This window comes from Zosterops lateralis (assembly GCF_965231275.1).
Source record: "Zosterops lateralis genome assembly, chromosome: Z".
NCBI lineage: Eukaryota > Metazoa > Chordata > Aves > Passeriformes > Zosteropidae > Zosterops > Zosterops lateralis.
In genome coordinates, this window is record NC_139800.1 from 3211840 (window position 1) to 3283520 (window position 71681).

Below are 71681 nucleotides of genomic sequence, written 5' to 3' on the forward strand. Positions count from 1 at the left end.
TTGATGCTCCCTGGCATCGAGGTAATTTGGGTTGTGGCACTTTCTCATTTCCACTGTGCCCCAGGCAATCCATGCCTGAGAAGAGGGACCTAGAATGGCAGGCAGAATGAGAAGGGGATGGCAGATGGCAAGTTGAACATGAGCCAGCAGTGCCCTGGCAGCCAGGAGGGCCACCCCTGTCCTGGAGACATCAGGGACAGCATCAGCTGGGCAAGGGAGGGGATTGTCCTGCTCTGCTCTGCTCTGGGGCAGCCTCACCTCCAGGGCTGGGGGCAGCTCTGGGGGCCACAACAGCCCAAGGGGAGGACACAGAGTGTCCAAAGGAGGCCACAAGGATGGGGAAGGGCCTTGAGGAGAAGCTGTTTGAGGAGCAGCTGAGGTCACTTGGTCTGTTCAGCCTGGAGGACACTGGGGGGAGAGCTCAGTGCAGTTACAGCTCCCTTGTGAGGGGAGGAGCAGGGGCAGGCACTGATCTCTGCTCTGTGGGGACAGGGACAGGACCTGAGGGAAGGGACTGAGGCTGTGTCAGGGCAGGTTTAGGTTGGATATCAGGGAAAGGTTTTTACACAGAGGGTGGCTGAGCACTGGAACAGGGTCCCAGGGAAGAGATCACAGCACTGAGCCTGATGGAGGCATCTAAAGAGGCATTTGCACAACGCTCTCAGATATACAGTGTGATTTTGGGGGGTATCTGTGCAGTGCCAGGAGCTGGGCTTGACGATCCTTTTGGATCCCTTCCAACTCAGCATATCCCACAACTCCATGAACAGAATTATCTGTCTCAGCCTTCCCTCCTCAGAGACGCTCCAGCCCCTTCTCCTCCTCTCTGCCAGACGAGCTCCACACCTCTCTCAGGACATTCCTGAGGAGCCCAGAGGCAAACCCAACCCTCCATGTGAGATGAAAACACCACTTCCTTCGACTTGGGAACACCTAATCCCTAATTCCTCCTAAGGACACCAATGGCCACAACACCACACGGGGGCTTGTCACCCGCCAGATATCCACCGCGGGGGGGACACTCGGCCAGGGACCTTCCCCCGGCGAGGACACCCGGCCCGGGGACCTCTGGGGGAGGTCCCCGGCCCGGGTGTCCCCCCACGGGGGAAGGTCGCCGTCCTGTCCCACCCTCACAACATGGAGGCGGCACCGTGAGGGGAAGGTGGCCGCCCCAGGCGCGCTTTACGGCAGGGCGGCGCGGCAGTGTCGCGCGGCGGCGGCGCGGCAGACGGCAGGCTCGGTGGGGCCGCACGTGTGGGGAGAGGTGGGTGAGGGCGGCGGGCCCGGGGCGGGCGCTGAGGGGAGCGGGGACCTCGGGAGTGCCTGGCCGAGCGTTCCTAAGCCTCCCTGAGCCTCCCTACATGTGCTTCTGCTGCCCCACGGTGCGCTGAGAGGGTTTGAGTTCGCTGTGGGTGTTTATTCCTGGCAGGGTGAGGTAATGCTGTCTCTGTCTCTCTCGCTCCAGGGTTTGTAGTGTGGCCGCGATGGAGAGCAAGGGTAAAAAGAAGTTCGTGAGCAAGAGTGGGAAAGGACCTCGTGGAAAAGCGCCGCCCGGGAAAAGGAGGTTTAAAAAGGATAATGGTAAGAAGGGGTAGGGGTTGTCAGTAGTGGTAGGAGGTTTGACTGGGTGGTTGTGGTTGTGTGCTGGCTTGTTTGGAGGTGTTGGTTTTTTTTTTTTTTTTTTTTTTTTTTTTTTTTTTTTTTGTTTTGTTGTTTGTTTTTTTTTTTTTTTTTTTTTTTTTTTTTTGTTTTGTTTTGTTTTGTTTTGTTTTGTTTTTTTTGGGTGGTTTTTGGTTTGGTTTTTTGGGTGTGGTTTTTGTTGTTGTTGTTGTTGTTTGGTGTTGTGGGGTTTTTTGGGTTTTGTTTTGTTTTTAGCTTTGGGGGTTTTTTTGTTGCTTTTCGGTTTTTTGTTTGTTTGTTTTGGTTGGTTGGTTTCTTGGTTGTCGTTGCTGTAGTTTTGGGGGTATTTTTTTGTTTGTTTTTTTTTTTTTTTTTTTTCCTCCCTGGTAAATTCCTATTTCGAGACGACCCGTTTGGCAAATGAACAACAAGAAATGTGTGTTGTCTGCCTGGATTTCAATAAGACTTTTAACAGTCTCTTTTCTCCTTTGAGACCCTCACGGGACGAATTAAGGGCTGCAGGAGCAATTAGTGAGGTGGATTGGGAACTGTCTGAAGGGCTCTGGGCACTGCTGTGCCCTTGGGAGATTTTATCAATCTGGGGGGCAGTGCAGGGCCGAGTTGGGTCCAGCAGCTTCGTGGAGGAGCTGGGGGATGGGGCAGAGGGCAGAACTTTCAGATTGACCTGTGACACAGAACTGAGGGACTGTTGGGGGCACCAGAGGGTCGTGCTGCCCTCCAGGGGAATGTCAGCAGGGAGGAGGAATGGGCTGGTGGAATTCATCAGGGGGCAAAGGCAGAGTCCTGCAGCTTGAGGGGAGCAGCTCCCTGCACTCAGAAATCCTGGGGAGAGCCCAGAGGGGATCAGAGCTGAGCAGGAGCCAGCAGTGAGCTGGGCTGCATTGGGGGGAGATTTCTGATCCCTGCTTTCTCCTCAGCCCTGGTCAGCCTTCACCTGCAGTGCTGTGCCCCAGCTCTTCCTCTGCAGATACAGGGATACAGACAGGCTGGAGGGAGCCCAGAGAAGGGCTGCAAGGGCGATAAAGGGACCAGGGCATCTCTCCTGGGACATCTGGGTCAGTTCAGGCTGTCCCAGAGAGGATCTGCTCAGGGTGTGCAGGTGTCTGAAGGGAGGGCTCAAAGGCAGAGATGGGCTTTTTCTGGTAGTTTTTTCCTAGGACCAGAGAACAGTGGGCACAAACTAAACCACAGGAGATTCCTTCTCAATATCAGGAAAACTTTTTTACTCCAGGAGTGACTGTGCCCAGGCACAGGTTACCCAGGGAGAGGGTCAAAAGCCACCCAGACATGGTCCTGGGCAGGTGGTTTTGGGTGGCCCTGTGTGAGCAGGAGGGTTGGACCAGCTGGGTTTGAGAGGTGCCTTCCAACCACAGCCATCCTATAACTCTGTCCTGTATTCAGAAATACTCTGCTGACTGTGTGAGCCACTGACTTGCTGAAATGCTTTAGACAGGTAGCATTGCAGACCCTTAATCTCTGTTTGAATTCAAAATATAAAATATTCTCAGCCCTTAATCTCTGTTGATTCACCTCAGATATGCTCAGTTTAAAAAATTTAAAGTTGATAACCTTTTGATTCTAGACTTATCATTCCTACACATTAAGACAAAATTATCTGAGAGGTGAAGCTGGGTGGGAACCTGCTGTGGGTTAGGATTGAGAAGATGCCTTTCACTGCTGTCTTAGAACAGATGATGTTGAAACAGCTCTGATCATGAACTATGAAAGTTTGGGGATTTGGGGGTTGATGACTTTGATCTCAGGGATGGTGAAATGTTTAATGTAGAATAATCATTTTTATGCCTGAGCTGTTACAGAGCTGCCCAGAAAATAATGCCTGGGCAGAACTTCCCCAGAGAAAACTTAAAACTTATACACCCAGGGGCTGTGGTGGAAACACCAGCTTTGAGAAGCACATAAGAATTCTTGTTAAACACAGAATTATTATTACAAAGTAGTTTAATTCTTGTTACAGCAATTTATTTTTTGTTTTAATTTTGAAGCAACAATAGTTGTATGACAGCATTTTAATTTCTGTTGTGTTGGTTAATAGATTCAGGTCCAGCAAAGAAAGTCTTTAACAAAGGAGATGGGGAAGAAAAGCCTAAATCTGTTTCCAAGAAATTTTTTAAAGCACAGGTAAAACCTGGAAATGCTACTGTCAAACAGTTCAAGAATAATCAGCAACCAGAAAAGTTTGGAAAGAAGAGAAAACTCCAAGATGCTGAAGAGGGAGGTGAGCAGATTTTTAAGCCTGGATGTCAAGGGAAGACCGGTTTTGGGAAACAAAAATCTTGTTCTTGTTCATCAAGATCTTCCTCTTTCTGTCTGCCTTTCCAAATTGGCTGAGTAACTCCAGGTCTTCTTCCTGTTTAATCTTTGCTGTGGGAAAAATGACTTCACTTGACTAAACCTGAGGCTGAAGTCATGAATTTGGAATTTTCTTGGAAGTCAAAAGTAAAGGAACAGTAGCAAGTTTAAAAATTGTCATAGTATCCTAAAGCACTGTTTATTTTAATGGCAGTATTAAGTGGTTAGCTGGAAACTGGAAATTGTTACACTTTTGTGATTTGCTAACACAGAGCTTTTCTTACTGTGTTTTGGGCTGTTCTAAAAGCACTTGCTATAAGCTTTGGGGTAGAAATTCATGAAACAAAGTTGATTATTTTTATACATTGTTCCCTTTCTGTGATACAGACTATCTCAAAGGATCATATCCTTTATGAGAAAAAAAAACCATAATGAATGTTAACACTGCTTTTACATTTTACAGCTTTTTTTTTTTTATTTCTGGTCTTTATACAAAAAGCCTAAATAGTTGTCTACTTTTATCATGTTTAATGGGTTTCTTTTTCAAATTAATTTCTTCTGCTTGAGATCTTCATCTTTTCCTGTCCTCTCCTCTAAAGTAAAGCTTTACTGGGGCAGTTAATCAGTGTTGTAAAATGAGGAGTGTCATCTTAAATGAGGGGCTCTGAAGTTCTGCAGAAATGTCATTTGTTTGGAGGAGAGTAGATTATGTTGAGGATTTTATTATTGCTGTTCTTGCATGTTTGCAGACTGGATTCACGTGGAATATGCACTAGATGTCAGAAAATCTAGTAACAGTGGAATGTTTTTATTAGGCTGCTTTAAAAAAAAAGCAAACCTTTAATTGTTGTTCATTAGAGTAAATTAAAGCCTCCGTGTATTGCACTGCTCTCAAAGCATCACAAGTTTTTCCTGTCACTGTTGCTTTAGGAGGGTGATATAAAAACCAATAATATGCTTTGTGAAAACGAAAGCATGGGTTAAATACCATGCTGCTAAATACCAATAAGCAGTGCTTTAAGCTCTAAAAATTCAAAGAGGTGTCTTTAATGCATAACTTGTGGCCCTTTAATCAAGTTATTTTGCCCAGGTTTGTTGTGTGGCAGTGTACAGTGGTTGTATAGCAAAATGCCATGCTTAAGGAATTTGACTTTGAGTAAAAAGATTGGGCATGTAAAAAGGGTTTAACTTTTTCCTTTTTTTTGAGTTTTCAGATAAATACCTTTGAGTTAAGGGTCTCCTTTAGGATGAGGGAAAAGGTGTGTGTGAATTAAAAGTGAATTAAAGCAGGAGAATTACTGGGGCAGCCGTGGCTGCTAAGTACATCTTCAATCAATTTTCAGGCTGTTTAAGAGATCTGTCATGCACCCTGTGACAGTTTTGAGGAAAATTAATTGTTTGCCTTGTTCTTCCAGTAGTCTAGAAGCAGTGATTGCTGGCTTAGCACACTTAATTAAGATTTGTGGTTTCATCTTAGCTGGCTGGGTGTCTGCATGCAAAGGTCCTGAATCATCAGCAATTCAAGTCATAAAACTGCCACAGTTTAGACTGGGAAAGAATTCTATTGCTGCTCTTTTGTTGACTGTAGAAAATATGTTTATTTTTGTCCTAAGGGTCAGATTCTAAGAAGCCAAAATGGAGTGACTTCAAAAAGAAAAAGAAGGAGTTAAAGCAAACTCGACAAACTAATGAGAAAAGTAATTATGACATAATTGTAAAATCAAAACAAATATGGGAAAGCATGAGAAGGTAATGATTTTTTTCTTTCACTCTGTTAATTTCTAGTCATAAATTTGCCAGAATTTATGCCTCTTTCTCATTTTATAATTATATAAAACTGTATTTCCAAACTGAATCTCTTTGGGTGAGCAGTAACACTGCATGCAATTTTGTAGTAGTTCAAACAGAATATGTAACCCATGGTCCTAAGAGTATCTGGATTGAACTTGTATTTTAGGCTAAAATTTATAAATTTGTGAGTAATTGCTTAAGAAATTGTCTTTTTTTTTTTGTTTTGAACCCTGAAATGCAGAGCATGCCCTGATTCACCCTGGTCCTGCATGAGTTTTTTGTGTTGGTTCATTGTCTCTTGAGGGTGTAATTCTAGAACTAGTGCCCCATGTCAGCAAGAAAAGTTAATTTTGCTTGTTCTAAATGTTTGTGCTTTGCATGCTTACAGGGCTTTCTACCTGTAAGCAACTCTGCAAATTTGAGTTTATGTTCAAAAAAAATATTTTTACTCAAAAAAAAAAAAAAGAATAATTAAACTGTGGAATTCTGCTTTGATTTTCACGAACTGAAACAGCTCAATCACATCTCTGTACAGGGTTAATCAATGACAGTGTAAATTTGGATTGGCAGAAGCCAACCTGGTTTTATTTGTACTGTCTTGCTTTTTAAATTTTAGGTATAAGTGAATCATACTACAAAAAGGCTGCTTCCTCAATTAGAATTGTTTTTCTAGGTTTGTTTGTTTTTGGTTTGGTTTTTTTTGCTTGTAGGAAAAAATGTGATAAGGAGAAACGAGAAAAGCTGATGAATGAACTACAGAAGCTTCTTCATGGGAAAATTAAAAATGTAAGAAAAGACTAATGGCATAATGCACAAATTCACAAAATCTTCTTTAAAGAATGGTGAAACTGTGAGTAAAAAGAACAAAAACAGGGCTGAAAGGCTGCATCTGGCCACCTGTATTTTGGGACAGACGTCCTGGGATGGTTTGTCTGTCAGATGGCTGTTGTAAAAGGATGCCAAGTATCTTTAATCCGGTGAAATTTGATGTTAGCTGGGGTTCAGGAACTCAGGTTTGATTAGTCACAACTAATTAGTTGCAATTTCCTAGGGAAGTTAGTGTCCTCGTGCGTAATTATACTAAGCACTCTTTCTGCTTTATTCTTGAAATGTATAAATTTGCAGTGGAGAACATGTTGAGCTTTTCCTATTCCATGCTGAAGTGGAACTGTTTCATCACACTTACTCTGAAATTATAAAGAAGAGGAGCAAAATGGAGAAACCATCTAATGGTTTTATTTCAGTATGAAAAACCTTAATGCACATCCTTAATTGTCAGCAGCTGTTGTATTTTCTTAGATAGAGTACTTGTGGAGGGGAAAAAAAACCAAAAAACCTAAGTCTTGGTTTGTTACAAGCAGGTAATTGCTTTTCTAATTTTATAATTGGCATTACAAGTGGCATGAAACTGTACCAGAGAGCACATACGTTAAAATAATCATGATGCACACTGTTTTTTGAAGGGCCTAAAGTAATGAGATCTCTCTGTCCTTCAGCTGGCCTTTGCACATGATTCAACCCGAGTGATCCAGTGCTTTATTCAGTATGGTAATGAGAAGCAAAGGCAAGAGACATTTGAGGAACTGAAAGGTATTCTCATTTTACTTACATGCTTCTGTGTTGTGGTTAGGATGCATTTAAACAATCCAGGTTGTTTTCTCTTGAATGTTTTGTGTTTTTCTGAACTGATGCATCATTTCTAGTCAACTCTTCATAGTTATTTAAATAATGACATACTGTTTCATAGAGTTAATGCAGTGAAAAATAAACCAGCTGAATGCTTCTCCTTTCTTTTAGGTAGCCTGGTAGAGTTGAGCAAGTCAAAATATTCCAGAAATATTGTGAAGAAGTTTCTTATGTATGGGTGAGTATCCAGTGAATTTGCTCATCAGCGTTGTGTTGTTTCATTTCCAGTGTGAATGCTGCTTCTTAATCTATAGTGGATTGATCAAGAATAAAAAATAGATCTCTGGAAACATCTTTGCAATATTATGGACTAAAGGCAGAGGAGTGCTAACAGTATTTTTTCCTTGTGCAAGAAGTAAAGCTAATGCTGGAAAACATGGCAAAAAATGGTTAGATGTATGCTCAGAGTTGATCTTTGCTGCATGTAAAACACTGGCTTTTAAAAATATTCTTTGCTAAGCATGTCAGGATAGCATTTGTTTTTCTCTGGAATTTATTCACTGTTTACTTTCCCTCAAAATGCCTTACCATTTCTCCACGTTCCTGGCATTCCTTACATATTTTTCCAAGTGCCATAAGGCTGATTCAGATTAATAAATTTCATGGTTCCTATTATAAAACTTACTACCTAAATGTGTTTCTAAAAATAAAGCTATCAATAGGTAAGCTTATCTCTATAAGTTTTAATTCTTGCTATTTCCTGTGTTTCCCTGTAAAACAGGACAAAAGCACAAGTTGCAGAAATAATAAAAAGTTTTAAAGGCCAGGTGAGAAAAATGCTCCGTCACGCCGAGGCATCTGCTGTGGTGGAATTTGCATATAATGACAAAGCCATTCTGGAGCAGAGGAATATGCTGACAGAAGAGCTGTATGGGAACACTTTCCAGGTTTACAAGGTGGTATTTCAATATTTTGTGATTTAAAATAGTTTAGCCCGTAAGGTATTGTGTTAGTAGTGCCTTACCTATCTTACCTGCTGTTTCTTTTGAGTACATTTATTTCTGTCAGCTGTCCAAAGGTCACCTAGTTCAGCATGTTTAAATGTAATGATTACTTACACTTTTCGAGTGCAGATAAAATTTTTTGAGTTATTTTAGTATGAACTATGTAAAATATGTTATGTTCATGTGTGAGCTTGCTGTGCTCATCAAAGACAGTTTGTTCTTACATAGTTTCAGTTTTCATAGTGTCTAGGCTGAAATTAATCCTTGCTGAGGTAAGATTTAAGCATAATTCTTCATTAATACTGCAGATGAGTCTTGTGTCATAACTACCTTATGTCTTATGAGAACTTGAGTGTGGGCAGAATGGGCCAGTATCCACACAGAGTGTTCCATTTGGGCTTAATTGTTCTCTCTGTTCTCTTTTTCTGTGGAGACTGTAGTACTTGAGTCCAAACTCCACAGAAACCCTGGTCTATGGTAGATCCTCAGCAGGCAGTTGGAACCATCTTAAAAACTACAATCTCCCTGCTTTCGAATTCCGTTTTTAATTTTTGCTGACTTGGAAAGTTAGTATCCATTAGGGTTAGAAATTTTGCTACAAAATACGGAACTGTTTTACACAATCATTAACTCCATTCCATAGATTTTTTTTCACCTGTTCACTTATACCCAATATATTTCTGTTAAAATTATCTTGAGAAATTAACATCTTATTTCTGAACCTGTATTTTTCTTAATGGGTTATTATAGGTTTTAGTTAGGCATTTTTGCAACAATGAGTAGTAGAGAGGCATGTTTGTTGTGATTATGGGCTGTAATTTGTGCTGAGGGTCAAACAGCCCATGAAATCAAGTGCAGTGTTACCTTCCATCATTCTGATGTTTTTGGCATAAGTGCTTTAAGTAGCCATACCTTGTGGTGCAAAACGAGATTCAGCACAATGTAGTTTATAAAAAACTGCAATGTGGTCTTTAAAAAGTAGCAGGGATGATTTAAAAAATATTTATTCTCATTGTCTTTCCAGTCAGACTTCTTACAGCAGATTATTTTAAAAGAGTGACCAGTGTAATTCTTTTGTTAAGATACAAGTATTTCTGTGTGTAAGGTGTATGGTGGATACTCCTCCTCTCTGCTGTTCCTGAACTGGAATTTCCTGGGCCTTTTTTAGCTTCCCAGTTCATTGACTTGTTTTATTGCCCTCTGAAGTGTGCATAAAGCAAGATTTCTACTTAGCTCAGGAGCATCTTAACACAGTACCAGTTTTGTGTGTTTTGCTTTGTGTCTGGCATGAAGAGCTGATATAACTGGCAAAAAGCAGCTCAGCTTATAGAACTGAGTTTTGTTAGCTAAGGAGGAATATTTGATTTATAGAAACTGAAGTTTACAGCTTCTGGCATATTCAGAAAAGGCAGCTTTTTTTTTTTAATTGAAAAAAATTATTAGTTTTGCAGAAAATTCATTTTGTTTTTGCTGTTCGTGACATTTGACTGAAAAAGGGTCTAAGCATTTTAATTTTTTATGAACTCTGATACTCTGCTGGTACAATTAAACCTCTGACTGTATTAATTTCAGACACCAGCTGCCCCAACACTGGATAAAGTGCTAGAAGCTCAGCCTGAAAAGAGAGAGTCTATCTTGGATGAAATGAAGCAGATTCTTACACCAATGGCACAAAAGTAAGGACAAAAGTTGGCTGAAGGTGTGACAATCTAGCACAAACCAGCTTGTTTTTGACATACAAATAATGACACTGGTATATTTATATAAGTTCTGGTATATTTACAAGACAACAGTGATACTGTTTTAAGCTGTAACGTTGCTGTGCTGAGTATTCTATGGTTTTGTCCCAGGTGTCATAATGAATATCTTACCTTAATTTTGAACTCTGCTTCTATGAATTAAAGTGTTCTCTGTCCCAGTCAGGCAGTTGGTGGAAATGTTGCACTGTGATGTATTTCCGTAATGCATTATTAGATATGATTCTCCAGTGGTCTTTGTGGTAAAATAGGTTCTATAAATTTTAAGTTTCAGTAGAATCTTCCAGGTATTGTAAATGTTAAACGTCTGAATCCAAAAGGCACCCTGTTTTTTTTGCTCACTGCACTGCCTAAATTTTTTCAAAAACAAATGGGGTATTGCTACCAAAGTTTAAAATTATTGTTTGTGGGGAACTTGTTGTTTATTTTCATTTCTCTAAATACAGAGAGGCGGTGATAAAGCACTCCCTGGTACATAAAGTATTTTTGGACTTTTTCACTCACGCTCTTCCAAAGCAAAGATCTGTAAGTATCTTTATTTTGCTTTTTGTTTTCTTTTGCCTTTCCCTAGAATGTTTTGGTTTTTTTTTTTTAATCTTGTGAAAATGTAATAAGTAAACTAGAAAAAAATGAAGATCTTTCATTGATGAGAGTTCTACACATCTGGTGATTCTAGATAGATGATTGGAGAGTAGTGTTGTATGGAGATTTATAGTCACAGTGAACTTTCACAATACTGTTGGTGATACTTGAATTTCTTTTAAAAAAATTAGATGGCTATGATGTTTCCTCTCTTTCTGCTAAGTGATCCTTCTCAGTAACTGGGGAATAATTAAAGTGAGGACCATTGCTTGCAGTAGTCCAGCTGTCCAGTGTGTAGTTTCTTAACCACTTGCACTGATTGTCCAAAAATCTCTTGACCAAAATACAATGAGATTGGCCCTTCTGTCAGCAACCAAACTTTTGTCTGCTGTATCTGTATTAAATTGCAGGTTGAAAATTACATCAGACATTTTTGTATTTAGGCCTAAATCCATCTGTGTGATGTGACATTAAGCTACTGTCCTATTTGGCTTTACCTGTCTTCAGGGTGTGTCCGTCAGCCTCACCTTGGTTCTGCAGCTCAGAACCATCTCACTTTAAGTCAGGCAGAGCCTTCTAAACCTGCTGTCTCATGCCTGTTTCTGCCAGACCAGACTCCTGAATTCTTCTTTGTCACTGTTAATAAACCCAAAGCTAAGGGTAGGGAACTGGACTATTAGTGGCCTATTCTGAGTCCAAATCTTCAGAGCCCAGAACATTCTGCATGGTTTCATGCAATGCTATTTCTGAGAATGCTTTTGGATTCTCAGGCTTGCAGGAATCAGGGGAATAAGGGACTATCTCCTTGCTTGGCTTTCTGTGCAAATGTGCTGGTATATGGACATGCTTTTTGGGGTTTGGGGACCTCTTCAGCAAATCTCTTCTGCCTGTGCTTACAGCTAGTGACACAAATTGTGTTGTGACTGAGCAGTTTGTGAGTGATTGGTAAAATGCTTGGAGCCTTTGGCTACAGAGCAAGAACAACCAGGGATAGAAAGGGGCATAGGTGGGAGCTGCACTTGAAGGAAATCTGTTGGATAGTAACAGAAGTAGTATTTACCCAAGTAGCTGTGATTTTTTTTTTGTTGATGGTATTGTCAGATAGCTTCAGAAAACCTAATTCCTTTGATATGAAGACACAACTTTTGGCTGTGTCTTGTAATATCTGATTTATAACATAATCTGGTGAGTAAATGACTTTTTAGTTCTTCATACTTGCTGGCCAGTACTCTGTATGTATGAATATGCATCAGCTTCAAAGATTCCTTCCTAAATTAATGGTTGTCTATTTCTCTAATTTCTGTCTCAGTTCTGAGCACCCTTTCTTGATTTTTTTTGTAGTAGGGCAGCTGACAAGCTTCAATACAGTTGTGATTTCATGGCATGAATATGATGAACAGTGTAGTTTTAAAGGGAAAAAACTTGTGTCGTTTACAGTCTTTTGGACTCCTCTTGAGGCAGTTTTTCATAGCTCAAGGAAATAAGAGTGGTTCTGTAGAGCCAGTGATGCAGTGTAGTGTGGGCAGACAAAATTATTCTTCCAGGTCTTTGCTCACCTCCCCTGAGCTCCTCAAGCCTTTCCTTTCATCTTTTTTTTGCTTTATCACCTTTTCTTTCCTTAGGAAATGATAGAAGCCATCAGAGAGGCTGTGATCTACCTGGCACACACTCACGATGGAGCCCGAGTGGCAATGCACTGTTTGTGGCACGGCACCCCCAAGGTAACATTTGGTTTCCCTCCAGTTTGTCCTCTCTGGCTGCCCACACAGGTCCTTCTGCTTGTACACATCTTCATGCAGTTAAAAATTAGAGAGCAAGGTTGAAAACTGGCCTCTCTTTAGCTATTGGCAAACTTAAGCAGTGTTTTTTTGTGAATCGAATGCTTTCATTGGAATTTTTATAGTGGAAGTGTCTCATTTTATTTTTAGCAGAGGTTTTGGCATTGACACATGGGCCCATTTTTTTGTTGTAAGGTTATTGGCATTTCATTTGTCCCATGGATTTTTGATATAAGTGAAATTGACAGTAGGGAGAGAACAGCAAAGTCTTAATGTGAAACCTTATATGAAAGCCTTCCTTGGCTTTGGAATGCCAAGACTTACAAAATGTTATAGGAAGTGTGTTTTGGTTTCATCTGCTGATACAGTACCCAGAAATACTTTTGGTGTAATGTATGTCATCACATCTTAGAAATACTGTAATGCCTCCTATGTTTTTTCTATATTAAAAAATAAAAAAACTTATTAAAATAGTCCACTTGTTAAAGAATGCAGAAAAAACATTAAGTTCCTAGGACTAGGCATAGTAATGGATCTAAAGAAGATTGAGCAGTGATTCCAAGAGCCAAAAATACAGGGAGGGAACTTCGTGACAAAATATTCTTACTAGTAATAGGGGTTTAAACCAAGCTAGTTTCAGGTCCTGTTGAATATGTTTCTTTCCAAATGAAGAGATAATTGCATACTTCTTTGATTAATGGACAAAATATGAGTGACCATAAGTGGTGGCTTGGGGTTTTTGTTTGCTGTGTTGTTTTCCAAGTTTTCTTGACCTCTCCCGTTGATGATGTGAGGCTTTGGTGGAAGCCTTTGCTTTAGAAAGCAAATTGAAGATTATTTTTTTGAAGGGTGTAAATAGCAGTTTAGGTACTCAGAATCACTGGTATTCCAGGCTCATTTGAGTTTCCTCTTTCCTTTTGGATAGGACAGAAAAGTCATTGTGAAAACTATGAAGACGTATATTGAAAAAATAGCCACGGTGAGTGCTCATTAAGCATTTATTTCATAGTCTCTGAAACTAGGGATTTAATAGAGGCTAGCTTGAATCTTCTTTGGTACTGGGAACAACTCTGAGATGTTGATAAAACTAGTCTTAAAATAGCAGTGATGTATTAGATGATACAAAATAATTTAACTGTATGAAATATTTAGAGACATGCCAAGAAGATTCATTGTGGGCACTACATGTAGTACTGTGCTTTGTTATGGCTGAGTTCATTGTTATTCCACAGTTTTCTTTATACTTTTTATTTTGTTGATCCCAACTTTATATTGCAAGTTTATGTGACTCATTGGTTAATTCTCTCGGATTGGGAATAAAAAAAGTTGTATAAAGAAAAGGAAGAAAAATCAAGATGTGTTGGAGATGTCATTGAAAAGGCTCTTTCAACATGAGTATTTCTTTGAAGATGCTCAATATTTTTTCCAAGTCAGGAAGCTTCAAAATACATTGGCATACAATGGAAGAATTCTGTTTTATTTTTTAATTAATAACTTGTGTTTGGAGACTGCAGCACCAGCAGAGTAACAGTAGAAGCCAGATTCACTGGAGTTGGGCAAAACTACAGCTGTAAAGAAGAGCTTTTTAAACTTCCCTTCCTGGTTGCTGTGGGGTTTTTTATTTGCTAATAATTATTGTGGTGTCAATCAGTAGCCTTCAAGCATTTTGATAAAATCCTAGGTGTGCATCCCCAATACATATATTTATGTATAAATTACATGGTGCACATTATAAAACATACACAGAAATAGAACATTTGAAAGGGTGAGATAAAAATAACCAGAGGCTATTTTTATTTTTTTTATTAATGGTGCCAAAAATTTTCTTTCTGCACCACAATGGATTGTCTTGTGCAACCCACTTTGAGGGCCACTGGTCTAGGTAATGATTCTCTCCAAAATTTTCCACTAGAATAAATTATTTGTTTCATTTTATAGATTATGTATTATATGGAAATATGAGACAGTGGGTAAATAACAGCTGACACAACACTGGAGCACAGAAGATCTGGCTGCACTTTGATGTAGACATAAAAGTGACATAAAAGTGAATTTGGTTGTGCCCTTTAGAGTGGAGAGTTCATCTCCAGCAGTGCAGTATAGACTCTAACAGAGATACAATCTCCAGAAGCATTGTATGTGACTTAGTTCAGTTTTAAGCAAATCTACAGCAGAAATAAAGTCTATATGTAATGTAGTGTAGGGAAAATACTACAATTTCAAATGCTGATAATACAGTAGGATTAGGTTAATAATTTGAATGTGATAAAACAGTATATCCACTTGAAGTGGAAGATCCAGCTTTGTTTTAACAACATATTTCTCTTAGCAAGCCTTGCTTTTAAAGAAACCTCAATGTTGGAATTCTCTCATTCTATGACAGTAGTCAGAATTTGCTTGTGCTTCATGGTGTCTTATGTTTGAGACAAACCCTCAGAGAGCCTGATTCTAAGTCAGTATATTCATAAAAAAAATTACTGCATGTGGTTTCTGATGTCTCATCTTTGCAGGGTGAATTTTCTCATCTGGTCTTACTGGCAGCATTTGATTGCATTGATGACACCAAACTTGTGAAGCAGTTGATTATATCAGTAAGTAATTGAATTTCTCCTGAGATAGTATATTAAATAGTGTCAGTGTGTTTGTCAGTGTATAGGAGGATGAAAGTAGGAATCCATCTGCTTTTTTTTAGACTGTTTAAATACTTCCCATCTTTTCTCTTTCATTATATGTATGTATGATGATTAATTTTCATTATATTTATGTGTCATACTTAGTTTTTTCTTCTCCTAGCATACCTTAGCACTTTCATACATCGTTTTAATTATTCATTTGAATTAATTTTTAAGCTAGGTTCAGTGCTTGCTGATTTTTTTCCTTTTAGTACACATTCATTCTGGATAAGGGGTGACTGGAGTCTCTTTAAAGTCACTGTCTTTTATCACAGAAGTTTGAGCTCTGCTGGTATTTCTAGAGATTAAATTGGTGGAAAAACTTCAAAATGATGATGTTACCTTATTGATTTTACAAGCAGAGCTATTTGCATGTTCTCAGCAGAGAAATTAACATTGGTGTACATCCTGTTAATAATAGTACTCATGCTATAGCTGTAAGGGCTGGCTGGTTTAGGGGAGTTGACAGGGAGATAAAAATGAGGCAAATCTGTGTGTGGAGAAGGAATATAAGGAGAAGGTGGTTCTGATGAGGCTTGTTTTGAAAAATAGGGTTTTTTCCTATTTTTCATAGGTCTCAGGTTTATGGTTTCTGCAAAAGCCACCTGGGAATAAGGTATTATCCATCCCACCTCAGTTGCCATGCAGAGGTGATGGAATGTTTTCTGTTTGGTCATCCTGCCACACCAGTCTGGACAGAAAATAGAGAACAAGATGTGGCCTTTGCACATACACAATTGGCCCATCAGGGCTTATGTGAGGTCAAGAATGGGGAAAGGATGGCAGGAAAAGGAAAAAAAAATTAGGATTGAAACCAGCTCTTCAGAGAGTGAATGAAAATTACTAGTAGATGGTGAGGTGGAAACTGATCTTTAAAATTACCTCAAAGAGCAGTTAGACTTCAAAAATACCTTATAGAGATTGTCATTCTGTCCATCAAAAAAATTTAGCTTTAGGAAGGTAAAAATCTAGTAAGACTTGAGGAGGAGAAAAAACAAAGGGTTTTTTGTAGTTTTGTTGTTTTGGGGGTGTTTTTGTTGGTCTGGAGGGGTTTTTTTGGTAGTATTGCAAAATTCATAATTTATGTGGGTTTGCAGTTTGACTGAGAATTTGTAGGTAAAAGAGGGTTTTAAGCTCTTTAAATCCTCTTGAGGAAAGTCTTTTATCATCATCTCTCAGGTCCACAGAATCTTAACCGTGGACCAAAGTCTGTGTGTGGTGATTTGAACTTTTGTGTGTGATTGGAACTGTGCATTGAGCACTCAGCATATGTAAGGATTTGGGAAGATTTTAGTGCAAAATCCCTGTCTTTTGTGAGGACTCCCAAAAGATGGAGACATTACCAACAAGAGATAGCATGTCTCTCTCATTTAGTTTCTCCTGGTGCTTTTTCACAGTTCTGACACTGATACTGACCAAGAACTGTTACCTAAATGATGTTTTGTTGTGGTTTGTTTTCTCTCACAGGAAATAAAGGCTTCTTTGCCCGATATCATAAACAACAAATATGGAAAGAAGGTCTTGTTGTACTTGCTAAGTCCTAGAGATCCTGCACATTTTGTTCCAGAAATCATCACACTTCTGCAGCAGGGAGATGGAAATGCCTATAGGTAACTCAGATGTGAAAGTTACATGTGTTTTTCTTAGCCAGAAGTCATGCAACTTCTTCTCATTATTTAATTTCAACTTTTCTTTGTAATAAATCTAAGTAATGTAATGATATATAAATAATACATTTGCCCCTTTTGTAAAGGGCAAATATTGTGATATGTTTTGTGTGTAAGCTCATGTATCAAATTTAGCGTAGAAGAAAATCTGTAATACGCATTACTGGTGCTCAGGGTAGCATAAAGGTATATCTCAAAATCTGGCAATAAAAATGGAAATTGTTAATTTAATTTTAGTCTCTGGTATTGACATTGATGTTTACCAGCTTTTGAAGAAGGAGCAATTCTAGATGACTGATAAGCTGTGTGAAAAATACATCTCCATAGCTGAGATAACAAAATGAAAAGAAATAATAAATGTTATATGAGGTTTTGAGACAGCTTTAAACACTTTTTCACTCCATGCATTCTTAAATTCTGTGTCCAACATGCATTTAATTGTACGTGAAACAAAGGGAACAATAATGCTTGTATTTATTTGAACCTAAAATGTCTCAAATATCACATACCTTCTGAAATTTCTTGTTCTTTGATGTGCATAGAGTGCAAATCTTCTGCAGTAACGTCCTGTCTCTTTCATCAGCAAGAAGAACACTGAACTCCGTCGCCGTGAGCTCCTGGAAGCCATTTCCTCACCTCTGCTGGAATATTTGCAAGAACACACCCAAGAAGTAGTGATAGACAGAGCTACTTTTGTCTTGGTTGCTGATATTTTAGGAACAGCTCTTGGTGACATCCAGCCTGCACTAGATGCCATTGCCAAGTTGGCAGCAGAAGAGCTGGTTCCAGGGGGCCGAGATGGAGAGGTAACGTACAGAAGACAAGGTTCTGAGGTGTTGCAGATCCTAAAATGAAGTCTGATCTTGTTTTCCCTTATGTAAGACATCAGTGTACTGCCCTGATAGCACTTGTACATTAGATGTGATCCTGTTTTGTGACTTGTTGATTTCATGGTTTATTATTTGTCCATCTGGAGTGATGGTGGCTTGAGCCAGTGTTTCCTGTGAGTTGTAGGGCAAGGTGCTTCATGGTCTTCAATCTTCAGAAGTGCTTTGAACACTTGCTGGGAGGGTTGCTGAGAAGCAATAGCCTCTCTTTTAATGTTGTCACTGTGCAATCAAGCACTTTGCAAAGTTTTTCCTTTTTATAGGTCATTTGACTGTTTACACTGAGAGGGACAGGATCTCTTAGGTTTGCTTAGCTCCATGCAAGGAAAGATCTTAGATAAGAGCTGTTTGTCTTCACAGTATGACCTTCTCTTCAAAGAATGGCCCTCCCCTTCTTTGTTAAACTCAAGTCGGATATGTGTCCATAGACTGGAAAACAAAAAACATACAATGTATGCTATATTTAAGATAGCTATCCTCCAGATTTCCATAGCTGAGGTGTTTTAGCTCTGTGTTTGGCCTTCTTTGATAAACGTTTTATGAAATTTTATGTGAACTGCATGTGTTTTCTGTGACTTCCTGTGAACCATACTGATTTTCAAGTGTGAAAATGTGAAAGGTTTGGAAATTCTGACAGAGGCAGTTTGACCAGGAAGTTCTGTTTAATGAGAACAAAGTCCTTGGAAGGGTGGATGAAATGTTGGTTGATATCGTTTATAAAATGGTCAATTTGAATGAGCAGCCAGAAACTTACATCAAACTTGTTGATATTAGGATAGGTCATGACTCAGTGAATCAGTGTGATGACATAGTGAATAAATCAAGCAGAAATAATGATGGCCAGATAGGTAACTGAATTTTGAACCGACATCACTAAATAATTCTGTTTTGTTTTGTTTTGTCTATTCCCCTTAAAGCTTCACATCGCAGAACATCCAGCAGGCCATCTAGTTTTGAAATGGTTGCTAGAGCAGGATGAAAAAATGAAAGAGAGTGGAAAAGAAGGTATGTTGGAAATACAGCTTTATTTGCTCAGATTGACTTGCTCAGAGTAATTTGCTGTCTGACCTCAAATAAGATAGTTACAGTTATTTCTTTGAGTATACTAGTATATGGAAAATTTAACGTTATTGTTTCTTTTTGCTGTTGTGAGCTGCTGTACAAACAGAATGCCAAGGATATGTTTGCTTTTTTTTTTTTTGCAATGCAAGCAATGGTTGGGTTTTTTTTCTCAAGACTTCATTGTGTATTTGGGGATGAGTTAATTTCTCTGCTTATAATGTCTTGATAGCTTTGCTAAATTACATAGTAGGCTAAGGATAATAGTAGAAACAGTAAAGTCTTTCTTACAGGAACCCCTGTTTCATTAGTGCCTGTAAGCCAGGCTGTGATCTTTACTGTCTTCATTAGTGCTGCTGGGTTAATGCTTTGTAACTGTTACTAAAATGATTTGTGCCCAAAAATAGGACATCTTTGCTAGTTTGAGTTCCATAAGGCAGATATTGGGCACAGATGTTCTCATCTTAATTTAGCTTTTAAACTTATGTCATTACATAACTGTAAAATCTTCTGTATGTATCACTCTGTCCTAATAGTGATTACTTTTTCTCATACAAAAGCTCAAAAAATGAAAGTAAATGGTTGGCAAAGTGTAATCTGAGGGAACTTCTCTATGTATAATAGTTTTATTTTCTATTAAGAACTATCAGATCTTGTTAAACTTATTATTTCTTTTCCTCTTGCTACATTCAGGTAGCTTGTATTTTCCTTAAAAATGTTAGTTGTGTTTTATCAAATGTTTCTGAAAGTAGACTGTTGTCCCACTTCTCAAGCAGATCAGTGAAAATGTGCAGAAAGTTTAATGAGTGTCTTTCAGAGACTTGCCTATCTGAAATGATGACAGTAATCTGGATTTATTTCTGCAGAAATTGTACAATTTCCAGTGTAATCACATGCTGTTCCCTTCAGTTTCTTCCAACAAGTACCATTCAGAATTGTTGCTCTGAGATTATTCAATTGTCATTAAACTCCAAGCAAATTGTTATCACATGGGGAACAAGTTGTATAAAATCTGACCTGTCTTGAGGTGGAATTGGAATCTAAAGTGAGAGTGAAAAATATCTTCAGTGTTTGGAGGCTGGTGTTGGTTGGGGTTGGGTGGGATTTTCTGCATTGTTTCTTTTTCAGTGCAGCTGAAAAAGAAAAAGTTTTGGCATCAATAAAGGATTTGCTCTGAGGTGTTAAGTAACTCCTGTTCAAATTCTTTTCCTTCAGTTGTGGAGACAGATGCTTGACAGTGTAGCATTTTTCAACAGAGGTGTTTTTGTATTTGGTATATTGCATACAATGATCTGTTGAACCAGAATAATTCTGTGATTCTTGCCAAGTTCTCTCTTTGGACTGGATGCCTTCTCTAAGATATTAATGGCCTTTCACACCCTTTTCAAAAAACAAACGAATTTGCATACTTTATAATAGTAAACTGTCACACAATGCTGGTGTTGTCTAACAAACTCCATGCAGTACTTGGAAGTAGTCAAATATCTATAAAGGTCAGCATTGCATTGCATTGTCAATTATTTTGAGGGAGCCGAACTTTGTGAATACTTGGGGAAGTGGAAATAATTTGATTAAATAGAAGCTACAGAGAACTTTAAACAGGCTTTTTTGTGGAAAGAATATTCTCTCATTTTTTTTCTCTCCCACATTTTGCAGTTTGCTTTGGGAGAACACTGGTGGAACGTGTTGGTGTTGAGAATCTGAAGACCTGGGCGGAAGTAAATCGAGGTGCCATTGTTCTTTGTTGGTAAGTAAGACAGACATATGACTGCTTCTGATTAGATTACGTTGTTAATTTCTGTAACAGCTGACAGAACACCAATTGAAGTTTCTACCACCAAAATGACATTCAGGGTGTGCTATCCTGAATGCAACTGGCAAGTCTTGAATGAAACAGGGATTAGAAAAATTCAAACCAGAGTTTCCATAGGTTATACTTCAAGTTCCATCTTTTGTAGTACTAGGAATCAGCTCAATATCAGAAAATCTGAAGATTTAAAACAAAATCTTTTTCAAAATTTTACCTACCATGTCTTGTTTTACAAGCACAAAACTCTCCAAAGAGCAGTCCACAGATAGCTACATTAAAATAATTAACTTTAGAATACTTATGACTGGTGGCAGCATACAAAAACCTGGAAATTGTTTTGTTTGTTTTGGTAAACTGTTGCTTTGTGTTGGTGCCTTAATTGCAAAGCCTAAAAAGCTCTCATACTGAAGCAGAGCAGTGTTTGGAAGAGACCATGTATAAGAACAGACTATGCAAAGCCCTGTGATGAGCTAACTGCCTCACAAGTTTGAAGCAGTGGACCATGCACCTAGTGAGATCAAAGGCACCCCACAGGGATCAGATTAACCTTAACATTTTGTTTTATCAGGAGTGAACTGCAGTGTTAAGCATTGCTGCTTTCACTTTGTAGCTACCTGTCAGTTTCAGGTCATAGAAACCCAAGGCTTTGTCCTGTAGCCTGAACTGTGTGGTCTGTATTCTGCAATTTGTTTATCAGCCTTGCCCTCCCTTTTGGCACCTCATAAAGACTTTCACTGAACCCAAGTCAGCAAACAATTCAAACAGACAGCATGATTTTGAGCATTAAGTCCCTTGATCTCTTTCTTCTGCTCCACTTTTCTCTCTCCTAAAGTTACTTTAGATTCCTTGCTGATTGCTTTCCATCTCTGGTGTTTATCTTTAGAACGGGGCTACTTCAATGTTTGTGCTCTTTTGCAAGGTGAATCAAAAGTCATTTTCACTTCTGTTAACTAATCTGAGTTTAATTCTAAGGTTTTTTAGTCGTTATCACTCTGATCACTAGTGAGAAGAAGAGTAGTTGCAATCCAGGTACAAAACCAGCTCACACTTCTTGCATACATACTAGTTGTGTGTATGTGGCTGTTGAGATTGTTCAGCTGCCCAAATGATAATGCTCTTTCTTTGCCTCTTATAACAGGCCTTAAGAATTCAACAAATGCACCTAATGCCTTTAAGTTTTCTGATCCTGTGCACAGATGTTCAGTGAAGTTTTGTTAGAAAGGCTTATTCACTGATGCTGTATTAGTGCTTGGATGTTTTTCCTTAAAGTCAAGGCTGAACAGATTCATTTAACATGTGACATAGCTGGTGTATGTATTAAGCTGTTGAGATTGTCCAAATAAAGTTGTAAAGTAAATTAATAGATGTTTTTCCCCATATTTAAGACTTTACTAAACGGTTTGACCATCAGTGTGACAATAATTTTTTAATAAACATTGAAGACTTAGAGATAAAACAGGAGACTGGTAATTGGTCATTAAAGAAACTAGCAGAGGAATGGTGTATTTTGTGGAAAAGTCTGTGAGGAATGGCTGTCTTTGCCCTTCTCTGCTTTACTCATGTCACTACAGGTGGAGCCTTGACAAGTTTCCTTTGTTACCAAGACAGGAATCTCACCTCCCAGACTGGCAGTATTTTCACCCATATTGAAACTTAACTAACAGGAGCGAGAGAAAAAAGCATCTTGTAGGACTCTTTGTTTGTTTGATGGAATTTTGTTGGTGGTCTTTGGTTTATTTCACCTAAAACTAAATCCTTTGTAGACTAAACTTCACTTGATGACTTTTTAGGCATGATGTGTTTTTGTTTAGGCAGCTGAGAGCACACAAACATAACCATCTCCTTTTGTTCCATTTCATGTGACACTTGCTTACCTCACTGTCACATAGCAATTAATCACATATTTGTTTAACTGCATGCACTAAATCAAGGGATTACCTAAATTGTACACCAGTGATAAGTTTAGTCTGGTGTAAAGTAACAACAGTAGGGTTTTTTTTAACATTAAAAAATGTTTAATGTTTGAAAACCTTTTCATTTAAAAAACCCAGATACTTCTTGTAGTGGTTTGACAATGGCCAAATGCCAGGCAAATGAAAGCCACTCACTCACCCTCCCCTGCCACAGCTGGGCAGAGGAGAAAAGAAAAAAAGAAAATTATGAAAGGGTTCATGAGTTGAGATAAGGACTAGGAGAATACATTTGAAATGCGAAACAAAGTTTAAGGTAGAATGTGAATTTATTACTAACAGAATCAGAGGAGGATAATGAGAAGCAAAATAAGCCCTTAAAAAAACCCCACCTTTTTCTCCCCCAGCACTTCCCTCCTTCCCACCAACAGTTCAGGGAGACAGGATATGGGAGTTTTGGTCAGTTCATCACCCGAGGTTTTCTTCCACTGCCCAGGGAGAGGAATCCTTCCCCTGTGGGACCATGGGGACCCTTCCCACAGGAGACAGTTCTCCATGAACTTCCCCAGGATGGTTCTAGTCTCATGAGCAGCAGTCCTCCCAAAACTGCTGCAACCTGAGCCCTCCCACAGGCACAGAGTCCCCCCAAAACTGCTGTGGGGTGGGTCACTCTTCCACGGGGTGCAGCCCTGCAAGGACAGGCTGCTCCAGCCTGGGAGCAGGGCCCCCTCTCTCCATCGAGTCTCCACAGGAGCACAGGGATCCTCCTCTTCCAGGGACCCACCTCCAGCCTGGGCACTTCCCCCAGGGGCTGTGGATGGATCTCTGCATCCCTGTGGATCCCCAGGGGCTGTGGGTGGATCTCTGCATCTCCCATGGATCCCCAGGGGCTGTGGGTGGATCTCTGCATCCCTGTGGATTCCCAGGGGCTGTGGGTGGATCTCTGCATCCCCCAGGGATCCCCAGGGGCTGCAGGGGCACAGCTCCTTCACCATGATCTCACCAGGGCCTACAGAAGAATTTTAGCTCCACAGCCTGGAGCACCTCCTGCCCCTCCTTCTCCTCTGACTTTGGTGTCTCCATGTTGTTTCCCTCACATGTTCTCATCTCCTCTTCTCTGGGTAGGAAAAAGCTGTGTATCTATTTTGTTTTGAATTTCTTCTTAAATATGTCATCACAGAGGCATTACCATCATCTCTCTTTGGCCCAGTTTTGGCCAGTGGCACGTCCATCCTCAGAGCCATCAGAGACTGGTTCTGCCACACATGGTGGGGAGCTTGTGGCAGCTTCTTACAGCAGCCACCTCTCTGACCTTCCTCCACTCCCAAAAAACAGGCCATGCAAAACCCATACACTTCTTTTGTCATGAAGAATCTCAAATGCTCATACGGAGGTAATTTTCAGACAATGCTAGTTCCTCCTAAAGCCATGCTTGATTTTTGGTTTGTTGTTGGCTTTTGAAAGCAATCTGTCACATATGTGCAGGTCTGAAACTCAGAATTACTCAGTGAGTCCATTTGAAGATTTTTGGCAATCTGGTCCTTTAAGCTTATTTGTCTATAAGCTTATTTGACTATAAGTAGTCACTGCATGTGCATTTCTCAGTAACCTGCTATCTTCTAGACCTTCTCCTTTCCTTGCCCTACTTGCTTTTGACTTTTATAAAAATATCTGATTTTTACAAAAGTATTTTATAAAAATGCTCACATGTGTTTTCAGTATTGTACATACATGAATATCGTAGATGCTTGCCTATTTAAATTCCTATATATGACTTTTCTGTGTATTTTTAAATTTGTAAATGATGTGTAGCATCAGGGTAGAAAATGGATAAGAATGTACTTCACCGAATGTGTTGCTGACTTCCTTTATTTCTGTAATCTGTGGAAGTTATGTTTTACATCCACAAAATACATAGGTGCCACCTTTCTAGACCTTGTAAGAGGTTAGAGAATAGTAATTTAAAAATATCCCACCATGTCACTATGTTGGACTTTTGGCTGTGTTATCAAACATGCAGATGTTCTGTATTAAGAACACAGTCTTGACATACCTGTGGTTACTATGGGTTTGAAAGCAGCTTTACATGTATAACTGCCAGAAGCTGACATCCATTTTTAGGGATAAGAGAAATGCTGTCCAGGGGGGCTTGCTGCTTTGTGTGGTCCTTGTCTCTTATGGTGAGTAAAGCATATATACCTCACCATGTTAATTACCAATGTGTTCAGCATGTCCTTTTCCAGGATTCTGGACTTTATTGCTTTTATCAGGGGTACAGGGCTCATAGAAGAAATGAGAAAATATCACTCTCAGCTGTGTTGAATTCAATTTTAAAGAAGGCCTCTTGATTAAATGGTATTATTACAGGTAAAAGTGTAACACAGTTTGCTGCTAAGGGTTGTTGTAATAGTTGTTCATAGTCATAGAAATAAATCTGGGAATTAAGCAGCTGAAAGTTGTGACATTGTCAGATGGACATCCAGTGCTTTTCTGCCATAGTGTTGCCTCCCAGCACAGGATTTGGTGCCCTAAAGGAGACAAAATTTAAATCTCATTTAAGCTACCTTAATTCCCTTATGTCTTATTCAGTTCAGTCTGCCATGTCTAATCATTATTCAAAATGTAGGCAAGAAACAAGCTTGAAGTTGATGCAAATCTGGGAGCCACTTGGAAGAACCCTAGAGACGTGTAAGGACTTGCAGTACTGTGCAGCCAGTGTTGTTACCAGCACGTGGGTGTTACAGTTTGTTTCCAGTCTTAGTTTATTTGTATGTCAGACTTGTAGTTCTGATATGTTTTTTACAAATTGGCTGTAGAAGGCATTTTTCTGGGCAGGGTTCACTCATCATTTTGAAGTAGCAAATTTGGAGTGCCATTAACTCAGCAGATCCTGTATTTCAATCCAAGAACATTTCACTGCTAACGGAAGAAAGGGAAAAGGGCAGTGACTACTAGGATGATAGTTTTTTACAGCTTATGATGAATTTCTTTGTTTCTGAGAACGGTAATTTATCTGGGAAATCTGTTTTGTTTTCCAAAAATAGTATCTAAAAGGGGAACAAGAACTGGTAACTTCATTGTTCTTCACTAGCTGCAGCATGAAAGTGCAATAGTGAAGGTGCTTGATGTATATTAGATACACTTCATTACATCCAGTTTTAGGGCCCCCATTACAAGAAAGACATCAACAACTGGAGTGAATTCAATGAAGGATGACTGGCACAGTCATGGGCTGGGTCCCTTGGCCTGGAAGGAGAGGCTGTGGGGCCAAATCTGTTCCAGCTGGGAGAAGGGGCAGCTTGTGAGCATCCCTGGCACCAACAGGATGGATGGAGAGCTGTTCCCTTCACAGCAATGTACGAGTAGAGAGCAAGAGGCACAAGCTGAAACACAAGAGGCTTAGTCTGGAGATAAGGAAAAACCTTTTCCCCATGAGGATGGTGCAGCACTGGGGCCCAGGGAGTTTTGGCTGTCCCCAGCCTGGCAGGTTTGAAGCCCAGGCTGGGTGAAACCTTGAACAACCTGGTCTGACCCAATATTTGAACACACTTTGAATAAGGGTCAGCAGTTCCTTGCAGTCTGATTTATCCTCTACTGGCTGTGCTCTGACTTGGTGCTTCACATTTTATGGAATGTTTTACATCTTTTTTATAGTAGGAGGTGATAGCATCTGGCTTGAACTATATTCTTCTTAAGTAGTTACTGTTTCCTGTCATGGAGAACTTTTTCTATAACCTCCATGCTGAGCTTTGATATCCTTCATTTTTCTCCTGTGTCTTGCAGCCTTCTCCGAAGCCCTGATGAAAAGGTGGCAAGCACAGTCAAAAAAGGACTAATAAAGCTCGTCCCAAAGCTGAAGCAGAATAAAAGCACAAAAGGAATAGAAGCATTATTGGAGAAATTGACTTCCTAGTGTAAATGAACCTGAAATTATTATTTACATCAATGAGATTTGGTAAGATTTTGTACCATGGTTTTAAGAAGCAGTGTATGCATTTGTATATTAAATAATTTCTAAAACTACTTGTCATTGTACTCATTCTGTTGCACACAATAGAAGATTGTTCTCAGAGATTGAAATCTCAAGATTTAAGAGCTAATGGCAACTTCTGAAAGCATAATCAAGGCTTCAATCTTTCCTGATAACTGGAACAAAAATGTTTTAAGCGTTGTTAAGATTTGCATGTATGGTGTCATGGTTACCATAGAAACAAAAGTGTCTGTTCTGGACATACTGTCTATGGGCAACTGTATTTGTTTTAATCCCTTTCCCTCCTGGTTTCCAGAAAAACAAAACAAAAAAGAGAACAGCAAAAACAACAAAGCAAAAAACAAACCCCAAAAAATCCACAAACAACCCCAACCACCAGGAAGACTACTTAGGTCCCATTCTTACCCTGTGATGGAGGCTGTTTTCCCTAGGAACTGACAAGAATAGATTGAAAATAGTGTCTCTGACTTTTTTCAGAGAAGGTCCTGAAGGAACAGCTGTCTGTTTCAGTGGACCACAGTTTGGTTTCACTCAGATCGTCTAACTACGCACTTTTAAGCCTTAATAAACACAAGAGATCTAGGGGGGTTTTTTTGGTTTTTGGTGGTAATGAGGGAGGGGTGAATTAACTTCCACATGACACCAAATCAGTATCTTATTGATTTTTCCTGTACCCTATTTTGATCTAGAAAAACAAAGCCAATATTTTATTTTCTCCATTTAGAAAAAAATTCCAAAGGTTCCTTCATCAGGCATTCATAGAACACCCACCCTGCTGGTGCTCAAGGACTGATCCAAGCAGAGAACCAGACTGATTAAGTCTCCAGCTGTAAGAGTGTTAGAGGTTAGATTTGTTTCTTCTTTACTTACAGAATTTTTTCCCATAAGTTGCTAGGAAACTAACTACTTTAGGATGACCTTGCTTGAGCAGGAAGGTTGGATGAAATGACCCACTGTGGTCCCTTCAAAACTGATCCATTCTGTGATTCTGTACTTCCATAAATATTCAACACAAATCTGTTGGATGTTTCGTTCAGGTTGGCTTTTTTTGGCAGTAACTTAGACTTCTTAATAACAGTTCACTGCTTTTTAAATTCACTGTCTGTTCTAATTAAAACAATCTGGTTTATTGTCACGAAGGAAAATCGTGTTACAGACACTAGTGAGCTGCAGTCTTCAGTAACTGAGAGGATGTGTTTTCAAGCAGAAGCACTTAATGCCAGGGCCAAGCAGGTCTAATTGAGATTAACCTTTAAGTATTTTACACCTACTCAAAAACTGAGCTGGAATTAGAGGGGAGCACAGTCAGCAAAGTATCAGTAAATCGACAGATGCAAATAAACAGTGTTAGGAACCATTTTCATAACTATAACATTTATGTGCTGCCCAAAGTATCCTAAGTAAACTACAAATTACAGTTGGGTTTATGATTTATTTGTTTTTATGAATTCACCTACTTGAGTATCTTACAATTTTTTGTGAACTAAAATACTGCCTCCAGCAGGACCAGTGAGAAGCAAGATATTATTTATTAAGGTGAAACAGGGCATTTCACTGCTTTAAACTATTAAGACTTAAACACACATATATAGAAATGTACTTAATTGCAGCATCTGATTGGCAGTGACATTAAGTGTTCCTGCTTGTAAACACATCCTCTCAGTTACTGAAGATTGGAGCTCATTAGTTTCTCTAACAGGATTTTCTTTTGTGACAATAAAACAGATCGGTTTAATTAGCAGCAGATAATGAATTTAAACTGTAGTGAACTGTTTCTAAAGAAGTCTCAGTTACTGCCAAAAACCCAACCTGAATGAAATATGCAACAGATTTGTGATTGAATAATTAATGGCAAAAAAAAAACAGGGAGAGAGGAAAAAAAAAAGCTGGTACAACCCTTCTCAATTTTTGGGTTATTAAGGGGAACTAATGCTTAGAATCTGGCACAGACATACTTCCAGTCAAGAGGATTACAGGGAGTGATGAAAATAATTCATAGCTAGAGAAGATGCTAATAAACCAAACAGAAAAAAAGCCATGTAAGAATATGCTTACATGGATCTGATCTGATGCTTTGATTGTGTGCTTTAATTACGGTTGTTTTAGCTGGATCTGTACCAGGCAGTTTATTTGCATTTTTGAATCTGCATACATCATTTATTTTAAGTTATGTGTAGTAATCTGCAGTGACAAGGTGTTAGTTTTCCTTACCACAAGCTGAGAAACACCTCTCCATTAAGTAGATATCAGTTAAGGTTATGCTATAGTTGCCACTGTTTTCCTAACAGTGAAAATTCTGGAATAACCTAAAAATGGAAGGGGAAGAAATCAGGTTATGTGGTGTATGAAAGATTGTTTCAATGGCTTAAGCTACATTTTCCCAGTGAGGAAAAGGGTTGGATGCAGTGCTGTGTCTGTCCCAATCTGCCAGGGTTCTCTCTGGCTTTGTGAAGTGAATTTTTGAAAGATTCTGAAATAATAGTGGGGTTTTTTTGATTTTTTTTAAAGTGTATGCTTTTTTTTTTTTTTGATATGTACTTTTTTGCCTACTTTAGGTAATTCAAAGTGCTCAAATTATTGCCAACATCCTAATACAGCTTTGAGTAATTTTTTTATTGCCAAGAAAACGATGGAAGTGCACGGGCTGCAATTAAATTTCTTTGTCTGCTGCTTCCTCAGAAGAAAGACTGTGCCAGCAAATTTGGGGCATTTGTTTCAAAGCCATTTTCCCCAGGTGAAATGCCTGTCCCTTGAGACCAGCCAACACCTCTCACCTTAACTTAGCAGAAGTTGGAGGGTGAACAAACATTGTCAGTGCTAGGACAGAAAAGATGGTAATGATTGCTTTATTTTTTTTTGTTCTTAGAAGACCCATTTCCTCAGTATTGATGTATATTACTGTGTAAGAGTGTATTTTCCATTTCCTTGGGAATAAGGGCATGCAGGTGGGTGTAGCTGAACCTTGGTAGCTCTTGGTTTAAGGCACAGAAGAATCAGCCTCCCCCTTTGCTGCTGACAGCAGGATCTACCAAGAGCACACAGAGTTTTTGCTTTCCCACTGACTCCAACAACTTACCTTTTCTTCACAAGCAAAAAGAAAGTACACAATGATTTTGAGTTTATTTCTGGCTGCAGAACTGAGGAAAAAGTGGGATCAACAGAAAATGCAGAGTTGATTGACTTAGGTGGAAATAAAGGAGGAATGTTTGGGGACATTTGCAGACTGTGACCCATAAACTATGAGACTTTTTTCCTTAGTCCTGTCCAACTCTTGTCTAGTTGGGTTGTAGTCTGTCAGAATGGACACAAAGCCATATCCACATGTGCACCACATGACTTGGTACTTACAGAGTTCTGCTATGTGTTCTCTTTATTCCTGTGCTACATCTAAAAAATTAAATTGTAATAATCAAGTATTAAAAGTAGAGGCTTTTTAATTTCTTATACCTTTAAAACAGATTAATGTGAGAGTTCATTGCATTCATCAAGACATCTTTCCTTCTGAGTTCTTGAAAGAAATCTGTGCTGCCCATTTAACATTTGGCATTTTCAAAATCAAGATCATTGCCAAAACCATTTTTCCTCAGTATGTTTTGCATTGCTCAGCTGCTTTGTGAAAACACCGGAATTAATTTACCCTAAACCATAGTATTCTTCCATCAGTTACCTTGTTTTCTGCTGGGAGTTTAAAACTCTTGCACTGAGCTGCTCCTTTACATTCACCATTATGTAAATTGCATTTTTCCTCTTCCAAAATTTTTTTGTTGTTTAGACTATTCTGTGGTTTTGTGTGTCTTAAAATCCCATACTTTCAAAATCTGAAACCTTTTAAAAAATCTATAAATAGTAAATACCTTGTGTTAACCATCTAGTAAAAGAGGAATTACTGAGTATTCCTGGAAGTCATTGCTGTTTAAGAAACACTAATGGGTCATAGTGGGTCCTCCACCTTTTCCCTCATCCTTTCAACACTAAATTTCAACATTTTGGGTTTTCCTTGACATGATGATTTTCCTGTAAATGTATACAGAAGGTCTAACCCATTTTACTGTAGCATCAAAGTAGCCAGCAGGGTGTTACACACTGTTCTGCATGAAGGGATTGAGGAAAGAGAAAGTCATTGATGGCTGGAAAAGGGGAATATATGTGAGTTAAACTCGGTTATCAGCAGTAATTCCTTGCATATGCCCAACTAAAGATCACCTTTGTGATTTTCCTCTTGCAGTAGTTGTATTGAGGTTTTGTCAAGGGCCATAGTAGCTGAAGTGGACTTAACCATCTTGGCATCTGCTGCTATAGAATATGATCTTAATTGCTGGATTTTTATATCTTTCAATCAGAATGTGTCTTACAAGTACACTTATCCTGTACACAATGCAATAATCTGACTGATTCTCTGATTTCCACTGTCCTCCCCACAGATGGTTCTGCCTTCCATTCAGATATTTTGTCAGTCTGTGCTCTAACTAGAGTGTGTTTACATGGATTACATCTTTAATTAGAATTTAAAACCAAAACTAAAACACATAGAGGAGGGAGCCTAAAGGACCTCTGGGCATACAGGCATGGACAAGCAAGTGCTATAAGCATTGAATTAAGAAGTCATCAGAAAGTTTTGTATCAGTTTGCAAAACAGATACAAATAAGATACTTGTGGGGAAAAAAAGAAAATGGATCCAAAACAGCCAACCACAAAAAAACCCTCCAAAACCCACAACAACCAAAAAAACCAAAACCAAAACAAAACAAAAACAAAAAAAAATAAACCTAAACAAAATTTAGGATAGACTAAATTACAACCATCTCTGAGAAAAACTTTTTTTTGGGAGAAGAATAATAGGATAATATGAGAATTGCTTCAGTATGTTGTGGTTGTTAGAGTTTCTGCTCCGAGGCTGTGATGAGATGAAGAACATCAGCTGCCACAGCACTTGCTATGAAGTCATCTTCACAGCGTGGTGACAGCACCAGTTTTCAAGGCAGTTGTCCTTACAGTTGAAATGCTTTCAAAGGCTGTTTTACAAATTGATGCCACCCGTTTTTCTATGAAGGCATTTTCAATTCTTATGGGGTTTTTTCCCTCTGTTTATCTAAAAAGACAAAAAGATTTATAGCCTCCTTCAAATTCTGTATCTATTGATAGCAGACAGTGAAAAAAATAGGCAGTACCAATTAAAGATATTCAAGATATGCCTGCATTATTTCTCTTCAAATGAATTATAAAATGGCTGAACATTTACATCACTGCGAACACTCCACCCTTGGAGTCACAAGACTTCAGGCTTTTGGTAGAGACTACCTGAGGAAGGTGCAGCCCAGCTGGGCTAACGTGGCAGGCAGCAGGCACCAGATAATTCATGAAAAGGAGAATCTGGCAGCCTGTAACCTCTGAGTGGCAGCAGCGAACAATGTTCCATGCCAGGAGCTGCTCTTCCCACAAGGAGTCCCACCCAGTTACTTTGTCCTGCCCTAAAGAGCCCTCCCCATCGCAGCCTGGAAGGTGCTGTCGCAACCTGCCTGTGATTTCCTGAATTTTCCTGAACTTCTGGAACGCGCTGGATTTGGGGTTTTGGGGTTTTTTGGTTTGTTTGTGTGGTTTTTTTTTTCTTTTTTTTTCTTCTTTGTTCTTTGCTGTTCTTTGTCGTGTGTTGCCATTGTTGTCCCTGTCTCCCCCCACCAGCCTCTTCCAAAATTGGTGAAGGAAAATGTGAACATGGTGGACTGAAGAAGAGTTATTAAATGGTGGCAAAAGACTGGCTTTAAAGTATGATATTTGCTTCTCTGGGTATCAATGATGTCAAATTCTTCTGCTTATAAATTGCAGAAGGTGCTGTCACAACCTGCCAGCAATTTCCTGAATTTTCCTGAACTTCTGGAATGTGGTGGATTTGGGGTTTTTTGGGTGGGGTTTTTTTGTTTGTTTGTTTGTTTGTTTTCTTCTTTGTTCTGTTCTGTTCTTTGTCATGTGTTGCCATTGTTGTCCCTGTCTCCCCCCAGCAGCCTCTTCCAAAACCGGTGAAGGAAAAAGTGAACATGGTGGACTGAAGAACAGTTTTTAAGTGATGGCAAAAGACTGGCTTTAAAGTATGGTACTTGCTTATCTGGTTATCAGTGACATCAAATTCTTCTGCTTATAAATTGAGCAAATCCACTTAAGGAGTTTGAATGACAGTACAGAGTAGTTTTTTAGAGTAGAACTAGGCTCTGACAAGTTTTATTTAAAAACCATGATTATCACAGGATTTACTTGTAGAAAGCTTTAATTTTTCTCAGCATATTTTCATTAAATTAACTAAGCACATGTAAAATTTCTACCTCTGACCTTTCCCTATTTTAGTCCTAGATAAAGGACTAGATTACAATCAAAAGGCGTGTAATTTTTATTTACTGCCAAATAAGGAAGTCAATAAAAGTTTTGTAATAGTAGATAAGCATATCTTTTCATGACATAAAACCAGAATGTTCTAAACAGTTGAAGCTATTTTTTAAGCAAGGTGATGATTTTTATTTCTTAGTCTTATTGATAGTAATTATATTTCAGCATAAACCTTGAAGTATTCCTAGTTGATACTTTAAAAAAATCACTTAGTTTACTTACAATATTTAAAGACTGAATACTGCTATTTGCCTTAGAAACCTGGGAATAGTACCAGATGCCTATTACTCTGTGGTGTACTGTAGCTACCCCTTTAAGTGCTATCTTTCTGAATGAGAAAAGCAAACAGCTCCTGAACTGCACTGAAAAAGTGATGTTCTTCTAAGACAGGATTTGTGCAGGAGCATATTCTAACTGGAATTCTTTCCACTCATGTAGGGATAGTCTACCTTTGCACTACCCCCACCTATATTTTTAAAGATTTTTTGTCCTTTCTTTCTAATTTTTTTCCCCTTCCCTTCCCTTCCCTTCCCTTCCCTTCCCTTCCCTTCCCTTCCCTTCCCTTCCCTTCCCTTCCCTTCCCTTCCCTTCCCTTCCCTTCCCTTCCCTTCCTCTTTCCCTTCCTCTTTCCCTTTCCCTTTCCCTTTCCTCCCCAGTAATTCCCAGGACTAAATTAAGTAAAAGAAATAATTCTTGATTTTCCTAAAATCAAGCCAAGCAATTCAGATAAACCATTTCTTTGTCTTACAGGGACACCGTGTTTGCTAAGTCTGCAGTGAAACATAATGATAGAATATATTTTCCTTCTCCCTCTGGGTCTCATTAATATCTGCAATTAGTTAAAACAGAAGACTTTAGCATGGCCATATTTAGGGAGATTTCCAATTTCTCAGTGGCTTGAGAATTCTCCACCCTGTTTCCCCAAAACCTTAGTTATGCCAAATTAGCATCTCATAAAACAAGACTGTCTACTTCATCTTTAATAGGGTTGCCCATCTTTGTTGTGTTTAAGCATGTTTCCCCTTGATCTGTTATTTTGAAACCTTTTGATTGCCAAAGCCTGTGGAATGCAAGTAAACCAAGACAATCATGACTCTCCAGCATTGTTTCTGGATGTCATCATCTACCACTTCACTGTTTCCTTCGAGTAATTAAGGGACAGTGATGCCATTAAAAGCCTTCATGGATGTGGCACAACGAATTAACTGAGCCTTCTGCAGGAAACATTGTGTCAAAAAAAAAAAGGCAAAAATGCTTAATCCTCTTTCAAAACCAGCTGATGCAGGTTTGTGCAGCCTTCTGCAAGTTCTCTAAAGTCTGTTCTGTGGGAGTATGAACTTGTTCCTTCTTCTGAGCTGGCTGGAAGTCCGCTTTGTGTGGTAGGAGCAGGAGAGAATTTGAGGAAGGATCTTGCTAATTGCTGCCTGCACAGGTAGTGTAGAAAGTGGTGGCACTGACAGAGCCTTGAGCAATCCAGGCACTGTCTGGCTCCTATAATGGTACCTCCAATTTAGGCATAATCTTTCCTATTGAAATGCACAGACTTATGCTTGTCACCCCTAAAATAGGAATAGTTAAACCAAAGGCAGAAAACTGAATAAAATAACCCAGAGACGAAAATGACAAATCTTTGGGAAATTAACGTACCAAGCAATAACTTCTAATTTTCTGGCAAGTTCTTTAGTGCACTAAGCTCCAGTTGGCCTCCTCAGTTCAGCAGAGCAGGGGTGACAGGTATTGCAAAACAAAACAGCAGCTTTGTGCAGCCTTGTGCTTAGTGTTTCACTGCCAGAGGCGTGTCCTCTGCACTGCACACTTGTAATATGCACCTTGTGCCAGCTCTGCTGCTAGTCAGAGCTCTTGGCACTGAGCTTAGTCATGAGATAAGTGAGAATCTATCCCCACTCCCCCAGAAAGTCACATCTGTGTGCTCAGCCAGTGCACAGAGGAGAGACAAGGTGGTACCAAAGCTGCCATCTGTGAGATGGTGGGGCTGGATGGGGGGGATTGAGGGGGAAAAAAATGGGTTGAGGAAAAAGAGAGGGGAGCAGCTGCTGAGTAAGCTGAGCTTTCCAAAGTATGATGGCCTTGGTGCTCAGGGAAAGAAAGACCTGGTGATCACCATGTCTTGTGCTTCTAAAGGGACAGAAATCACCCTCCTCTGTGTCTGGCAGTGTTTTGGCCCACAGACCAGCCTGTGAGGTGCTCTAAGTAAGAATTTTACATTCATGTGACTTGTGTGTGGAGACTCTGGATTCCTTCAAAACTAAAGCCCTTAACTAAAGATGGCTTGGGCCAGAGGAGAATGGGTGTTTGGGAAGGCTTTTCTGCTTGGTCTTTCATAGCTCTTTGTTGAAGCAAGGCCTGTGATACACTCTTTTCCACCCAGCTAAGCACTGGAAACACCAAGCTGTGTGGTCTTCCTGTTATTATCACCTTGTGGGCCATTATTTGCCTGGTGCAAAGTGGAACAGATTCACTGGAGGGGTGCAAGAGACCCTCTTCAAGCTGCATTTGAACAGTTAGAGCAGTACTGATCTGTGCATTGAAATCTGACTGAACAGGTAAAGTGTTCACCTAGAACACTCAATTCTGACTCCTGATTAAGAGATAAGACTCCTTTTTCTTCTGCTGGTGTTTGGTGTGGAAAATCTATTTCATTACAGGTCTTCAAAAATGTCTACTTGAATAGGTCCTGCAGGTGAGGCAAATGGGGTGGAAAACAAGACTAATTATCTTTTTCAGGTCTGAGGCTGTGACAAAGTCCAGTTTTAGCAGAGTTAGTGCTCAGGCTCTGGATTTCTGTAGGTGGCAAGAAGCAGCTGAGCCTGCCATGCAAGGCTGAGCATCTGCATCACATCTGCATGGCCATGCAAGTATGAATTCCTCCAGCAAAGAAACTGATTTACAGTGTCCCATGTTTTTGGAAGATTCAGTAATCACCAGATTTTAAATGCTTTTAATGGGTCTAACTCAATTCGCATGTTGAAAATAAAGCATTGTTGTGTTTTTTGCATGCTTGTAACTTGTCACCTCACTGAAGTGCAGCAAGAGGTTTCCTGTGGTTCCTGGAAGCCTCTTGTCCTGTTGTTGCTGTGCAGAAGGGCTATGCAAATCCCCTAAAGCCAAAGCAAAGCAGCTATTCTTCTCAGTGAGTGCCAGGATTGTGCCTGCTGCATTGTGTGCAGCCCAGAACAGCAAACATCTATCACACTGGACTCCCAGGGCTCAGCTGTGCCTTAAAGACATGGTTTAGCTTTTAACAGAGCTGATCAGCACACAGTGTTCTGACTGTCATTCCTAAAGAACAAAATGACAGATGGGCTTATGATAGGTTTGTCTGGAGGTAGAGAATGAGAAGAGCAGGTTGGTTACTAATTACCTTCCCACCACTGAAAGGAGGAATGTCCCCGTGCTTGACACAATTTGCATGGACATGTCAAAATTAATGAACATTTTCACCCTCAGCTGTCCCAGGGTGGGCTCCACACCATTGTGTCCCATGTGGCCCTGAGATCTTAATGCAGAAATTTGCATTCATCAGGGCAGCACAGACACAACGTGAGAGTTGAGGAGTTTTGAAATGCATCTCTGTCATCGAGATGCTTTGCAGCAGGAGTGCTGCTGAGTAACAGCCTTGGGTCATATCAATGCACTGTTGATCCTTTTCATTACACTTTTTTTTTTCCTTAAGGTCTTTGCATCTGATTATCAATAAAATATTTTTTTCTTTCAGATCTGTTATTCAGATTACTGTTTCTGAATTGGTGTGACTGCTCTTATGTAAAAAAGAATTCTTGATGGTCTCTGAAGTAATACATAAAACTGCAGTTCCATTTGATTATTCTTGGTTTTATTTGTTATTTAAGTTTTGGGATGAGTTTAGACACATGAGAAATCCCATCCAGCTGTGCAAGAAGACACAGTAATCTTAGGACATGAGGTACTCCTGGGGGTGAGCTAAGGTGTCAGGATTGTGTCTCTAATGGTTATATGTACCAGACAAATTATCTTGATTTTAAATTATATTTAAAATTAGTTACAGTTAAGTGCTGATAAAATCCTTTGTATGAATAGTCTTTAAGAGTTACTACCTATTACATATTTCCTTTGATTATTTATAAAATACTGTTTTAATACTTACATTCCTTGAGAAGTCTATTATTCTAACAATCCAATAAGTTGATACATTAAATACTGCAAAATGAATTATCACTTAACCCTATACCTAAAAAAGATTGGGTTTGGAAATGTTTTCAGATTTGATGAATAATATTTACCAACTCCAGAAGTCTTCACTAGTACTTGTCATACTGAAAGATGATTATAGGGTGGGGTGGTGGGAAATGCTAAAAGCAGTGCATTGCTTGACTAGGCATGAAAATAGGAGGGCTCATTTGCAGGGCTGCATTTGAAAAATAAAATTGGAACAATGAAGCATAGCTATCTGGCAATGGAAAAGGAGGCTGACATTTTAAGGAGTATAGCTGCTGCTAATATTTAGGTAAGTGCTCTAGGCCATTTTCCTCTATTTGAAAGCTGATGCAAAACCAATTTAAGTAATGCAGTCAATATGTTGGGTATTCTATTTGTTTAATTTTTGACATTGCCTTAGCAGAAGTAAGGTGGCTGACCCTTAATGACAGCAATTTGTTTTCTGCTTGTACAATTATGTTGGGTCTTTATTATCAATCTAATCAGTAGCAGGGGGTTAGATCTTCATGTGGGACTTATTCAGAGGATGTAATCTGAAGGAAGTAATTTCAGAGAGTTAATGAGCACTTAAGTGCTGTTCACAGGCTATCAGACTTCAAAACAATTTGTTATTTTAATCTGAGCCTTTTTAGTTTCAAAAACAGATTCAAAACAGATTTCACCATCTACTTTCATTACTTTTGGCCTTTTTAGTTTATCTTTTGGCTGATTTGGTGTTTTGTTTTGGTTTTTTTTTTTGGCTGATTTGATCCCCTTTGCCTCCCAACATCCAGAGCACAAAGCATCATTGCTGTGACAAAGGCTGGGATGCACCTTCTCCACAGCACTCGGATATTTTCCTCATGGCTCTCCGTCTGAAGTCTACCTTCCCTCTCTCCTTCTTGAGAGCCGTGTACTCGTAGGCCTTCAGCTTGCTGTAGTAGTCTGAGAACTTATTGTAGAGGATAGAGATGGGCATGCCATTCAGGATTATCCCAAAAGCAATGCAGAGGAAAGCAAACAGGCGTCCGAGGTGAGTTTCTGGACACATATCTCCATAACCCACTGTGGAGATGCTGACCTGCAGGAAAACCAACACACAGCTTATTAGCTGAGAAGAAACACATAGACAGGTATGTTCACTGATCTGGGACAATGTTAAGATTAGTTAGCTCTTTTGTACTTTGCATAATAAGTCTGAAATACTTCTTTCTTTCTTTCTTTCTTTCTTTCTTTCTTTCTTTCTTTCTTTCTTTCTTTCTTTCTTTCTTTCTTTCTTTCTTTCTTTCTTTCTTTCTTTCTCTCTCTCTCTCTCTCTCTCTCTCTCTCTCTCTTTTGTATACTAGCTATCTTATGGAAGGTATCCCTAATTAAAACAACAACAACAACAACAACAACAACAACAACAACAACAACAACAAAAAACACACAAAAAAAATTCCCTCCCATGAAGTAAAGAAAGACAATGGTTTGACACCATTCAGGAGGATTTTTCAAATTTTTTGCCCTGCAGAGGGAATTCTCAGAGAATTTCCACGCCAGCTTGCCCAGAAGGTGAGTGTGCTTGGTTGTAGGGAAAGGAGAGATGCGACTCCCTGACCATTCAAATCCACTGATAGCTGCAATCCTGCTCCCTCATCATGTCACTTGGAACAGATGTCCTGTTTCTAAATCCACTGCGCTGATAAAACCCTGTATTTGGGACTTATTCCGTGGGTTGTATTTTGAGTTTTGCCTTTGTTTGTCATATGTATTTTAGGAACTAGTGAAAAACACATGAAAACCTTCAATTAATTATGAAATGAATTTTCCTGTTTGCATTATAGGAAGAAATGATCCAGGACTTCAAAGGTTATAGATAAAATCCCTTTTAATGATTACATACCTACAAAGAACTGTAGCCTGGAAGTTTTTGCTTGCAGTGTATGGTTGCAACATGTATAGTTACAGTGTTAAATAAGTACACAGGTGGATAATTTTTGCTGAATTTCCTTTTGAAGAAGGATTTGAAGATTATTTAAAATATTTCAGCTTTGGTTGTTGGATTCGTTTTGGGGTTTTTGAGAGTGATGGTGTTTAGTGTATTTGTTTTATATGAATCTGAACATTTTGCCAGCTCATTATGTACATACCTTCACATTTTTCTTCTCAGAAAATATAATTTTCTCTTTCTAGCCTATGGATTTGTGAAGGAATTGTGTTATGGGTCCAGTGTTACAACAAGCACTGAAATATTTCCGTTGTAAAATTCAGAACAAAAATTAATGGATGTTTGATTATGGAGATGCTACATTTGAAAGATGTACTGTCAAATAGTCAGCATAAGATAACTCCTAATTTAGATAGTTTCACTGCAGACACCTTTATTTTTTATAACTTTTTACACTTAGTGAATATGACTTACTTTTTTTTCTGGCAGGTAAAACTTGCATGTTTCTGTCATGTCTCACTTTCTAGTCTGTGCAAGGGATCTTTTTCAGCCAGTGAATTTTATTTAATTTTTTCCATCGTGTCTCAACACACTGTTAGTATCTGTTAAAAAGTAACCTTAAACTCTGACAAAAATAAGCCACAGACAGTAGGACTTTCACTGTAATGTCCCTGTGGCTTTCGCACTGAAATAGGTCTTCAGAAGGTCACTGTGTAGAGTTTGTCATCCTCTAAAATGGTAAATAGAATGATATTTTAAATGAAAAAAGCTTTAGAGTACAGGAGACAGCACTGGGTGAGCACATTTTTAGGATGCACCTGGTGCTTCCTGTGGAATAAAAAGGATTAGTGGTTTGGTTTAATGGAAATTAAGTCACTGGATTTGGATGATAATACAGGATAAATATTGCCAAAAATAAATACTGAGATGAAGGCAAGATGTTTATCTCTATCAGCCAGGACAAAAATGTTATCCTGTGATAAGGGTCTGTACCACTGGCATAGTCTTATACATTGCCTGTGACAATTTAGGAGGATGCTTCTTCCCCTGCATGTGTAAGATGGCGAATGCTCTTGCATTTTTATAAAATTTGAATAATCTAGATATTTTAATTTACAGCCTTAAAGAATGAATAGCCTTTAAAAAGCATTTTATGCTTTGGAATTGCAATGTGCATGACACACCCTGTGTTTTGAAGACATTTGCTCAGCTAAACAGGCCTTTTTCATGTAGCCATATAAGTTTATTAGGAATATCTAAACGATTATGGTGTCACCAGTTTGCAAAAATGAGCCCTAAAGATTTTGTTTATAACCTGCATGTTCAGAAAACAAAATATTTTAGCAATGTATGAATCACCAATGTTTTCACAGCCTTTGTACATCACTTACAGATGATCTGTGAAGGTCACATTCCACAACCATTTCCTTTATTCACTGATCTTTTCAATCCTTCCATGGCCCAGCTTGCAGGATATTCAGCACAGTTACACATACGCATGAGCACTTATAAATGTGTGCTTCTATGCTTGTCTGCAAGCCTTTTTTCTGCCATGTGTGATGGGTCACTGCAAACATGTGGTAAACCACCACTTCTCATTGTCCATGGCTGAGCCAGGAGTGCAGAGCTTGGGCTCCAGGATGGCTGACAAGGAGAAGTGACCTTGAATATGTTGGAATTACTGTCCAGTGGTGCTTCTTGGTGCTTCTAGTGTCTATGCTGATCAACCAGAGATATTCTAACTCCTACCCAGTCTATTTGCATGGGCTTCTTTCTCCAGGGAAGTGGCTGGGGAAGAGCCAGACCCATAGCCATGCCCAGGGGTCAGAAAACCTCCTTCCACGTAAAAATGGACTATACAGGCTGAAATCAATTTTTGCTGCAAAACAAAATGTGTGTGACAATGGACTAAGCCTTAGGGTTATGGGTGGCCAGGATGTGGGTCCTGTGCCTTCCCTTGCTAAAGGATTTCTAGCTACCCCCTGGTTTCATCTGGGGTGCTATAAATGCACACAATCTTCTGCAGCACAGCAGAACACAATCGGTTGTGTAAAACAACTGTTGGTCCTAATGGGGTTTTAACAGCCAGAGTTCTGGGACAGCTTTCACTTTTAAAGTCTGAGTGATCTGTCTGTAGTTAATAAACAACATCTTATCATCTTGCAGTTTTATGGCGGGTCACAGAAGATTCACACACATAAAATAAGAATGAAAACCTTGTAACTAGATAGCCTAATGCATGCAATTTTTTTTTCTCTATTGTTTTGGCAACACTGACAACACCACTAAATTGGGAAACACTTTTTTTTCCCCTGTGCCTTTGCCCACTTCTTTAAAAGTGAAAATACTCTCTGCGTTTGGAGATACAGGAATTTCAATGCTGCCTGCCTGGTCAAGCCTTGATTTAAGCTTACAGAGAGATGAATGAGCGCATCTGTGTGTGTGTGTGTGTGCACGCATATGTCCTGTAAGCTCAGAATTCAGAGCAGATGTTCACTGATCCGAGCTTGTTGTTTTCAAGACTGCCAGCAACTCCAGCAAGGAAGGGGAGGGGAAGGAAGGGAGGCTACCAAACAAGGTAAGACAGGTTTACTTACAGCAGCCCACCACCAGGCATGGGGAATGCTGGTGAAATTGGTACTGGAGACATCATGTTCCACGGTGTAGACCATGGCAGAGAAGGCAAAGATGCCCATGGCAATGAAGAGCAGAAGGCAGCCCACCTGCTGGTAGCACTGTCGCAGGGTGAAGCCGAAGGCACGCAGCCCCGTGGAGTGCCGGGCCAGCTTCAGGATGCGGAAGATGCGCATCAGGCGCATGATGCGGAGCACCTGCCCCACCTTGCTCACCCTGCCCACCTTCTCGATGTCGTGCTCGTGCTGGGAGCCCCGGCCCCGGGGCTGGTCGTCATCGGTGAAACACTCCAGCAGCAGCTGCAGGTAGAGGGGCAGGATGGCAATGAGGTCCACGGCGTTGAGGGCGCTGCTGGCGAAGCGCCGCAGGTCCGGGGTGGAGACCAGGCGCAGCAGGTACTCCAGGGTGAAGAAAGCAATACACAAAGTCTCCACATGCTCCAGGACGGGCCGGCTGTCCCCGCTCTTCCAATCCACCTGCTGCATCTCCTCCACCGTGTTGAGCGCCAGGGCCACCACGGAGATGAGCACGAAGAAGCTGGAGGCCACTGCCATCACCTTGGCGGTGACAGAGGAGAAAGGCTTCTCCATGAGGTTCCAGAGGCGCCAGCGTTGGGGGCCGTAGTAACGCATGTGGTGGAAGAGCTGCTCATTCTCCTCGGCCTCAGCCTGGGAACGCAGCTCCCTCTGCACCTTCAGCTGCTCACTCAGCTCGTCCCGCCGCTCCTCAAAGCAGATGCGGCAGCAGCGCGGCGTGTACTTGAGGCGCACGCCCCAGTAGCTCAGCTCCTCCAGGAAGCTGCGGGGGCACAGCTCGTCCCTCACACGCAGCACCCCCGAGGAGTAGAAGTTGTAGACCAGCTGGAAGACAGCTGGGTCCCTGTCAAAGAAGTACTCGTCCACCTGGGCAGCGTAGTCGTCGCACAGCCCCAGCTGACGCCGGCGGTCCGTGGAGGTGGCCAGGCGCCCCAGCCGGGTCTTGGGGTAGGTGGCCACTGCTTGGTAGGTCAGGCGGTAGCTCTGGCCACCAACGTTGATGTTCAGCATGGAGGGAGCAGATGCTGTGGGCTGGGGTCCTGAGGAAAAGGCAGGGGAGCAAGGAATGAAGGATGAGGACTTGTTTTCTCCCCTGAGTGCATCTTGTTCTTTCTCTTCGTCTTCCTCGTCTTCATCATCCACATAATAGTTGTAATTCCCCTCAGGTTGCAGTTGGGGCTGGGCATTGAAGGGAGTGGTGGCACTCTGCTTGTCTACATGAATGGCTTCCTTTTCCTTCCCCTTGCTGGCCTGTGGGAGGATGTTTGGTTCTTCCATCTCTCTGCCTTTATTTTTTGCTAAAGGAAACTCTTGCTGCCTGTTAAACTGCAACGTAATATTATTCCTTACTCTTCTCCCCTCTTTGCATTCACCCAATCAAGCGGTTAACACCAGTCCTTTTCAACACTGCAAAAGCTGACAACCTGGTTTGCTTCTTTTTTATCTCAGAGGTATCATGCACAGCAGTGGTTCTGCATATTCCTCCCTGCCAGCCACCACTCCAGTTGTTGTGAAAGCTCTGTGTGGGATATAGATACATGAAGACTGCTGTTGACCGTTTTAATCTTGCTGACAGCAAAGATCTGAGTGCTTAGAGGAGGGGATTTAAGGGCTATTATCCTGTTCAAGCCTCGTTTCCCTTAGGCTGTGACGTGAATGATTATGGATCCATAAATCTATGAAAAAATCAGTAGGGGGGAAAATCCCCTAAAGTTTTATTGCTAATAAAACCCACACATTTTCCTATTTCAAGTATATGTGGATTAAAAATAATCTCAAATAAAAATGTATGAGGGGCAGAGAGAAAGAGAGCATTACAGATTTCTTTCATCCTCATGAGCATAGCATGGCTTGGTTTTCTTTAATGAAAATAATTAATAATTGATATGCAGATAAAGGGTAGGAACTCACTGGAGTAGCTCTAAGAATGTTTTCAAAAGGTGAGCAAATAAAAGTAATTTCATTTTATTCCCAGTTAGAATACCTCCCTTTGCTTAAGAGCTGAGGAATATTTTGGTCTGTGCCTGAAGCTTTGGATGTACTCTGGAAGTGCAGGTCTAATGCTCTGCTGGGGTCAGTGGAAACAAAGGTCAGGGGTGTGAAGGGGTTTTCAGCTTCAAACTCTTCATGAGCTGCTGAGAAACAGCATAAAGCCACACTTGTTTCTCTTGCAGATTGTGTTAGAGTAGTGTAAAGCTGCAGTGGGTAACTAGCAGGAGAGGAGAGATGCTTTCCCTGTGTTTGGATGGAGGTTCCATCTTCAGCTCTGGCTGAGCTGTCACCAGCAATTCCTGTGAGAATGAGTATCCCAAAAACCAGGTTCATTCCCCTTGTCACTGGGAGAACTTCAGTGGGAGCTTCACTGAACTGGAGGTCCTGCAAAGCAGGGGGTGCACACAACAAAATGCTGGTTCCTTTTGTGTGCTCTTAGCACCTGACTTAGAACTCCTAAGCAGCAGCTAATTATTCCACCTGTATCCAGGCTGGTGCAGGAAGGGACAAGGCACTGGAAAACCACTGGCTTTGCTATTGCCAAACACTACATCAGTGTCTTCACTTTGTTGTCCTCAGCCTCCTGTTCTCCTGCACTGGTCTCATGTTCTTGCATCTCCAGACCCCATACTGTTGTTTTGGTGGTGTCCTATGTGAAGCAATTGATATTGCTATGAGGATGCCTCCTCCTTTTTTCCATTTTCCTTACCTCCAGCTGTAGCTTTTATATTTATATTTACTAGTTCTTGACGAAATGGAGGATGCCAGAGCTGAGCATTTTGCAATACTTTTGTTCTCAGTCTGTATTCTAGTGAATGGGTCACACTAAACTGTGAGTCACACTGTTTAAGGCCTGAGTTATTTGTATTTAACTCTGACTGAAAGTGAATTTGTCTTCCCTTCCTGATTTTTTTTTCTTGATAGAAAAGAGGTAAGGCCCCTATTAATAGGGATTGTCAGTGCCTCTTTAGAGATACCAACCTGCTTTGCAGTTTGCTTTGAGCATTAAATCATACCATTGTGAATCCTTTGTATATCAACCTTAATGCAAATTCATGTCAAGTTTCAAGGTTGTTTCTTTGTCCTAAGCAAACTAATTCAGACGTAAGAAAAAGGGTAGTTCACAATGCCATGATTTTAGTACCAAAAATTCTTGAATATTTCTTAATCAAGATCCAGGGTAGACTGTAACCCTATTCTTCATGCCAGTACCTGTTGTAGCATTTAATTTTTCTTTTTTTCAGGCTCCCTGGCCTCACTTCTGAGAAGTATCCAGTAAGGTTTATTGCTCACTATTCAAGAGATCATTTCTTGTACCATAATGCTGCAGCAGGAGCTTCTACAGGGTGAACTTCCTGACTGTCAGGCACCAGCTCCTCATGCACATTGACTAAGGTTTTGGACATTACTAGGCAAAGTAAGGAAGATCACTAGCTTTGGTCTGCTCAGACTAATCTCTTTGATCTAATTATTCCTGGGAACAGAGCTCTGGGGTACCTGCTGCACTCTGCCCAAACTTGTCTCTAATTGACAAAATAGCTAAAATAAAATTGTTTCATATATGTTCCTTATTTTTGGGTGGGAGTTGGTTCTGAAGTGCTAGATTCTCACTCTAGGTACATAATAAAATGAAGTGACTAAAAAAGACCCACTTTTTTCCCTTATCTATCTTATTCAGTGTGCTGTTTTTCTTCATGAACATCATAATAAGAATTGCTCATCTTCTTGTATGAGGAAGAGCAGACCATGGGCTGCTCAAAGAACTAGTTAGTAAAGTCTCTTGAGAATCTTTTATTTTTTTTTTTTTTAAGTTATTTGAGTTATGCTTGTCCCTTTTCAAGAGCTCTCTTTTAAGAGTGCAGGAGCAGCCAAACACAACATGTTGAAAGCCAAGCCAATGGGGCAGAAGGTTGGATTAGCTGAGCAGTGAACTGAGATGGAGAAGGAAAGCACATGAACCCTGGAAACAAGGTGACGTGGGAAGATGACAGATGCTCATCATCTCTGTGGAGAGAAAATTTATGTGACCAAAGCTTAGATAGTATTCAAGCTGTCCAGGACTGGCTGTGAAGAAAAGGAAAAAGGGCTTTTTTTGTTTCTATATGTTAACAGCAAAAAAAGGATTAGAGATAACATTGGTCCATTGCTTGATAAGAGAAAAGAAAGAAAAAGAAAAAAAGAAAAAGAAAAAAAGAAAAAGAACAAAGAAAAAGAAAAAGATGCAGCAGAAAATGATGCCACCTTTGCCATCTGTCTTCAAGACCAGTGATGGGCTGGGGTCCTTGGACTCCATTCTTGGAATGCTGTGTCACTTGGGGAATGATAGATTCCCAGGCAATCCTGAAATTGTTTGAGACTTGCTGTTTCAGTTGGATGCACACAGGTATATGACACTGGATAGGATTCTTTCCATGGAAGAACTGGCTGATGCACTTGGCGGGACCTCTCTCCATTGTATTTCATTTGTCTTTTGAGTCTGGAGATGTCCCTGTCTGCTGGAACCTGGAAATTTGTCCCAGATTTTGAGAAGGATAAAAAGAAAACTGTGGAAGTTATAGGCCTGTCATTTTCACTGCAGCACATGGTAAAATTATAGGGAAAAATTTTCTGGGAGTTACTGAAAAATGTTTGGGAGAAAATGCAGTCATTGGTCACTGCCAGGACAGGTTCACAAAGAACAATGTTTGACCAATTTAATTTTCTTTTATGTCAAAGTAACATAGCTAGGTGACCAAGGGAAGCCAGTAGATGTGGACTGTCTCTCATTTTAGCAGAACTTTTGGTACTGCTGTTTAAATCCATAATATATTATGTGAGCACCTGGCTGGTGGGTCAGGCTCAAAGGATTTTGGTAAATATTAAATCAGACTGGCAGCCAGGGACCAGAGATTCCTCAGGGCTCCATTTTAGCACCAGTGCTCTATAATGTTTTTTTTAATAAAAGATCTGGAAGCAGGGATCAAATGCACATTAAGTAGGTGTGGTGATGGTACTACACTAGGAAAAGTTGTGGACTCCCTTGAGGGTAGAAAGGCTCAGCAGAGAGATATGGGTAGGTTAGAGATTTGGGCAACTACCAGCCATTAGAAATTAAAGATTGGTGGCAGGATTCTCCACCTGAGATAGGGTAATCTTGGATGTACATGCAGATTTGAGGATGAGAGGCTTGGGAGAAGAGATCTGGGGGTTTGGTCAATGGCAAGTTGAACATGGGTCATGTCCTGGTTTGGAAAGACAGGTGTCTGCTAAGGAAGACAGGACTCTCCCTTGGAATGGAGAATGTAAACCCCCTCTCTCCAAATCATTCTAAGTTTGAAATTAAGGGGCTTTCAGGCAAAGATATGGGAATAGGAATAATAGTTTTTTACTAGGAAAATTAAAATAAAAATGTAGGACTACAAAAAACCCCAACCAAACAGAAAGAAAACACTGACAGAGTCAGAACACCACCTGACACCCTGTTGGTCAGGGTGTTGGGAGCAGTCCAGTTAAGTCCTCCTGCAGTGGCAGATGTGGTTCTGTTGGAGCAGAGATGACCCTGTAGAAGGGTCCTGTGGTGGTGAGATGAGTCCAGTCCTACTCTGGGAATCCAGTGCAAACAGCCTGTGCTGGTGTTCTGACTCTCAGGTTTTTTCCAGGTAGGAATGCTGGGCTCCTCCCCCTGGGTGGAGCATCTCCCAAATGGGATGATGTGATTTTATTTTAGTCATATGGTTTGATTTCAGGCAGTCCTGCACGGAGTGGGGATTTGGATTCAGTGATTCTTATGAATCCTTCCCAACTTGAGATATTGTATGACCCTCTGATTCTATGCATAGAACAAGAAATGTGAAAACTTAGCAGTCAGTAACACTGGAAAATGCTGTCCAGTCAGCCTGACAGTGCTCTGGGTACCAGCTTCCTCAGAACAAGATTTCAACAACAGAAAACTATAATTAAAATGGGAGACAGTTGTAAACAGATGAATCTTTGCAAACCTTCATTTTTTGGAGTCCTGACTTTTCCAGGATAGGGTACTGTTGTAGTAATACAACTGTAGTTGTAATGCTCTTTCACTGAGCAAATCAGCTTCAGAATTGATATGTGTGCTTTTTCTTGGTTTAAAAAGGAGAGAATTTTAAAATTAAAACTGCTTTAAAGAATTTATATAATCCTATAAAGGCCTCAGTTGATTAGTTTGTGCCTCCTGAGGAACTTTTCATAGATTAGTAGTTTTTTAAGGTTGGGAGAGGCCTATTAAGATCATTTTTTCTGACCTGCTTGAACAATGACCCCATAATTTCACTCAGTAGTTTTGCTATTTTGCATGTTCCAAAGGGGTTCAACCAAGCTCTTTCCAGTGACTTCTGAAGCTACATTGATCATGTGGAAAAAAAACACTAATGGTGATTATCAACAATGTAATAATTAATGATGTCCTGTTTATCATTTTAGGGCACTCAAGGACCTGTGTAACAGGGCTGAAGGTAGACTGAGTGCAGTGTCTGCTAAAACTGTGAGGGGTGACTTGGCAAGTAAAAGAATTAAGATTCTGTTCTGTCTGCCTCTCCATGTGCCAGTACTTTTTGAAGAGGGATCATAAACAAAAGATGAAAATTGAATTTTTTTTTTAATCCTAAACTAGAGCTTTTCCAAAATACCGGACCTGTGCAGAGCTGATGCAACATTCACTCTACGCTTTGTCTTCACTCAGTTCAATTATTTGGATTCAAATGCAAGCAGGTAAGCAAGAGGATCTGTTCTGCTCTACAATTTCAGGTATCTTTGCACCCTGGCAGACCTTCTCAGCCATCAGAATGCCATGTTGTTGCTGAACAAATGCTTGCCTGCTTGTTGCATTCTCTATTTCTGCTTGTTTCGTTTTTGTTTCCCCCCACTTATCAACCCTGCTGCAGCAGCCAGCCACACAATGCTTGGAAAAGATGAATAAGTGGGAAGGAAGGGTAATTGAGGGGATAATCTAGTCAACTCCTTCCTTTAATGTGTCCTTGTCAGTATCTATTTCCTCCTCAGCTGCTCTAGGGTATCACTTTCATCTCCCAGTGAACCTCTACTAATTGTTGTAAATTACAAATGTTTTTTAAAAACAGGTAAACCCACAGTGTTTAGGTGCTTCAGCAAGTCAATGCGTTACAGAAGCAAACACACATGAAAATATGACACACGAGCAACAGAACAATATTCCCTGTCTTAGTGAGTTTATAATCCTTTTTTACAGATAGGGTGCTGAAGGACAAGGTAATTTAACCTGAAAACAAGCAGGAGAAGAATAAAACAGTATATTCTGCATTTCATATTGCTGGGCTTTCCACTGGGCCTTGCTTTCTGTATGTGGTGGCTCATTCATAAACATTAGCAGCGCTTCAGACACAGGCAACTGGTGCCAGCCCTGCAGTGAACACAAACAAAGAGAAAAAGCACAAAACAGCAGCAGCAAGAAGAAAAAAATTGCTAAATGAGTGGGAATGAATATGAACTGTATGTAAAGAAATAGAAAATATGCTGGAAGTAGAGACCAAGTCATGGCAGTTGCCCATTGCCAAAGGTATGGGAGGAGTGATTTGTGCAATTCAACAGGCTTTATGCTTTCTATTATTAGTAGTATTACAGATTTATGGGAATAAACATTTCTCTTGCTGACAGAGTTGCCAGTTTTGCTTTGAGGATATTTTTCATGTCACTGAAAGGGAGGAAGTATTGAGGTATTTATTCAGTGTTTCCACTCTTCCACTTCCTCTCTCTCCCAGGAATTTACAGTTGTGGGCTTTTTTATTTGTTTTGCTGTTTCCTTATGCATGATAGAGGGACTTTTGACTGGCAGGATGTAGCAATACAATGCTTTTTTTTTTCTTTTTAGTGTGAGAGGACCCTACAAAACAATAATGCCACTATACAAAGAGAAAAAAAACAATTGAAAAGTCAACAGCAATAAGTCACAAAACGGAAGCCACAGATGAAGGTGTGAAAAACAGCATCAAACAGCCCTTCCTGCCACACTAAGCAGCATGATATGCATTCCATTTTCAGATTTCAGGATCACTGGTGGGCTGGACATCAATCTGTCCTATGAATTACAAAGAGCCTACTGAGTCTGCAAACTTCACCATTCTGGTGCTGTTCCAGTCACCACTTCCTCTTTTTTACCCTCTTCACAGCCCACCCCTGGCAAGGGGAACACCCACCCCAGCCACCAGGAACACAAATCTCAATGTGACAGAGTTTATGGTGATCCAAAAATCAAAGATCTTGAAAAACAACAAACAAACAAACAAAATCTCCAACCAACCAACCAGCTCCCCTCTGTCCCACCCCACCTTGCCCAGAAAAAAAAAAAAAAAAGGTGCAAAATAAAGAGGTACATTTACTTTGGATTCCTTTTGGTGGCATAATGGTGAGTTGTGTTGAACTCAGTTACAGAACAATATGATAGATACAGGTGTCACGGCCTCTGGATAGAATTTTGTTTTGATTTATGCATTCTGTCACACACTGAAAACTGAAAACTGCTGATTCTTCACTTAGGCTTCACTGAAACCAGCTAGTAAAAGGAAAAAAAAAAATCATTTATGCACTTTCCTTGTAACAGGATCACACATACTTAAAAAGGACTTAATCCAAGGTATATATCCAGGAATAGCCTTTTCCAAGTTCTGTCCCTTAACAAACATATCCATTGTCATCATTTTCCCATTGTTTCTTCTTGTTTCCTTGGGTGTAACTGTCCCTCCTGAGCTTTTCTTATACCAGCTTGCCAGTGATTGTTAATTAGCACAGCTTACCTTGATGCCTTAGGCAGTCTGACCTGAAAAAGAGACTGGACAGAGCTAGAGAATAAAGTAGGTATTTATTGAAAGGCCTTTAGGATACACTTTGGGCAGGACAGGAGCCTGATCAGGCCTATACCCAAGGTGGACAAAAAATGGTCACAGAATAGTTGACCAGTCATGAGGTCTCACATTTTTATAAGTTTTGGTCCATTTACATATTGGGGTTTAATTGTCCAATTGCAGCTTCAGGTTGTGAGGTCCCATTCTTCTTGTTCCTCCCTTCAGCCCACCCTTGTTTGTGCTTTTGGGCCTGAAAGTTGTCCTTGGTCTTCAGCAGGAAAAGAGTTTGTTTTGTCTCCCTACTCTGTGAAGAGAGCTGACCAGCACTTAATGTGAGACTCAGAACTGCACCCCTGGGCAGCACAGAATCTGAAAAGCATGAAAACTAAAACTTAAGGCATCAACCTGTCTCCTGAAAATTTTCTTACTGCTTTGCAGCTGAATTGCCCTCATGTGCAGGTCTAATACTGTGCTACATCCCAAATCTGAAAGAACAGCTTGGCATCTGCCAGATCCTCCGTCCAGCTTCACACCAGCATTACTTTAAGGAGGGGAAAAGGGGTGCCACACTCCCTGAAGTGAATTTTCTAACCCCAAACTTTAAATACCTTGATCCACAGTGAGTTTTTTAAGGCTGTGCTGTTGTGAAATTTTGTTTGCTCCATGCATGTGCATGTCACGCCTCTCCCTCTCCCTGTGAGTTTGGGAGTGCAGCTGCACGTCCTCTGCTCTTCTGACATTTATTTCTTGTTTCCTTCCCCTGTTGCATCTGTGCTGTATTGACTCAGTCCCAGCTACCTGCCTGTCCTACAGCAGCACCTCTCCCTACAAAATTAGTGGCACATTCATTCCTCTGAGTCAGGTGTTTATATTCCTCATGAAGACTTCTCTATCCACAGCATGCTCGAGGGCTCATCTCTCAGCTGTGTTATGAGAGCTTAATATACTCTGTCACGATGAAGTTCAAAGAATACAAGGTCCTATGATTTTAGCATACCAATTGAAATGCTGCAAAATTTTTAGTTTCCTTACACATGAGAAAGATTGGCTAAAAATAAACTAGCTGCTCCTTGAACTCTTCAGAGGAAATTAGATAATTTTGTGCAATGGGAGAAAAGGTTTCAGTCATTACTGAGATGCTTAATTCAGAGCTAATTGTGATCTTAAATTCTGAGGGATATTTTCCAAACTCTAACAGATTTATAAAAAAGCTCTATATCTATAAAGCTGCATACCAAAGAACAAATGAGTTCAGGGGCAAAAAAAGCTTTTGCAAGCCTGGATTCTGGCCAGATTTTTGTATGGATGTTTGCATACATATGTATTTCACACATATGTGTGCAAATCTGTCAGCAATATTGCTATCCTCATCCTAACCATGTGCCATTTGCAAACCACTTTGATGCAGTGAGCATTTTGGGCCTATCATGAAGATATAGTTTAGTGATTTGAATAGGTTATCTTTTTTTTTCCTGCTGTGGCCATACACTACTGCACTGGCTTGATTTACAGGCTAAACTTTTCTAAAGAAGAATTCAATTCTCAACTCTGTACTTTTTTTGCTCAATGCAATGCAATACCCAAAACTTAATTTATTTTTTGTTCTCAGAAACTGTCATTGCTTGGAGAGTGAACAAGATTGAGAAAAGATCTTTTGCTGATATTGTCTCTGAAGAAATAATGAACATACCTTTGAAAATATTCCTTTGATTTTGGCTTCTAGTAAAAAACAAGTTAATTCCTCACCCTACCCTCAAAGGCTGACAAGAGAAAGAAATAGGTAAAGCTGCAAAACTGCAGGTTTTGAAATGTGACAGAGTAACAAGTCCCTGTTTAAGCTAATCACTACCTTTGTCAAATTCTGCTTTAAAATCATCCTGAAAATTGGTTCTTTTAGAAAATACACTGTGCTCTACTGTTAAAAAAAAAAAAAGTCACAAATCCCTATTTTGTAAATGTGAATATTAATTTTGCTGTAAGGACAGGTCAATTGCAAGATGCTTCCTGTCAAAAGGAAGGAAGGAAGGGAGGGAGGGAGGGAGGGAGGGAGGGAGGAAGGAAGGAAGGAAGGAAGGAAGGAAGGAAGGAAGGAAGGAAGGAAGGAAGGAAGGAAGGAAGGAAGGAAGGAAGGAAGGAAGGAAGGAAGGAAGGAAGGAAGGAAGGAAGGAAGGAAGGAAGGAAGGAAGGAAGGAAGGAAGGAAGGAAGGAAGGAAGGAAGGAAGGAAGGAAGGAAGGAAGGAAGGAAGGAAGGAAGGAAGGAAAACATTTCCTAGAATCATTTGGCACTGGGTGACCCCAGGCAGCAATAAGAGGAATAAGAAATGCAGTCAGGGAAATATACAGTTCATTCACAAATGAAGGAGATTTGGGAGGAACAATCCATACATAACTAACTGATAATATCTAATGTAGATTCTCAGCAGTGTAGCAAACAGGGATTTGCCTAAATTGTCAGCACCCTGTTTGAAATTCATTTGAGGAGCTGGAAAGCACAGTACAAGTGTAATTACACTGCATGTTAATTTTTTTTTGTGTGTGGGTTTTGGTACAACTTATAGGACCAAAGGTATGTAGTTCATGGCCAAGAGGTTCCTTCCAGCATAATCCTTGGCTTATGATTAGTCAGTCATTTGTGATGGGTCAGGCACACATGCTTGTGTGATATTTTGCTGCCTCAGAGACCATATGGTCCAATAGTCATTTTCATATCCTGTCACTCAGTGATTTCCTTAATATGTTCAATACAAATTTCTTTCTCAGTAACTTTCTTCCTAAAATCCTCCACTAGGACAAGTAGGTCCTGAAGGACAATTCTCTGTCACCATTCTGCTTCACTAACTGCATTAGGTTATGTCTTACTTCATTAGCTGTCCTCCAGCCAATGTTTTACTTTGTTGATAGTTTAATTCTCCACTGGGTCATCACTGTAATTTTTATGTGTATCTTCACAGCAAAACTTGTCTGTGTGGGGTCAAGGGGTTGAATAATCGGCCAGACATAATTTAGCTATGAAAATTGTGGGATTCCATTGTAGAGGAAGATAAGTGTGAGGGCAAAATGGGAGGGAGCAGTGGTTGCAGATCAGAAGGACCAGAGGACACAAAGAAAGAAGGAGACAATATAAAGCAACACATGCAGGGATATTCCTATTTAAAGATTTAATAGGAAGTCAGGCAGGCAAGTAGACAGGGACACATCATACCAAATTGGTCTAAGACTCCAGAGAGTGATAAAGAGGATGTTTAAAGAGGGAATTCTCTTCCTTACACTTTCCCTATTGCAGTGAAAAAAGAAATAATCCATTTGGTGACACTTTAGTGCTCTAGGGTGTAAAGGCAACAAATTGCACTGAGGATTTTAGCTACTGCTGGGGACAATGTAAGCAAGCCCACCACCACTAACACAAGCACATCACCACCAGTGGCATCTTCAGTATCTCTGAAGTGGAGAAAAAGACTAGGAAGAAACCTTGGATTGCTCTTTCCTGGTTGGAAACAATAAGAAATCCTGCACCTTGTGACAAGGAGCTGCTCTGCTCTGTGCATGAGGGGCACAGGAATGATAGTTTATGGACAAGGGATACTGAAATACTCAACATTGAAATAGAAGGAAGAAGATGAAGAAGCATCAAAACCCATCCTCACTGAAGGACTCCACAAAATACAAAAAGCAACATGGTTCATGCAAAATTAATTAAGACTGGAGTTTACAGAAAGAGGTGAAGTAATGCACATGTAGGAGAAGGCCTAGAGTGGGAGTGAAATTGTCCTGAGCCTGTGATAACCATTAGTCACACCTCATCAATTACCTCACCTTTTCTGGGTCTGTGGTGGGTTTTGTAGACCTTGAGGAGAAAGCCTAATTTTTAAAAGATGAGAGATGTGTGAAGAGCAAGTTGCTCTCTGAACTGTTTCCCTAGTGTTTTTTCTTCTGAACCTCCACACAGGTGGCTGCCAGAGCTGGTTTTTTATTGTTCCTGGCTCCTCCTCCATGTCTCCCCACTGAGATGACCCAACATGTTCACACAGAGTCTGCTGGAGGCAAGACAGTGCATGGCAGTGGTGAAGCATCACAGGGCAGCTCTGAACTTGCCACATATGCATGGGACTTCATGTAAAGTGTTTTTCTTGGCATTAGATCACCGTTTAGAGCTGTAGGTTGAGGTGCTGGCAGTTCGGATGTTCCCACTACCTTGCCCCACTCCAACCTCCTTCCTCCTGTCTGCTGCTGGTGACCACAGCCTGTCCTGAAAGCCTGTGGTGCTCCATTGCAAACAGTGATTTGCATATATTTTGGGGGAATATTTGTTACCCCTTGGCTACCCTAGCAGTAGGAGGGATCCTGGCACACACTGCAATGTCCTGGCTTTTTCTGCTGCTCAGAATTATGAACTGCAGTTAGTTATGTTTTGCCATGAACTATGCTTTAAGCTAAATCTTGAGCTTAAATTAACCCAGCAATGTGTCTTTGGCTCACAGATTCCTTGTACTCTCTCTTTTTATTCTTATTTTTTCTCTGATTTTCTTTTTCTCCTCAAATGTGAGCAATTGCTTACCCATCCTAGGCTGGTGGGTAAATTGTAATGAGCACAGCAAAGACATTATAGACAATTTGGTAAGTGAAGCAACACACAAGGAATATCATTTACTTTATTACAGTCTGATAAGTTGAAGAAACACACACACATAATACATTTAATTACAGATGGCATAAATCAGTCCATTTAATTTAAATGTCCAAGTTACAGGGAGGGGAGTTAAGGGGGGAGTGAGGGACACTAGGGGCTGTGGCATGGACAGAGGGGAACCTGCCTCACTCAGCCACCACTATTTCCCTCCAGCAGCAGCAACACAGGACTACAACCTTCTGCTTCCCAGGGAGCAGCTCCACAGTGTCACCAACCCACAGCCTGCCTGGAATGCTGCTGACAGGTTTCCCTGGGGGGCCATGGCCTGTCCTGGGTGCCTGTACCCCAAGGTATCCCTTAAGTGATGCCTTAAGTTTTAGCTCTCATGTTTTTCAGATTCTGAGCTGCCCAGGGGTGCGGTTCTGAGCCTCACATTAAGTGCTGGTCAGCTCTTCACAGAGCAGGAAGACAAAACAAATCCTTTTGAGACAAAATAAATCCTTTTCCTGCTGAAGACCAAGGACAACTTTCAGGCCCAAAAGCACAAACAAGGGTGGACTGAAGGGAGGAACAAGAAGGATGAGACCTCACAACCTGGAGCTGCATTTGGACAATTAAACCCCAATATGCAAATGGACCAAAATTTATAAGAATGTGAGACCTCGTGACCTGTCAGTAATTTTGTGACCATTTTTATTCCACCTTGTGTGTAGCCCTGGTCAGGCCCTGTCCTGCCCGAGGTGTGTCCTGGAGGCCTTTCAATAAGTGTCTACTTTACTCTCTACCTCTGTCCAGTCTGTTTCAGGTCAGCCCTCCCAAGGCATCACTCAAGGTGGGCAGGAATAGTTTGATCCCCAGCTTGGTGCCAGGGGAGGACCACAGAAGCATGACCCTGGTTAGAATGGTAGAATGAGCCAAGTAATTTAGATGCTCTGTTAGGTTGTAATGGAATCCAGGTGGGTTAAAACTGGACTACAAACCTCAGTTGAATTTCAGGAGCATGGAGTCCATCCTTGATTTGATTGAGGAAGCTAAGTCTGCACCCACACAAGCTCAGCTGCGGTAGAAGAAGCAAGTCTTCTGCAAGGTTGATTATCTGTCTGAGGAAATCAATGTAAATCATTGTGATACTGTGCATACCTGAAGGGAATGCTGCTTTAGCTGCAGTTCTAACAAGTTAAAGTGATGCAGAATCTGGGATGATGGATTTTTAGTCCATTTGAGCTGAACTGATGCCTTCAAGACAGTGTAAGACATAAGACATGCATACTGAGACATGCACTAATAGATGTTAATAGGTAACTGACAGAGAAATCCCTTTTTAGACTTGCAAGCTTCCAGTGGCATTCCACCTCAAAAGCTAATGATCAAAAAACAATTTCCAGTGGAGAAAGCATTTAAGCATTCAGCACTGCACATTGTCTCTGGTTTGAAGTGAGTACTACATGTTCAGACTGCAGATGCAGCACCCTGGGAGCTGTAGAGGGTGAGCAATGAGCAATGAAAACAGGGTCTGATGGCTCCTACATGCTGATAATGATGACTAACAAAAGGAGAGGGGGTTTTGTGGGTTTTTTTTTTCCCATTTGTTGTGACTGAATGCCATGGTGATTGGAAGTATAAATAAACAGATGGTTTAGATGGATAGAAACGTTGGCTCTTTATGGCATGAAGTATTAGTTTAGCTGAAAAACTCTCTGCACTTCAGCATAATGCTTGCACAGTGCATTTATCTACCTATGAGATCAAAATTTTATTTTTTACGAATCAGACTTGGTCTCCTGAGGAGAAGGAATATTTTTGGGTTTTAAAGCATTTCCAGGGACAGCACCATAATGTCAGAACACCAACATATTTTGGGAAGGAAGGATGTCCTAAAAGACTTCAGGGATAAAATCTTCCTTAGAGTAGTTTGGAACTTCAAGATTTGGGGAATTTGCTGACAGAATCTCAGCAAAGTGCTAGATAGAAATATTACACTTGTCATTTTTCATCAGTAATGCCCTAAAGGGAAATTCCATTTATCAGGCCTGTTCACAGGAGAGTTCATGTCCTATCTAATGAACAAAAAAAAAACCTTAAAAGAAAAACTTTTTTTAAAAAAAAATCTCTATTTTTCTCTATTTTACTTTCTTATGTTAGCTGTAAAGTTAATTTATATTAATTGTTTACTGTGTTTCTGGGAGCTGGAGGAGCTGGAGTACCTTAAGTAGTTAATTACCCTGGAGTTATTGCTGCTCTCTGTGTGATAAGTGCAGTATTCAGTATGCTGATGAGACCAGACACAGCCTTTCTCCCTGCCTTAGTGAATTCAGCAAGAAGATTAAAATGAAAGACCTTTCAGCTGAGAGCAGTGTGTGCAAGCACAGCTGTAGCTGTGGACAGGTAGGAAACTGACAGCTTTGGACATGACCTGGCAGGGTTTGGCTGTGGACAGGTCTGCGTGCTGGTGGTGCAGCTGAGCAGAGGCTGAGCCAGGTCACCAGGTGCAAGGCTGAAGGTGTCCCAGCCTGCTGAGCTCAGAAATCCAAACTGTTCTGCTGCTAATCCCCTCCTGCCAGCCTCTGTGGAGAAATGCACTGTGGCCTTCCCTGGCTCACCTTCCTGCAGCTTTGCATGCTGAGCATGGCACCATATGGCATGGCCTGTCCCTGTGGTCATTTGGGGTCAGCTGTCCCCCTGCATGTCGAGCCTGCTCTCTGTTTTCAGCAAAAATCTGAAGCACAGGCCCATGCTGGCTGCTGTGAAGAAAAGCAACTCCACTCCAGCCCAAACCAGATCATCTGTGAAGCCCCTCACCCAAAGACACTGTGTGCTAGTTTTCATGGGTCACAAATGAGACTTAGATGAATTCTTAGAATAAAACATGAGGGACAGTTGTGAAGGAAGACAACTGCATTTAAGTGACAAAGTATTCTGTCAAAGTATCACTGTATGATGTCCTTAAATTCTCCCTGGGCACCCACAGATGGCTCCTGCCAGGGAGCAGACAGTGGGTGAGATGGATCTCTGACATGCCCTGGCACAACTGGTACTTTCTCCTCGTGTGATGACCTTGTCCATCTGCTGTCACTGGTGTTTGTAATGTGCCCACTGACAGGAGGTCGTGAGGGCAGCAGAGCCTTGGTATTCTGTGTTAATAAAATCAAGGGAATTTGATTAAGTGTTTGGTATTTCTAGCCACGAGACAATACAAATAGCAGTGCTGGGATAAATGATAAATGGGTCAGTGTGGCAGCACAGACCTGTAGCTGGTGCTCATATAGTAGTGCAAGTTCCATTTCTGCTAAATGATTTTTGAATGTACAGTAGGCCACTGTGGTGCCATACTCAGTAACTGGGCATGAAGTGTTTTAAAGGGTTAGTTTTAAACAGAAAGCAAAGCACATTCCTCTTCTAAGCCTGCACAATATAATTTTTTTCCCTAGGGATGGTAATCTGCTGGTGCAACTGGTGCTGGTTGGGAAATGGTAAGGGAAACCCTTTACCTGATGAAGCTGATTTATACCTAAGGGTTGCTCCCTGGCTCAGAGGGGATGTTTTGCAGGCACATCTGGAACCAGAAGTACAGAATGTAATTGTGATAATGGAACTTGTCCCTCTTATGGCACTTTTCACTTGTTGCATTTAGAACACAGTTCTCCCAAATGGCTCTGAAACACTTAAGTGACTGAGTAAAACATCTCCAGGTGTGTAAAATCTAAACCACGCAGCAGTCCAGAAAAATGAAGCATAATATCTTGCATTATCCTACTGTGCCATCCTGTCAGCTGCTATGTGTACCACCAATTCAACAGCCAAGCTGAAGTACCCTCCTAGGAGCTGGCTGTCCTGAGACTCCATATGGCCCTTCCTCCTTCTTGCAGCACATAACCTAAATATGTAACAACTCATTCAGCATCACACTGAGAATCTGTTACTAGAGTGACACAGTTGCTGCTGGAACAAAAGGCAATTTGGGGATTTTTGCATAATGTTCCCTTCTGAACTCCAGGTTCTCTCTCTCTCTCTCTCTCTCTCTCCCAAAAAAAAAAAAAAAAAAAAAAAAAAAAAGGTTTTATTTCAGCATGTCTCATGGTATGAAATAATTAATTCATAGGAGGATGTGCCTTTATCACTTTCCACCTTAAAAGTAACAGAGGCCACTCTTCAGGAAAGAAATTTTCACTTTTGGAACGAGACAATTTATCAGACTTCCTTCCTGCATAAGGTCATCTCCATCCACTGAATGCTATTAAAGAGCAAAATAAGGTTCTGATTTTTTGGCTGATGAGATACAGGAGGAAAGGCAGAAGGCATTTCAAAAAGCAGAATTGAAAAAAGTAGAGTGATCAGTGCCTCCCACCGCAGGTGCACACTTGTCATCCCTGTGCCTCGGGGTAAGAGGGAGTCAGAAGTGCTTTCAATTTACTGTATTTGATTTCACTTCTGAGAGTAACAATCTGTTCAGGGACTCTCACTGTGACACTGGAAGTATGTCAGATTTTGGGTTTGCACTCATGAAGGGTTTGGAGAAGAGAACAATACAATCCTAGCAGTGTACTCAGAATAGCCTGATGCTGTTACCTGTTTGGCACAGGGCTTCAAATGCAGTAATTCTTGAGGCAAAAATGTGTCATGAGCAATTCATTTGCTTTGGCCAAAATGTGACGTCCCCAATGTAATTTGGAATCAGGAGAGTGGATAATGAAGGGCCTGCAGGGCAAAACACAACCTGAAGAATCTTTATGGCTGGCATAGTGCTGAGCAATCTTCAGACAAATCATTAAAGATGAATGATAAACTGGTTGAAGAGAACAAGGATTGCAGTAAATGTTGATGAGTCAGCCAGAGGAGTTTAGCTGATGTCTCAACTACCCTGTCATTTGAGAAAGGATGTTTTTTGGCTGTGAGTCACAGAATCATTTAGGTTGGAAAAGACCTCTGAGGTCACATCTGACCTTTGACTGATCATCACCTTGTCAGTGGGAAAAGCAGGTCAGATGTCCTGGAAAATATGTACAATTTTAAAGTCACTTGAGAACTGGATGGATAAGTAGAATTAGACATTACTAGGTTTTCTTTATCTGCACCATCCAAGTCTGAGTCACCAGTTCCACAAGCAAGAGGTTAGTACAGGAATTACAACACACTTTACAGCCTTTTCCTCTCAGGGCAGCTAAATGGCAATCTGGTTTCTGTGAGGTATAAAAATATGGTGCCATTAGATCTCATTAATGAGCTGCTGAGAGCCACACTCCACAGTAACCAACATCTCCATTTTCCCAGGCAGTAAATCAGCACTACCCCATTAAGTTTAAAGGGCTCCAGCTAATTTACACTAACTGAGGATATCATGCTGTAAACTTGGGCTCCCACAAGAGAAGGGGTTGCTTCATTCATCACAGAATCTCAGCTGGCAAAGAGCACCTATTCAGATCCTTAACACTGCACAATAAAGCACAGAAAAGCAGGAAAGGAATAAGAACTTGAGGCCCTGGGTGCTGCATGTATATTTTCTGAACATCACAAGGACTTCAGTCAGGGTGCTCACAATTCAGCCACTGTGCTTGGGGATGGGGTAAAAGGGGGTCTTAAGTTATATATAATACAAAGCTATATCTAACATAATTATAGGACAGTGTAGATCTTATGTTAGTCCATTTGTGCAGTCTTTGAAATCTGTCAGAAGTTTAGCATAGAGTATAAAAGATTTTAAAATGCAATATTGTAGTATTTTTGGCTGCTGTAAACGGGAAACAAAGGATCATAATAAAACTGCAGCTGAATGAGAAATAATTTCTCATTGGGCCTTTTGTTCTCCTGTAGCTTTTTCAGAGTTTAGTTATTTAGTTATTTAGCACAGAAGAGAAACAAGGAATAATTCAAATTTTATATAAATAACAATTATTTCTACTGAATTAGGGCATTTCTATCTACTTACTATCCTAAAGAGCAAATTTTTCTACTTTCTAGCCTTTAGTGAGGCTGCTGCATTTAAAGACCAGCAGCACTACCTTGAAGGAGAAAGCCTTAATGGAATTTAGAAGTCTTTGTGTAGACTATTTAAACATCTGTGAAAGAATGCAAATAAATACATATTGGCCAACCAAAAAATTTGTCTTTTTCTTACACTCTTTCCAAGGTTCAGAAACCAGCTCCTTACAGAGCTGTTGATAATTCTGTACCAAATCTTACCTTTCCAAAAGGGCTGGTCCCTGCTGCTTTGCTCATCTGTGATAACAGGGAGATACTACCTGGAGAGCAGGCACCCCAAGTAGGCAAAAAAAAAAATGGACAAACTGAGCCTCTTCCACCATGTCCTTGGTGTTGGTTACATAGAATACATATGACCCAAGTATTGGGATGTTATCTAAGAGAGTAAGGAAAGGTTCAGGCTGTGAGGAGCAAGAACTATTTCTCTTTCTCATTTTTCCTTTTTTTTTATTACTTTTTTTAAGGGAACAACAAAAAAAAGTTGTCTAATTTTTGAAGAGTTTTGAAGGCTAAGATTTGTGAGTGGATGAAAAGGTGAGTCCTGAAAAAGGGGTGAGGAGGGTGTAAGACACACCTAAGTGTGGAGCTCCTACTAGGCAGTTCTTTATTTGAAGCATGAAAAAGTGAAGTTGGTATCTCCAAAACCAAGGTTTTGGACAAAGGGACTAAAAGAACTTTACAGATGAAAGTAGGAGGGAAGACAGAAAACTTTTGAGGAATAATGCAATAAAAAGAATCCATCAGGAAAATACTGTGTGGCATAGAGAATCTGTGACCTTAGTGTATCCCCAGGAAGCTTAAGAGCAAATCTCAGGTTCTTAACTCTAACACCAGTGGGCAGACTGTCCTCAAGGGGCAAATCCATTCTAAGCCACAGAGATTCCACCACAAAAGGAAAGAGAGGATCTTGCTGCACCTGCAGGTGGATTCCCTGCTTGAACAGTAGATGAATGTGAGACATATTCTTAGCCATTTGCTCATTACCAGTCTTGCTCATTAAAATACAGCTGCATCAATACAAACATGGAAAATCCATTATTTGGTTGTGCTATGGACTCTTTTGGCCTGGTGGTGAAGATTGCTTTTTTCCACTTTAGTTTCTTCCTTCAATGCTGCGTCTGCTTCAGTTCCCATTTTGCCTGCTACATTTTGACAAAAAATATGATAACCTACAGACTCTTTAAAAATTACCAGAAGTCTGAAAAACCTGTAATTTTTAAAGAGTCTGTAGGTTGTCATACTTTTTTGTATGATCATGTCATATTTCTCTTGGGGGAAAGCAGCTTGGGGGAAATCCTAAAATGGATGTCCAGCTCTCCCACTCCCTTCCTGTTTTGGGAGGAAGTATTTTAATATTATTCAGGGCTCTGATGTTTGGAAAGATGCCTGAAGGCTTTGTGGCTCTAAGGACTGTGATAGGCAGTTCAGTTAATAGATCTAGTCCTGAGTATGGAAAACATGACTATTATGGTAATGAAAAAAGCATTTCTTTCAGGAATGTTATGACTGTATATTTTGCCTGAATGTTATTTTTTATATTACACTCTGTTCCCAATAGACTGGAAATCCTTTAGGGTAGGATCACTTTTCCTGCTTCTATTAATTATTTAGTGCAATGCAGACCCTACTTTTATAGTGGATTTGGGTTATGCTGAAATGTCAATAACATTAAAATAAAGATGATATTCTTATATTCATTTTCCCTGCTATTGTGCAGTAAGCTGTGCACCCAGTTTTCAACATGTCCTAACTACCTAATTGCTGATTTCTGTCTTGGAGTGAGCCTCTTCAAATCTACAGACTTCAGATGTAAAGTGATGTGACAAAAAAACCAATAATTTTTATCGAGGTGGATTTTAATGGTCAATGCTGAATTCAACAGGAAAAGCAACAGTGCCCTGCTATAAAATTTATATCAGTGATATAAAACTTCATTTTGTTAAGAGGAATTCCAGTGTGATTTCTCAGCTCAGACTGAGATTTTCTGCACTTGCTGTGGGAGTAAAAGTGCTCTGACTCTGGTCAGGAGTTCCCTGCTGGCTTGCCCTCTGCACAACTTTGTCAAATGTGAATTTCTCGAGTGAGATCTCCCATTCAGGAGCTGTTTGGACATATTATTGAGCCTAATTAAAGCATAAAAGGACTGGCAAGACAGGGAAATGAATGAGAGGAAAACGTACATCCTGTGTTTTCCAGTTCTCTGTTAGCTGCTGTTAGTTCTCTGTTAGCTGCTAGCAGGAATGCAAGTGGCTATTGGCTGTTCAGTGGTGTCCTGGGTTGCAGTGTAGGATGCACACAAAGTATTTATTCTATCACCATCCTCATGAACTGTTGAAACCAAGTGGGCTAGTGTTTTCCCAAGCCCCCTGCCTCTTCTGCTAATGGCCTTTGGGGTGTCTTCTGCTAATGGCCCATTAACGCCTGGCCCATGACTCACAGGTAACTCCCTCCAGGGGTTATCTCTGTTTAATGGGCCATCAAGGACCCACTTCACAACTCCTCATCCCATTGTGAGATGCTCTGCCCAGGGGGAGGAGCCAAGCATTCTCACCTGGATATAATCTGGTATGTGGGACAGTGCAGGGGCACTTATCCACTGGATTCCCAGAGGAGCAGAGCTCCCAGACCTTTCTACAGGATCACTGCTTCAGGAAGAGCACCTCACCTGGACTGCTTCCATCATCCTGCTCAGGTTGTATTCTGACTCTGTCAGTGATCCTTTGTGTTATTGCATTTATTTTATTTTATTTCTACCTTTTTACCTTTCTTCTTATTAAATTATATCTTTGACTTGGAGCCTCTCACTCGTTTTGCTTTCAAACCACAACAAGTGGTTAGACAGTGCCCCAAACAGACAGATTTCACAGCCCACTAATTCTCTTTTAGGTTGTATCACTAAAGCAGATCTATTCTGACTTGTGACATTAGCACCTAAGATTTCATGCAGCCACTGGTGCTCAGATGCTCCCACATCTGCTGCTTCCACAGTTTGAGCCATGCAGTCCAAACCACATTCCTGGTGCCCAATTCTGCTGCCCTTTGCAAGGAGACAACAGTGTGGGAAGGCACACACTGCCTGTCTGAGGATAAAGGTGCTGGAGATGTGGCACAAGTCACCAAATAATATTTATTAATACATTTACAAGGAAACAAAAGGCTGAACTTGCAATGCTACACGAAAAACTCTGGTAGCTATATAGAAAAATTTGGATTTATTGAGTTTTGTAAGAAAGACAGATATTGACTTTAGCTATATGAATATGTGGCAGGCAAAATGGCTTAATAACTTTAATAATAGGTCTGTACAAATGCCATATAATCTTTCTTTGTTTTCTTTGACAGTTATAGGCTGTGACCTTAGACTAAAATTCAACCCCAACATTCCCTGGGACCCTAAATGTTCTTGCATGGGATGTATCCATAAAATTAAATTTCAAGACTAGAAGAAATGCTAATGATCAGCTTTTGTACTGTGATAGCAGCTACATGAAACTCTGCTAAGGAACAGGGGCTCACTGTGCTTTCTCTAACATTTATGAACCTTTGGTTAGGGATACATCAACACTTTTCAGTTCTATATGTAAATAGCTGTAAAACTACAATTTGCAGAGGAGGATGAACAGTTTTGATTACTTGATATAAGCTTTGGAACCTCTTTCCCTATTTTCTGCTCCAGTGTTCACGATGGTAAATTGTGGAATAAGAAGTGTTATCATTCCTACTCTTGTGGTTCTACCATCACTGTGAAAAAACAAGTCAGCAGCATAATTTCTTTTATTTGTGATGGTACTTCAACACTCCAGCATTCACCAGAAGGTGCAATAATGGGCACTGACAGCAGAGACCCTGAAGATTTGGCTGCCAAATCACATCACTGGAGTGATGAGATGAAGTTTATAGCAGAGGAAATGACTACTTTTTACAGCTAAAATTTGTTGAGTTTTGTTGGTTGTTTTTTTTTTTTCACCAGCCTTATATTTTCTTGGTAGAAAAATGTCTTTTTAGATGAGAAATTATAGCCTGCAGAAAACATCTGCTAGTAAGTTGATTAATTAAAGATTACATTCCCTGAAAGCAACTGTTGTGTCAGTCAGACTGAAAATGAGAGAATATAGAAAGTATGGCTGAAAGGCTGGGGGAAATAATAGATGGTAGATGTAATTGGTGGTAGAAAAGGTTTCTGACTGGCCTGGATTTCCTTGAACAAGCCATAGTGTAGTTGTAGGCCAAAAAAAAATCAGAAGTTTTTCATTCTTAGTAACCTAGGGAAGTTTAACTCATTAAGAACAAACTACTTAAAGCTATCCTGGGTATATGTTGGAATTATGGAAACTTGAATTTTGGGTTTCAGTATATAACAATGCATGTGAGTCAAGATGGAGGGCTTTGGGTGTTGTCTGAGTCCTTCTTCTTCATCTTCTTCCTTCTTCTTCTTCCTTCTTCTTCACCTTCTTCCTTCTTCTTCATGAGTTTGGGTGGTTTTCTGTAACTGGGTGAAAAAGGTCCACATTGCAGGCCTTGGGTGGCTATTATTGGGTCAGAAATATAAATAATGTAAGTGTCACCTCATTACTGGGGGATTATTGTTAAATAATCTTGGAAAGAGTTAGAAACTCTCCATTCTACCTTGTTTCTCTAACTTGCTAGATTGAGCTCACAGCTTGTGAGTCTGTTAATAGATAAGATATAATAGACAACCAAGTCTGAACTCAAAATCCACGTTTCCTATTGTCCTGGTTTGCAGTGTAGGATGTATGCAAAGTATTCTATCACCATCTTCATGAACTGTTGAAACCAGGTGGGCTAGTATTTTCCCAAGCCCCTGCCTCTTCTGCTAATGACCTTTGGGGTGTCTTCTGCTAATGGCCCATTAACGCCTGGCCCATGACTCACAGGTAACTCCCTCCAGGGGTTATCTCTGTGTAATGGGCCATCAAGGACCCACTTCACAACTCCTCATCCCATTGTGAGATGCTCTGCCCAGGGGGAGGAGCCAAGCATTCTCACCTGGATATAATCTGGGATTTGGGACAGGACAAGCAGCCCTGACCCACTGGATTCCCAGAGGAGCAGAGCTACCAGACCTTTCTACAGGATCACTGCTTCAGGAAGAGCACCTCACCTAGACTGCTCCCACCACCCTGCTCAGGTTGTATTCTGACTCTGTCAGTGATCCTTTGTGTTATTGCATTTATTTTATTTTATTTTTACCTTTTTACCTTTCCTCTTATTAAATTATATCTCTGACTTGGAGCTTCTCATTCGTTTTGCTTTCAAACCACAACACCTATGTCTTAATCCTGACCTGGGCAGAGAAAAAGAAACTAGAACTGTAACAGGTATACAAGTGTGTAATTTTCCCCAGCCAACTGCCTGCCAGAAAGAAAGACAGACACCAAGGGCAGGTGTCTTACATCCATCCCCCTGTGAAGTGTAAGATTCCCTGGGGTCTCAATGGAAGAGCCACAGCAGAAGTTTTAAATCTTGCCACTTGTGTTGTGCCTTCTCAGGTAACCTCAGGGGACTTCTGCTTTTCTCCAAGCAGAGGAGAGAAACCCAAGTGCCATTTCCAGCCTCCTGCCTGCAGGTGGGAACAGCATGGAGAGCCCTAAACCCCACAGGGAGATGACATAGTGGACCATTCTCCTGCCTCTGCCCCAGAGTGTGCCAAGCTCCAAGCCCTTACTGCATCTACTGGATATTCCAGGGTTGCTTTACCTAAAAAAGTAACTTGAAATTGCACTTTCTGTGTGGAGCCAGCCACGGGGATCTGTGTTTCACACCTTCTTGGGCACTGAGTTGCAGAGTGTGATGCTGACGCAGCAAAAGCTGCCATCATCCTTGTGTCTTTAGTGACGTGCCTGGATGGTTGTTCAGCAATTGCAATTTTTAATTTTTTTTTCCCAGGTGTCTTGGTAGTTAAGAAATAATAATGCTGGAAGATTTATGGCCAATGGTGAGGTCAATAATTGTTGCAATTCCCTTTTCAGGCCTTTCCCAGGCTGCTGCTGAAGCCCCAAAACAGGCTGTGTGTAATCACACTATGATGAGCCAAAGATCTGTATGTCCTCTCTAATCTTTCTCTCAGGGTAGGTTATTGGATTCTTTCTGTATTTTTTGGTTCTTTCTGTCTGTAATTGAGTGGATAAACAGTTTTGTATGTGGAAAGCCCTCATACACTTTCCCACCTGTCAGGGGATACCCTCCCTGCTCTGTGAGGAGGAAAGTGCATCTACTGCCTCCCTGAGGGATTCAGAGTTGCAGTAGCAAAACAGCTCATAGATTTTCTGCTTCAAGGTCCTATTTCCCATCTTTGAGCAGGAAACTGTCTGGAGAGCCTGATTTTTATTCAGTTTCACAGTAAAGTGTTTGGCCTCAGTTACCAGCTACAGGACCCAAACCACTGTCGTGGTTTGGAAAGCAAAAGGAGTGAGAAGCTCCAAGTCAGAAATACAATTTAATAAGAAGAAAGGTAAAAAGGTAAAATAAAAGAAAATAAATGCAATAATACGAAAGACCACTGACAGAGTCAGAATACAACCTGAGCAGGGTGGTGGAAGCAGTCCAGGTGAAGTGCTCTTCCTGAAGCAGTGATCCTGTAGAAAGGTCTGGGAGCTCTGGTCCTCTGGGAATCCAGTGGGTCAGGGCTGCTTGTACTGTCCCAAATCCCAGATTCTATCCAGATGAGAATGCTTGGCTCCTCCCCCTGGGCAGAGCATCTCACAATGGGATGAGGAGTTGTGAAGTGGGTCCTTGATGGCCCATTAACAGAGATAACTCCTGGAGGGAGTTACCTGTGAGTCATGGGCCAGGCATTGATGGGCCATGAGCAGAAGAGCCCAAAGGAAGGGGCCTGGGAAAACACTGCTCCACTTGGTTTAACAGTTCATGAAGATGGTGATAGAATAAATACTTTGTGTACATCCCACACTACAACCCAGGACAACCACTTATCTTAAAAAAGTAAAATCTCAGTTTAGTAACATGATCCCCTTTCAGCTTGTCTAAGAAAGACAGATAATCACCAGAGATTTGAGCAGGTACAGAACAAGCTCTTGAAAAAGAATCTACAAGTATAGGAACAATGGTCCTATTTCAAATCAATAAAACAGTAACTTATTATCTTTAAAACATAATCTAAAAATTAAAAGAGTAGGAACCAAAATTAATTTTTCTCCTTATTACAAGTAACTTTTGGTGAATCCCATGCTATAGAAACAAGTGCTTATTTGAATCACAGGAAAGAAAATATTTTTGTACACGTGATCTGTGGTGAAAAAGGAGTAGAAAGTGGTCTAACAAGGATCCATCCTCTGATGAATTAAGCCTACAGATTAATATTATTACAGGCTGCCCTATAGTGTAAGGTACAGCCCTAAGCCTGGGAAAAAGCCTATTAAGATGGAACACAATGGAAATGCTAAACTAGGAATTTATTATCTGCTGCTTTTCTTTCCCCTCTTTCTTACAGCAAAAAAAGCCAGAATATTAATGCAATATACGAGAACAAATTGAAAAGAGCCAGACAGAAAAACCTATTTCCAGCTGTTCTAACACCACTAATTTACTCACTTGTCAACTTGACTCCTTTTAAATAGAAAATCCAGCATTACTTTCGAGTGTGACATAACCACTCTGTGTACGTGTGCATGTGCACGTGGAGAGGGCACATTTTGGGAGCAGCATCACTGCAATTCCTCTGTTCTTCTGGCAGCTGGAGCGTAACATTGCCTTTTAAGCAGACTTTTCTCGCATTTAATTCGTTGGATTAGCATAACTAAAGTGGTGGTCACAGGACAGAAAAACGTTGTGTCTGTGTCTTTATTGGCTTGCCCTCTGACAGCGTTTCAGTGTCTGCCAGCTGGGTGACAGACTGCTCAGTGAGAATTTATCATGTTGCCCTCCACGGTGGACACGACAATGTGTCATGGGGGAAGTATCCATGATGTCACAGTTTTAGCCTCTGGTGGATGCACAGCACACAAAAAATAAAAGCTGTAAAACAGCTATTTTTCTCTGTGCAAATATCTTTGCTCCTGCTGGTGCCTGACATTGTTATATTTATTAATTTTCTTCCATTAAAACACATTGCTGTTATACACCAAAAATTAAATTGTATTCTTTTCTCAAAGCAATCATTTGCTCTGTTTCATGGGTCTTCATATTCAAGTATAGATTGTTGTTCTTTTTTTTGAAGCCCTGTAATAACACGATTCTTTCTGCTTTTTAAATAGACATATCACCCAAATCAGTTCATGTCTCACAATAGTCCTGGACCTACATGTGCATCCGAATACATCAGAAGACAAAATTTTCCTTCCAATAATTTTTTTTTTTTCTTTTTTAAAGTAACACAGATAATTCTACCCATTTAAGCCTGTGAAGATGTCGTTTGTCACTCAAGGCAGTTTGAATTTTAGAATGTCACAATTGAAATATGTCATATATGTTTTCTTTGCATAATTTCAAGTAAGAGAATTCCTTCTGGCATTTGACACCATGTGGTAAAAATAGATTTCTCAACTCAAAACCCAAAGACAACTCTCTTTCATTTCTTAAAGGCAGATCAAAATTTTCCTTGGTGGGAAGGGATATTCTAAACTCAGGGTGTGTCCTTAAAGCTTCACTAGTTTCTTAAACTGGTGTAATTGTGGCAAACCCTATTGACTCAAGAAGATTAAATTCTTTTGCAATAAATATACACTACAGACCTTTACAGTATCACAGACATTTCCCCCTCATACAAAGACTGCTATTTCCTGCACAGAGCAGTCAACAATATACCTGACAACTGAGATAGAAAACTGGTCATAAATTCAACCAGTTTTTCTCAGTAATATCTTCCTTACCAATACCATTTAGGCTATTCTGAGTCTGGAGATTTTTCTTCTGTAAAATGTGTCCTGCTGAACTTAGTTTACTGTTACTTTCAGACTCTTGCTTTGGCTGTGAAGCTGCTGCTTTGAGGAAAACAGTTCCAGGGTTTCAGGTTCTTGTGGATGTTTGAGGAAGCATCCTGCTCCAGACTCCACGTGGTCATATCTCACACATTGGTCTCAGACATAGAAAATTATATTCTTATATTGTTAAAAAGGAATTTATATCAAACTCTGAAGCAGTAAACAATTTTAAAAAACCCTCCTAATACATGGTACTGCTTTTTGTAATCTGTGCCATTCCTTTTCCCCATTTATCTAAAGCTAATAACTTTGTTTTGATTTTGTTGAAAACAGGACAGACTTTCATAAACTTTCATGAATAAAAAAAATGTTCTGCCTTAAATGTGCACAGTGCTACACCTAATGTCGATTGCTATGCCTGGTCACAGTCAGGTGTCTATCTCAGTTTGGACCTCTCCTTCTTTAGTTCCATGGAGTGAATTTTGATTAATTGTAGTAAGGATGCGAATGACAACTCGACAGAATTTGCAGCTTGTTTTACATCAAACAGGCCATTCTGTTTTGCCTCTTGTACCATCGATTGTCTGTGCACAAAAGATGAAAAAAAGCTGGTCAAGGGTTTAGTGCTGTTCAGCTACCATTTGGCATGCCCATTAAATTACTGCACAAAGCAGACAACAATGCAGATCCAAGCCCCGAGTCTTGTGTTAACTTGACTGCATAAATGGGTCTCTAAATCTAAAAACAGCTGAACAAAAGAGCCACCACGGAGTGATTAAGACTTATTTGGGTGCTGGAGTGCACAGCTGCTGCAAGGGAAGAGGGGGAGAGACAGCACACTTCCTCAGAGCCCAGCCTGTGCTGGGCACAGCTCCCAGCTCCAAGGGAAGGAACTGAGCAGCTGCACAACCTTTGTGCTCCTCTGCTTCTTCAGGGCTCTTCCAAACCCCCACCACGAACAGGATCAGTGCCAAAGGGTGCAGCAGTGTCTGGTTAAGTGTGATCTCCTGCCACATCATACCCCAAATTTGTTCTGTTCTCCTGCAGGCACATCACTGCTCCTTTAGTGTCACTGCAGAGGGGTAAGGGGATAGAAGGCAGGTGGGGAGTGGTCTGCCAACTTTATTGTTTTAAATTTATTTCTTCAGCACACAAACTTAGAGGCTTAGCAGAGGCTTAGCACTGTTTGCGAGAAATAAAAGAAAAAAAAAAAAAAAAGCCTTTGATTGCTTTGATATCATCAACAATAGAATAGAGGGGTGACATAGCTTCCAGCAGAAAGGTGCCTCTTCCTACATTTCTGACTCTGATGTCTTGCTTCCTGTGTAACTGATTATCCTGGACAGCTCATGCTTGCTAATGACCTCAGGAGTCTGCTGAGAAGGAAGAACAGCACTGTGGAAATCAGAAACGAAAGTGTGAAAAATGAGTTCCACTCTCTTTTAAGATTTATAAGTTTAATAAAAAATAAAAATGGACAATTTAGGAGACAGAATAAGAGAAGCTTCTCTGCCGAGGGGGCTTGGCACAAGATCTGCCAGACGCCCCCCTTCACCCTTTTTGATTTTTACCTTTAAAGATCTCTGTGTTGAATATTCAATAGATGTTAAACATTCTTTTTTGATCTGTTTGAAGTATCCCCGACCATCTTATCTAATAGATTTATTTGTGGGTGGCTCCACTCAGTCTGGTAACATGTGTACAA

General features: G+C 40.4%; 2 protein-coding genes across 2 annotated transcripts; one reads left to right on the forward strand and one right to left on the reverse strand.

Annotated features, from left to right (window-relative positions):
• Positions 1-1215: 1215 nt before the first annotated feature.
• On the forward strand, positions 1216-26483 carry PUM3 (pumilio RNA binding family member 3). Its single transcript, XM_083884035.1, has 18 exons — positions 1216-1264; positions 1466-1581; positions 3695-3877; positions 5565-5700; positions 6453-6528; positions 7239-7332; positions 7540-7606; positions 8150-8324; positions 9945-10048; positions 10576-10654; positions 12334-12432; positions 13415-13468; positions 15000-15080; positions 16629-16771; positions 17412-17634; positions 18633-18720; positions 20431-20521; positions 26278-26483. Exons 2-18 carry the CDS (start codon positions 1485-1487, stop codon positions 26405-26407), a joined length of 1920 nt encoding a protein of 639 aa, XP_083740161.1. The 5' UTR covers positions 1216-1264; positions 1466-1484; the 3' UTR covers positions 26408-26483.
• An 11093-nt stretch (positions 26484-37576) lies between these two features.
• Positions 37577-42932, reverse strand: KCNV2 (potassium voltage-gated channel modifier subfamily V member 2; the record flags this gene model as incomplete). The annotated part of the gene is made up of 2 exons (XM_083884261.1): positions 37577-38136; positions 41583-42932. 2 exons carry the CDS (start codon positions 42930-42932, stop codon positions 37861-37863), a joined length of 1626 nt encoding a protein of 541 aa, XP_083740387.1. The 3' UTR covers positions 37577-37860.
• Between the last annotated feature and the right edge of the window lie 28749 nt (positions 42933-71681).

Bases quoted from the DNA above. Each gene is read 5' to 3' on its own strand.
- PUM3 (XM_083884035.1), top strand. From the start codon at position 1,485: ATGGAGAGCAAGGGTAAAAAGAAGTTCGTGAGCAAGAGTGGGAAAGGA. The intron at 7,607-8,149 runs GTGAGTATCCAG...CCTGTAAAACAG, and splicing joins AAGAAGTTTCTTATGTATGG to GACAAAAGCACAAGTTGCAG. The intron at 18,721-20,430 runs GTATGTTGGAAA...CACATTTTGCAG, and splicing joins GAAAGAGAGTGGAAAAGAAG to TTTGCTTTGGGAGAACACTG.